Source organism: Lissotriton vulgaris, unplaced genomic scaffold (assembly GCF_964263255.1).
Source record: "Lissotriton vulgaris unplaced genomic scaffold, aLisVul1.2 SCAFFOLD_593, whole genome shotgun sequence".
NCBI classification, from domain to species: domain Eukaryota; kingdom Metazoa; phylum Chordata; class Amphibia; order Caudata; family Salamandridae; genus Lissotriton; species Lissotriton vulgaris.
In genome coordinates this window covers 537,190-609,278 of record NW_028249337.1, presented here as the reverse complement: position 1 = coordinate 609,278, position 72,089 = coordinate 537,190, and the positions used below count along the sequence as shown (strand labels likewise).

Sequence of the window (72,089 nt, the reverse complement as noted above, 5' to 3'; positions counted from 1 at the left end):
TCATTGTAAGCTGCACAAAAAAATATTTTTCATCTTGGACCAGCAATTCTTTTAATAAGATCTGTCAAATCAATGTCACCTGATAATAACGACAAATGTTGTTTTACTGAACTGTTGAGTGTTGTAATCAATTTTGACATAACTTACCCACTGAATAGGTGGTAACCGAATGGGAGTTAGAAAAACGTGGATCAGGCCAATCCTGTGTGTAACAGGGGCCTTGTCATGGAAACGGAGTTGGCACGCATCTGCACTGGTCTGCCAAACCAACCAACCAAAGGGGTATAGACTATAAATATTAAAGGTATCATTTGTAAGCAATGATTACAAGTCCTCAATTTAATATTCAGTATGACGGCTCCTGTTCTGATATTTAGCCAGAGCAGGAATTGTAGGGGCATTCATTTGCTTTGAAGTAGCCAATCCAAAACAAGTAGTCTGGTAGATCGAATCATTTAAAAATAAAATATGTGTTGGAATGAGGCACGTGTGATGTAAAGCTGCTGTGCCCTTCACCTGCCAGGGTCTAGAGCCCCAAACATATTTAAGCTCTATTGTGGACTTCCACAGCTCATAGCCACCCCCGACAAGTTATCAATAAAGGATTTGGAATACAATAATTTTGTGTGGGTGAGCATCACTTTGGGTTTGGACGAAGAATTTTACTTAAAATAGAATGACTCCGGCTTTGACCTATCAAAATCTGTAAAATATGAGAATGTTTTCAAAAGCGTTTTTGAGCTGCCTTCCAAAGGAGTCAGGCAATGTTCCCACTGTGTGTAAATAAAAACATTCCTAAATGTATTAGCTTTATGCAGGTAGTAATGTCCATAATGCTGGTAACAAAACAAGTCATCATAATTTTCAGTATTTAAATATACATCTTCAGCATCAGATGCAGCAGAATACTTCAAATCAGAAAACAAAGATTGTATGGCTTGTACGTCCCAATCATCAGACCGTTTGTTGTGTTTCACTACATCACCCATTGAAACACGAGGTACATTGGGTACATTATTTAACTCTGCAGGGCTATGAATTTGGAAATCCACAGCATCCCAAACAATACCATCCCCAACTGGCCAGGCGGTGATGTTGACAAAAGTCTGGTCTCTTTTCATGATGTGAAAAGATGAGTGTGGAGCCATTTTTACAGCAAAGCGTTCAGGTAGGTAGTGGCCATTGATTAGAAGAAAAAAAATAATTCACAAATCCAATTGACATTAATAAAAAAATGGCAATGAGCACCAATCAGATGTATGTCCAAGGGGGAACCAAATAAGTCTGTTCAAACAACGTGACAAAAATAGTGAATTTGGCTGGGGCCAATGATGAAGTCATGTTTGAGTCAAAACAAAAACCTGTCTGGTTAAGGGTATCCGGTTGGAAACCAGGCAATGACTCAGTAGTGGGATAAGCATATTCAGGTACTTCATTTTTGACTGGGAGCAGGGGGGATTGGCAAGGGATTAGTAACAGCAGAGGCGGCCGCTCCATTAGGGTGTTTGGGCGCTGCCCCCCTGCTTTCTCGCAGTGCGAGAAGCAGAAAATAAAATGGTATTTTAATAACATTTTACTTTCTGCATCTCGCGCTGCGAGAAAGCAGACAGCAAGGGTGTGCCTGGTTGGGGGTGGGAGGAGTGGATTGCACCACTCTGAGTGCTGTGGCTGCTTGGTCGGCCCTGGGTGCCGACCAAAGCAGTCATGCGCTCTCTACTGTTGCACGGAGGGGCGCCGCCCGGGACTCTGCACTGTTGTGATTGGCTTACAGTCTTACAGAAGGGGAGGGAGCTGCTTGCAGGAGCAGCGCAGGACCCGACTCAGGAGCAAAGGTGGTGCAGACCTTGTCATGTAAGTTTAAAATTGTTCATTATTTTAATGTCCTCTACCCCCCCCTGGTAACCCACGCGCGAATCCCCGTGTGAATCCCCCCTGCGTGTATTGTGAGCCGCGAATCAGTGTTTGGCCATTTATAATCATTGGCCATTTATAATCAGTTCCTTATCCCGTAATTGCACTCAGAAAGACAACACCCTTTGGAACTGTCTCAAGAACAAATAAGAAATGAAAACAGCTTTGTTTCCTGGCTTTGCTAAAAATATGGTTGGTGAGAGGCCGCTTTTGCTGTGTTCTTTCTCGGTTGTTTCATGCATCGTGAGCATTGGAAGATTTTAACTACTGGTGTGGTTTGGTCAGCACGAAATAGGAATGTAATTGCACAGACAGCGCTTCCCCATTTCCACTTAACTTTAAAGCCTGGGTTCTGGGGAGACGCAAGGGCAGATTTACAAGCCCCTTGTGCCACTTTTGTGTCATTTTTAACATGGCAAAAATTATTCTAAAGTGGCGCAAGGGGCTTGCAAATCTGCCCAGCGGTTTCTCGATCTCGGAGGAATTAAAACAAGGAACCTCTGCTGGGAACCTCCCAAATATGTGCGCTTGACGTCACCATTTTGAACCCGCGTGGCATCGGTATCGACTCTGAAGGGAAAAGCAGTTCTTCCAGGTAAATATGAACACCGGTTTGCTACAGATTGCAGATCATACATGTGCTGGAAGAGCTCTGTTTGCAATTTATATTTAAATTCCGTGATTGGCAAAGCTCTGCAAATAGACAGCCTGGAGATAGCTATAATGGATAGAAATGGCAAACCGTCTACCTTTCTTGAAAACAAAACACGTTTTCACGTTCTGAAGCCAGCCTTGACTCAAATCGTATTTCCATTTCATTAAATGTGAGAGTCCTGTATTGGAGTTGGTGTAGTGTCAGCCTTTACGAACCCCTTGATGTCTCTGCGAAGTGAATCCAGCGTTTATAATCAAGCATATAAAAAAGCAGTAACCTGAGAGTGCACAACTAACATTCCCACATCATTTTTCACGTCCGGGCCGCCTCGAGATTTATAAACAGGAAGATTCATGTTAAAATAAGCAGCCACTCATCATACCCTCGCAGCATTTATAAATGTTTCCCCTTTTGCTCGCTGCTAGTCATACCTAATTTGTTATTTATGTTATATATTGACTTGCGTGGAAGAAACCTTTAATGAATTGTATAGACCAGTGCATGAAATGGAAACATAAAGGTGCAGGTACTCTGTACCAGAGTACCTGCTAGTTTCTGAGAAGTGCCCGCTACTCTTCAATTAAAGGTATTGCATTTCTCTTGAGAAGTGCCAGTACTCCTCCTCAAAATAGGTGCCGGTATTCCGTACCGGACAGTACCGGCCCATTCAAAGCACTGGTATAGCCCACAATTCAAACGTAAATACCAATCTATTTATATATACATTGTCAGAACAGAGCTGTCCCGCTTAGCACAGGAGTCGTGCAAGAATACCATCAAACAAGCAGGCTGCAGCTCGAATAAGCCAGGAAGCGAGCACTGAAAGGGGACGCTGAGGTGATCTCTGGAAATTCCTGCTTTCGGCGTACAAAGGGCAAGGTATGTGTGCTCCCGTTAGGAGGCAGACTCGAGGTGCTTGGATGATACTAAGGTGGGGGTAGTGATGGTACTTACATACATAGCAGAATCCGGTAAATGTGAGGTGCAGGGCAGAAGGGCAGAGAGATGACGAAAGGAGAGAGGTAACAAAGTAAGGCAGGAGAATGCACCATTTACCCACTCTTTTTAAAAAAAAAATTCCCCTTAAGTTGTTCAGGCTCACTCACTCGCTGTGCTCGCTCGCCACGGTGCACTCTGACAGAAAGTTTATGCCTCACCACTTTTAAATGCCACCAGCAACCACTGGCTGTTATGAACTGATCTTAGACCTCCAGAGACCTTAACTCTGAGTGGGTACCTGTTGGAGTTGGCCGTTTTTCCCTGAATTGTTTCGCTTTTGTGGGAATAAACATGTCATGTTGATGTATTTGAAATACCAATGTTAAATGATGTGCAATGGTCTGTGCACCTTTATTTTCACCATTGCAGCAATGTTACTTTTAAAATGGATGCCATTTCTGTCTGCTTGTGCCGCCTGCCTGAGGTGGGTTGGCGGTCTAGTGCTTGAAGTGACAAGGTGCTCTATAGTGACAATATGGAAACAGTTGTAATATATGCTGCATTTGTGTAAATAGCCTTGAGAAAGCCCCGGCGCAACTCGCCAGTAGGGGGCGAAACACGTGTCGGCTGTCTATGTCTCACAACACAACAATAAAGATGTCACACTGCAACTTCAAGTAGTCGTGTCCCCTATATGAGAATCTGTAAGAACGGGTATTCATCCCAATAAGCACAATACTGACTTTTCAAGGAGTACACACTCCCCTTTTCTCAAGCCAAGTTCACATGTGATGTTGTGGAGCATTCGGAAAGATAGTGCCCATTCACGAGTAAGGAAAAGACAGTCACTAAACCTGCATACAGACCCTCCAGCTCGCAGTGGTCTGACATCCCTCGCTGGATGTCCATCTCGAGACCAAGACGGGGTCCCACAGTCTATCACTTCAGGTAATGGGGTTGTCTTCTGGCTAGGGGGATTCTTGGCTTTACACACGCTAGGTACACTTAGGTACATCTAGATAGGTTTGCATCATAGGAGTCCGCCTTATTACTGTCATGTATTTGTATACCTGCCTGTATTCCTTGTTTTAGCACTATGGTAGGAATCTACCATCCATTTACTCTATTGGTGCTTATAATCATTTATATTTGTTTCCGTATTTTGGTTGTTTCAGCACATCTATTTTACACTAGAATGATGCTGGTTCAATAAATGCTTATTGGGAAATGCCCCCACGGTTTATTCTGTGTATCTCTCTGAGACAAAGTGAGCACAAGTGACTGAATTAAAAATACTGTACTGTTTCTATGATCCCTGACGGGACAGGGTTGTCATGTTCAATAGTTGCCAGAACTATTCTCTCCTTGATAAGAGGAGTTTACAGTGGCACTGTGAGGTAGCTAGGTATAAGGCGAACATACCCGGTGGGGGTGTCTGTAATCAGTCTTGACACCAATCCCACAGTCTATGTTGTGTAAATGTGTGGATCCTATATAGGTTTACAGGAACTACACAACATTAGAGGTAGATTACAATGAGTGTCGGAAAGCCTCTAGACATTCATCTTCGTTTTCACTTCTGACCGCCTAATTACAATCTAGGTGGTCGGAAATAAAACCAGCTGGTCATTCCCGCTGGATTCTAACGGGCTCAAGGAGGTCGTTGGCCAGTTGGAGACCGGCCCGTAATCCCACTGGACGGCTTTTCTGCAGTTGGCATTATGATGCTCGGTTTCCGACAGGCTTTCCATGCTGGGCTTTCCAACATGAAAAGCGTGTTGGAACGCGCCCCTTCACCTTGCTGCCTGCAGTGGGGGGCAGAGGGTGCACCTTGAGGTGCCTGTGATGTGGTACAGGGATTAACACAATCTTCTATTTCCCATTGAGAAATGGAAGTATGCGACCGCACCATGTGCGGTCGCATTGTGATTGTGGTGTCGGGAAGCTAACTGGATGTCGGTCGGTGTGAGAACACAATGGTGTCAGTCGGAGGCAACTCTGACCGCCATCATAATAAGGCCCTTAGAATGTAAAGTACAAACATATGGAGTACAAAAATCAAGTGAACAAAAAGACCAACATTACATAGGTCAGCATCAATGTTCCCTTTGTGCGCGGCACTTTATGGTCTCTCTGCGCTGCAGCCAAGGCTATGTGCGCCGGTAACCCGACCGCGTGTGTGGTTGCAGCGACAAACATCAGTGCAGATTGTATGAGTATTCATGTTAATCGCAGCACCAGTCATGCGCTGCAATTACCATGAATACTTTCTCAGAGGCACACAATATGCCCCGCACACAACCGGCCTTAGCGCTGGTGGCACCCTGTGTGACAACGTTTGTTAGCGCACCCCAATGACCGCTCCTGCCAGTGATTCCCTTGCCATTACACTTTAACAAAGCCCCTCAAGATCTCCATTACCACTCTCTCTGAGATGTATTTATTTTGTTTTATAATGTCTCTCATACCAGTGTGGGGTGCACCTTATATTGCACACATATTAAACAGAGACAATCAATCATAGGTATGTGAATCAGTGTATAAGAAATGTTACATATGGCAGAGAACTGCAAGGTATAGGAGTGAGATGTCATTCATACTGATAGGCAGTATAGTTTAAGAGTGCTTTGTCTGGAAAATAACAAACTCATAATTTATAATGTAACACCATGGTTAGGATTTCTCTTCAATAAGAATCACGCTGTACCCAAATGAACCCTATTTCCAACATTAGGATAATGAATGGCTGGGGAAAAAAATCATAATGCTCTAATCTATACCTTGTACTAAGCATGCAGTTCTTTGATGATAGTTATTAGATTACTGTTCTATATTAGGATTTTAACTTATAAACTGCAAGTAACAAAATGACCTTTCTGACATAAGTAGTAACCCGCTAACCGATTTTCATTCTTTGCACTTTATGATCTGCATGCTACACGTTCTTTGCAGCAGGCATATTAATGTTCTGCGCTACCTTACAACTTCCACTAAACAAAATTCCAATCTCTCTAATACAACAAGTAACATTACACCTACAACAATCCAGGACTGTTGGCTTTGTCATTGGTTCCTATTTGCATGTGATAAATACAGTGGCCGTTTATTTTTTGTACCGTCTAGGACATCAAAATAATGAGTTGGTAACCCTAATCATAAGAGTAAAAGTACGCTGCAGGATCAGCACATTATTTATTTCTTGCACCCTGGATCCCTGATTAATGCCATAATATCAAGAGTTTACCTTGTATCTGAAACCCTAGGCTGCCGGAAATAACATGCTGAGTTACTTCAAGTATCTGGTAATCCACCTAGCATTCAGAAAACTCACTCCTCATTCTCGCCCTTCACTTTCACACTCACCCTGCACTCACAGCGATCACAATTCACTCACACTGATCACCATGCACTCATACCATTCACCAGCTCACCCTGCACTCACAGTGATCACGCTGCACTCACAATGCACGTGTGCAGTTCACCCTCTACCTTACCCTGCAGTCACAGAGCACACTACTCACCCTGCACTCATGTGACACTTCACTCACTTGTCTGCCTCACTGATCAATCTGCAGTCTCACTCAGACAAGCCCATCACTAACAATGCATTAATTTGTCCTACTCTGCACTTACAGCCACACCCAAATTCATGTTATAACCTCACTGAACCTGCAGTCACTCCTCTTACCATACTCACACTGTTGTGTCACTCACTGTGCACTCACATGGGCACTCCTGCCACCCACACAGCGCAAAGGGTTAATGTGCCTTCTACAAAGAACGTGTACAATGTAGATCACAGAACTGAGTGCGAATAAACTATGAGTAGCGCAATAAAAAAATTAAATGTTGGTCAGAAAGATACTATTGAGAGAGAAGGTGCATAGTTGGTGAGTGGTAGTGAGAGAATTCATGGAGTAGGAGGAATTGGGGGAGGGGGCACTAAAAAAGACTGTTGCACTTTGTGCGACCGGTGCTAGGGCCAGCCCTGGCTGTGAGTGTTAGCTCCCCCCCATGAAGTTCCACCCCGCATCTCAGCGCCTGCTGAGCATTGCTGGCAGGACCCGGCCCACTAAAAGACTTGGGTTTGGAGTTACTTTCCGTGTCTGTCTGCTCTCTGGCACAGCAAGCCACGGGCATGAAGTAAGTCTGTTAACACCATGGGATGGCAGATCAAAGCATGTCATGCTTGTAGCCAGGGCTTTAAGTGTGATGAAAAAAACATGGGGGGTCTCTCATAGGGGCGTGACTAATGTAATTAAGGGAGTGGTTTGAAATACTTAAGCTAAAAATCTGTACTTAGCATAGTATGCTGCCAGACTGGTATTTTGCTGCGTATGGCCATTTAACTATATGTATAAATATATAACACAACGAGTAACATTACACTTACAATAAGCCAGGGCTATTGGCTTTGTCAATGGTTGTAAATTGAATAAGATATATAAGAATTAACTATGACTTCATTTATATAACATTAAAAATTATTCTGTACTTGTGGGCAAGATTGTGGCTAAGGCTAGAGCTGACGTCACTCAACATCCTAAGAATCAAAGCCTGTAGACTTGCTCAATTAATTTGCTAATAGAGCTCTGCACACAATCTGAACCACTCTATTAGTGAAAGAAATGTATCAAGTCTACAAGCACGAGGTGTGCCTTCAGGTAATTCTGAAAGCACAAGTCCTGATTGTAGACTTCTTTGCATTTCTTTTCTTGAAAGGACGCAGCTGCGGGACAGATTGTGTGCCTTTGTTAAAGTAATCATGTTAATTGCAGCACGTGATGGGCGCTACGATTAATATGAATACTTTCACAAAGGCTTATTTTCTGTCCTACAGCCGCGCCCTTTCAACAAAAGAAATGCAGCAAATGCAGGAGGCACTTGCTGCTGGACTAACCTGCTGTAGTGCTTTCTTCAAATTCCTCACTGCGTGCTCAAGGAAAGACTAGTGCACCCAGGCACGCAGCTTACTGGGAACAATGGTCAGCATATATATTTTAAAAAGTATTTACCATTATAGTGCATTTAAAATAAATTAACTTTATAACATCATCATAAATAACTTTCTTTTGGCATATCCATAAAAGTAGGCAATAAATATATATAGATTATATACGCATAGTACCACGATAATAACAGACAATTCCCATTAGTCTGCTTATTTATGTCCGTTTCAAGCAGCAATGACTGTTCACTTGAAATAAAACCCATTAAAAATAGTATTACCTATAAATATGATTCAAACTCATAATAAAAAGTCTACTCAATCAATTAAAACCTTGAAGAACCCTTACCGTGATTTAGCAGCAATGGTAACCCTCCTGTTCACCCACATTAGGCCCAAATATTTTGCAATGGCATATACATACAGTGGGGGACGGAGCTTAGCATACAGAGGGCAAGCGAATAACACACGCGGAATGGTCTCTTTTTGACCTTCACGAAATGGACAATCCTTACTATCAACACCATTCCGTTTTACAGTAAACGCCCGTGCCGGGACACTAGTGAGTATCAGTGCGCGTTACAAATAAAGATAACATAACATAACAAGGAGTGCACCCACTCTAAATTGATATTAAAGCTTTCTATCAAACGGGAAAGTTATCAAATCCCAATACTGGTCGAACCTGTGGGCAGGCTTGAAATTTAAGAATTCGCTAGTAAGTAAGGCATTCCCAGCTCTCCCCTCTCAACCTCTGCAGGATGTAGGCCCAAAAGTATTTTTTCATAACATCCTTTGGTGGGATTTTTCCAAACTCAGGTTGGAGGCCTAGTTTACCAAGGCCAATCACCTTCAATAGCTGCTTTACTGAGATCAGCCATGGTACTTTATTTAATTTATCCAACTAAATCTATTCAACCAATGCCACTCTGTAATGCGCAAACTCCGGAGTAACCCAAATCCAATGCCAGTATAATGAAGGGCACAGCTGGGCCTTCAAGACAACATTTTTCATACCCAAATCCATGAATAAGAGAGACAGATGGGTACTCACTGGGAGCACAATCAGCTCTCTAGCAAATCTGTTCTCAGATTTTGCCATCCCCATAGTATCACTAAACCCCTATAACTAAACCCCATGCAATACAGCCCCTAAGGCTTTAGCTTCACAGATTTTCAAGGCAGGAGCAATAGGCCTAGTATTACTGGAATGCAGTTCTTTTAAAATTACTCCGGCTCTTTGTTTCTGTTTCAACTTGGCAACGTCAATGTTTGCCCCAAGATAAATTGGGTGTAAGGTTAATACCTAGTCAATATGTTGCCCAAGATAAATTGGGTGTAAGTTTAATGCCGAAGTACGTGCAAGAATCTACCTGTTCCAAAAACTCACTTCCCAAGGGTAGCTTTCCCTTAAATTGTTTATGATGATTAAAAGTCATACATTTGGTCTCATCTACATTGATCTGCAAGCCATGCTCCACACAAAAGTCGCTAAAACTGACCAGGGGTTTTTGCAGGCCACTTGGTGTTTTTGAGATTAACAGAGTATCGACCACGAACAACAGCAACAGAACTTTACCATTTACCAGGCTTGGGGCATCAGCTTCAACTTTTAAAAGATGATGTGCCAGCCCATTCACATACAAAGAGAATAAAGTGGGAGCTTGTAAACATCCTTGGCGGACACCTTTCAATACTGGAATTATTTTGGTTAGTTGTCCCTGGAAGCCCCACCGTACCCTGGCAATGTTCATCATGTAGTCTGACCAGCAAGGATAATATGTCTGAGGGCATGCCCATTTCTCCTAAGACCGCCTACAACCTGCCTTGTGGTACCAGATCAAAAGCAGATTTTAGGTCGACAAAGGGGACATAAAGGTCACTCTTGCCAATCAGGACCGTCTGCCAATAAATGATAGCAAAACAGTCGACGTGTTCAATCGTTGCGGTCTTAGGTCTAAACCCTGCTTGCAGAGGACTTATATCATTACTATCTGCCCAATGCAGAATCTTAGCCAGAACCATTCGGCAAAAAACCTTCTGAAGGCAGTCAATGAAAATAATTGACCTGTAGTCAGCAGGCAGACTCTTGTCCCCTCTTTTATACACAGGGACCATCTCCGCACCCTGCCATGATGCCATAGGGGTTACCAATGCTATCTCATTCACTATGACCAATATATACTGGGCCCACACATTTATATCATTAAGATAAACATATCCAGGGATATTATCAGGGCCAGCCGCTCTCCCACGAGAAAAGGTTCCCGGTGAGTTTAAAACATACTGCATAGAGAAGGGTGGTGACGTGAAACCAATTATAGTAGGTTTCAATAGTGCCTTGTCCGGAAATAGGGCCTCTTCTTGATATTCGGCTGTGAAATGGACAAACCGTCCGCGAAAAAGTTGTAGGGCTCCTTCCCATTGGGATGCTCGCCTCTGGCCAGTAGCCTCCAGAACAGAATATCGACTTTTGACGCACAAGACTCCAATAAGTCCCACCACCTTGCATCATCCCACTCTTTTTTGGCTTTTGCCAATGACAATGTGTATGATATTCTATAGGAAGTAAGCAAGAAAGGACTTTTCGCTTTTATAGCCTCAGCCAATAATCTCCTGGCCTTTCTGCAATCTCACTTAAACCAGCTTCGACTTCCATTCTTGACCAATTTTGTTCTTCTGTGTGGGACTATAGAGTAGGCAGCAATGTCCTTCAATAACTTTGTATGCATCTCAATAACCTCAAATTTATCTTCATTTACCTCCCTACAAAGCAGCAATTTGGAACAAAATCTAAGACGTCTATTTTCATGGATGTTAAAAGTGCAGGTTTCCCACTGAATTGTCTTCATTTTAGGAGGTGTCTATCCGCTGTGTGTTTCATAGTCCTAAATGAAGTTATGCATTCACCCCAGGAATTATAAGGCATAAAGGATTGTGGTCACTCTCTTCCTTTCTAACATAATCCTATCACCAACTAAGTGCCACAGTTTCAAGCTGACCATTACATAGTCTATGCGGCTTTTGGATCAATTGTTAGAGAAGGGGCGCGCCCCTTGCCTATCAGATTTGATCCTCTCATTTACAGCTCATAGACCAAGTTCAGTGGTGAGTGCCTTGAGCTGAAGAGCGTCCCAAGTCCACCTTTTAACCGGGGCAATCTCCAAATGTGTAATACCCCACCTTTCATCCTGCTCAGTTGTGATTTCAATATTATCCCTGTCAGGGGGCTCAAAAGTGGTATTGAAATCACCAGCGAGAATCAAGTTGACCCCAGGAGGCTGTCTATCCAAAGGAGTCTCAACTGAGTCAATTGGTAATGAGGGATCCTCACCGGTTATCCCTCTCGCATAAATATTGAGCAATAACACAGCAGGCTTCCTGTTCGCAATTACAACAGTACTAAGTATATTCACATTGGCGCCATTTACTTGTTGAATTTTTCAGTTTATAGAGTACTTGACCCATGTAACTTTATAACATATTACATATAAAAATATATGGTAATCAAAAAGGATTCATAGCCTGTAATGCCCAACCCACTACATGGCACCTTCCACTAAGGGGAACCACTCCTGGTATTTGGATACAAAAATATATATAGCATAAAACAAAATTCAAAAATTGAGCCATAAAAGAAATACAAAACTTAAGATAAATGTAGACTAAAAGTACTACTAATAGTGTAAGTAGGCGGTTGGAAGTGAAACCGAAGATTGGTGTCGGGAAGCCTCTGACCTGAGGTTGGAGGCTATCCAACACTAATTGTAATCGGCCCCTCTGTGTCTAATGGCCAGTGGTAAAGCTACACCTTCCCGACCACAATCGGTAAACAGCACTTCTAGGGAATGGCGTTTGGGAATAGGAGTCACCTTTAACCGAGCATGTCCTGACGAAGGCTATGACCTAGCCTAAATGCATTGGACAAAACATCAATGTATTTTGAAGTCTGGATTGTTTACTATGAAGAATCAACTTTAAGAAATCAAATGAAAATAAAGATGTTTTGAAATATCTTGAACTTGCTTTCAGAAACCTTTTGTGAAAAACTACAACCCTCACCATGGGGCTCAGGCTGTGACCAGGGGATGTTACTCAATCAAGGGTCACGCATTTCTATTAAAGCTACACCTTCAACACTTAATGCTATGCATTAACAGTAAAGGAAGATATGCCTACTGGTTAAAATTACTCATAGCACTTTGCTACAAGAAATTTCCCTTGAGAATAGAAGTAGTACATTTCACTTTTAAGGAAGTTTGTTATTTTCTCTTATTACCAAAAAGTTTTACATGCAAAATAGTGTTACAGAACGTATGGTTTTAAAATTGCACTATGAAAAATGCACTTTCCCTTTTGTACAAAATTCACTTTCGGTGAATTTTTTATTAATAATATATTCTAGTTATTTTTCTAGAAGCTATTCTAGTTGTGATTAGAGATCTGTGACTGGGGGAGCGTCTCTGAAGAGTTTCAGCGCTACGTCCATCATCTCCTTGTGTTTGCTCTGTTCACCCTAAGTGTGGCAGGGCATGCCCAGACGTGCGTCCCTTGCTCACTTTGCCACTGGATTCAAGCTAGCATGGCTAGCTGATGAGGGGTGATACCCCGAAACAGGTCCCAGGATGCTTGTTTCCGGTCCAGGGAAGACATGGCTTGGCAGATCAGGCTGGATTGCTCCCATGAGGCACAGGGGTCAAGACTGATTTGCATATGGCTGGGTTCAAACTGGGGTGGCGAAATGAGCCTAAGAACCATGATGGATTCAACCCAGAGCTGTGACTGGGGTGAGTGTCTGAGGAGTTTCAGCTCTCCGTCCATCATCTGCTTGTGTTGGCCGTGATTAGAGAAGCTGTCATATTTTTTTTTTGGTTGTATTGTGACATTAAGAAAAAAATGGTATAAGTAAAAATATTAGGCTATGGTGAATGTTTGAAAAATTACACCTAATATCTGTTATTCATCAGGATGTACTTTTTGGGTATTATACTATTGCATCTTTTAAACAGAGTATATTTTTGCTGCTATTGTAGATGCTTTTTGAGTGGAGATATGTCAGATTATTATTTCTTGTTGTGATTTGAAAGATGTTGTTTTGCTACATGACTTCTAAACCCTGATTTTCACCAACTCAAATAAAAATTGGAAAAAAAACTGTTCAAGATTTCAGGGTGTTGAGGGTGAGAGGATAAATGGTGTTGATGTCGGTAAGAAGCCCAGCTACATGAGGAGGTAGGGCTGTCCTTTTTTGTTGTCATCGGGACGTTGTTTATAATTTGTAATGTACCTTTCCCGATGCTGCAGTGCCATCCTAATCCAGATTTGTATTTATGGCTTGGTTGGTTGGCGTCAATGTGATCTTTGTTTTGCACGTAGACTGTTTTTCTAATGATTTTCTGATGATGGGTGGAGAGTGAACAGACAATAGCTGGCGACATAATCAGGGTCGAGTGTCATTTCCTTCTTGAGAGCTTCTGAGTAATCACCCTGAGTGATTGAGGCATTGAATATAGTGTGCAGAGGGGTGACAACTTCACCAAGAGAGTGTTAATGATGAACAATAATAAGACACCTTCTTCATAGTAGGTGGGTTTGAGGGAGGTGAGGCTGTTGGCAAAGTCCACTAGAACCAGGGGTTTGCAGGATGACCATTTTGTGGGGCACAATGGAACAAAAGTTTATGAAAGGTGTACATGCTTAACCCGTTCGCTGCCTCAGTCGGCCAACGGCCATCGTGAGCACTATATAGTTAGTGCTGCGCACGTCCGTTGGCCGACGCGGCCCGCCCACTCTTTAAACCCGCCGCACCGCAGCAGAATTTCAGCCACTGTAAAGGGGTTAAAGAAAATGCATGCAGACCAATCACCCAACACTAAGTAGCTGATCCACCACTATTTATGGTGGTGTCGAGAATGATGGAGCCTGGGGAGGCCCTGCCAGGGAGACTCTCCCCACCATCATAATAGAGTGGGAAATCCAACAATGCATGCATGGGACTTCTGTTGATTTTCAATGGCAGTCCAACTACTGTTCCACTTTAAATCACATCCTTGGAAATGTTAATACCCTCTCTAGAAGCAACATGTGGAGAACTGATTTGCTTTGTGGTGGTGAAAGTGTCAGATTAGATTATCATGCGTTGGCCCTGTATCACCCGCACCATTAAGTTATAATAAAGAAATCTAATATTTTTAATATTATTGCAGTCCTTGGTTTACGTTTCATGCGTTAAAGCCATGATAAAAGTGCTTTGAATAGTCCACAGCTGTGCATGAGTGTCCATTCTTATCCTGTGCTGCCATTTCTAGTACTGTGATAGGGGCAGCTAGTGGTGACAGATACTACCCCTTTCCTTTCTTTTACTGCCTCTGCACTTTCTACCCTGATCCCCGGGGCCATGAAGAGAACGTCAGGAATGAAAAGGATCCTGGTGTACTTGCTGAAGTTGTGGCTCCATTTCCCTAGCTCCTCACCTGCAAACAAGATGTGGTCAAGGAGCTATGTGTGAGTTATCTTATCAAGCATTTGATGTCACTTGAGATCACAGGATGTGAGATGTCAATTTAGCTATCCCAGGCATCTTGTTCAATTGACTCTAATGCTCTATCAACCACAAGAGCTTCAGGGGTGGAGAGTTCAGAGGGAGGAAGTTCAGAGGAAAGGAGCTCAGACGAAAGAATCTCAGCGGTAGGAAGCTCAGAGGCAGGGAGCTCAAAGGCAGGGAGCTCATTGGTAGGGAGCTATATTGAGAAGCAGTTTGGTGGAAGTTGGCGGATGGAACCAACCTAATATGGAGGCATTTTGCTTAATCCTCAATACAGGACACAGACAGAGCAATTTAATACAGATATTAATTTATATAGATAAGAGAGGAGCTGCAGGAAATCTTTACAGGTTGATGGGAGAATTATTGCTAACTTTGACTGGGAATTAATGTAGCAATATTCAAGAAATTCCACAATTTGTCCATTGTCTTTTATGCTAAAAATAATTTTATTTTAGGCAGTCAGAACTTAATCAACACTTTAAAAAAATATACGTTATATTTTAGCTTACAAAGCCAATAAAATAAATTTACAAACTACATTTGTGATACAAATAGATTTGAACTGCTTTCATACTTTTCGACACAGCACTCAACTGTACTTTTAATTAGGTGATTGGTAATTTGCGTATGTTGTTCAGTTTTCAAAAGCTGCAAGAAGGCTCTGCTGAAGCGGGATTAGCAGATGGTATCCAATGGAATATAACCAACCATGTATAAAGGTTATGAAAATTGCAATACATTATTTGATACTTTATAGTTTCACAGACTAATCTCTGGAAATAAAGTTATAAAAACATTTAGAAAAAACAAGTGATCTGTTGATGCAGCTAAAATCTTTGCAAATTGTGGAGCAAGGCTGAATACAAATGTTCACATGCAAACAACCTGCTCTACCTCAAACGTACAGTTAAACACCGATTTGTAACAAAACAATCTTCTTGTTGTCACAACCTTGCCAGAGTGCAAATGAAATAAGTTAAACAATTCAATAAAAATAAAATGATGAGTTGCACTCTATGATATACCAAAAATCACAAAATTGTGTAGGGGTTCCATGGTTGGAAAGAGGCTACATGACAAAGATAAGGAACACACACCAGGTGTCCCACAACACAAAAGACTTTACAACTCAGGATAAAAGCTTCTTCACGGGGGGATGCCTTTGGTGGGGTTTAGCTTCCCGCGTTGCTTACACTTATCCAGGAGGCCATGATGCGGACTGGTCAGAAGAGTCACGTAATGTAATCCAGCAGACAAATCATTAAACGGGATGCTGACAAAAATAAACATTAAAGTAATAACCTCCACCTCCAGGGAAACAACTCCCTTGGTGTGGGGGTTATTCGTTTTTTTTAACTAACTTTGTAAGTACGTTTTTGGAAAAACAATATGTTTAGGGTACGGCTGTCATACCTGATGGACACCATCCATCAAACCTTTGGATACCTTCAAATGAACCTCCATGGCAGCAGTTCATCTGAAGGTACAGAGATCATTGCTGGGCCAGCAGCAATCTCTAAATAGGGGGGTCCTCTGTTTATCAGTGTGGCAGAAGTAATGTCCTCTGCACCCTGGCGGAGTGAGTAAATACCACCAATCTCTGAATAAGGCCTGTTGTCTAGTCAAGCAAATCTCTGGTAGATAGATGTTCAATGGCACATGTTATTGTAGATGCTGTAGCGTTGATGCTTTTTTCATTTTCCATTTCAATTTTATATCAAAACATTTTGAAATCAATGTCTTTCCACTGTAAAAGCTATAGACACAAACTCTAAAAAAAAGATAATGATTGAGCAAGAAAAAACACTGGGGGCCAGTTTACAGCTGAAATCTGGTGTCTGAAGAGACATGCAGGGCTCAGGGACCATGTAATGTAGAGTACATGCACACTGTACCCCTTTGCTAATGAGCCCCAAGTCAACAAGGCACTGTTTCACAGCTACAATGATTAGATGAGCAGTATCTTGATGCTATTGCTTGGTATTCAATGGAGATCATTTGAAACAGGAAGGAACCACAATTCACAGGCTGGTTTACTCAGTAGATGCTGCTCCTTTAAGAATCTTGTAGTTATCCCTCATTTAGGTGGACATTAGTCTGTAGCAATGTGATGCTCACAGCTGCTCGTCTTCAGTGGAGAACGCTTCGTTGATGTAGGATGATTGTTGCAGATTGTCTTCAGAGCCATCAGTGTTTACTTGGTCCGCGAGGGTGCTGAACATGTTTGGCAGCTCCAAGGATTGTGTTGTCACCAAGTCAGCGCTATGCTTCTTCTGGACCTCCTCAAAGAGTTGCAGCACCTGAGACGAAAGCCATCAATACTGTTAGTTAAAGTAGAATTTACTTTCTTAACTTCCTTCCCACCTCACTAATGGTACTTGGCCTCCAGATGAATGGATTACAAGGCCTTTGCTTTATTGCCAAGAAGAATTACTATTTGACTCTTTCAATATTATGTCCTGTGACATCATGAGCAATGGCCATACATTCTGCAATATCTTATAACATTTACATGTAAGAACTTTCAGAATTTACATTTTCAATAAACAAGAGTGTCCTAGTGGTTGTCTTCCCATGGCAAAGCTCTTTTGTACTGCTCTGTACAAAATATAGTTTAGCACCTTATACATTCTCCATCACTTTCAGGACAAGGCTAGTACTTTCTTGACTCTATATCTTTGTAGGTTGCCTAGAAGCTTTGGAGCCATTCAGGTTGTATTGATGGAGCTGGGATTCACGTGCAAGCGCCCTGCTCTCATACAAAACCCTTGCCTAAACCGTATAATCATATTAACACTATTGTTCGTCATTTATTGAATGTTTTTCCAAACACGCGGGTGTCCCCAGGATGCTTGCTTGTATGTCTTTTCTCATACTAACGAAGCTTGCACTAAAATCGGCTGCTTCGCTGTAATTCAGTCTGCGCATGCGTCGGTCATACCCATGTGATGTGACGCACTCGCATTCTGGAGGGAGTTTGTGCTCATGCGCACTGTTGCAAACATGGCCGCTTGTCTCTCACCATGCTCTCCGCTTGCTACCGCTGCTTTAGCCTATCTGTTTTTCCGCACTAAACAATAATGCTATAGTCATTATAAAATAAGGGTTGGTTAGTATTTTATCATGGTATACAGTGTGATCATTTTTATATGTGATTTTAATTCGTTCTCGCTTACTTTTCATGTACCGCGTCTTTGTGGGCTGGGGCATACATGAGCGACGCCATGCTGAGGCTCCTCTGAACCCTGTCAGGTGACCGGGGAAAGTCCTAACTGCGCAGAAGCTGAAACCAGCCAGCTGGCCCCAGAAGCCAAATGCGCCTGAGAAACCCAGCACAAGATGAGGACACTCACCTTGAGAATAACTGATTTTGTTGCAATGTCTTGTGCACTCAGATTTTCTATTGTATTCTATGCATGGGAACGTGAACCCAAGGGGCGGGTAGGAAAATTTTAATATTTGGATGAGAAAGTTGAACTCTAGGAGGTGGTAATGACCACACCACCTCTCCTGACCAATCATAATGTGGGAAACTGTCACTTGCAACATTAGTGGGTGGTCTGAGGGACCCCAAAACAGTATAACTGCCCTAGTTTAGCTTAGGAAAATTGTCCGACTTGTCCGAGTAGCAGACCTGTCACTGACCCTACGAACTCTATAGGTGCTCAATCTGAAGTGCTGCGGAGCACTCTGTCCATACTTTCCACAAACTCCTAAGGGGTGGAAATAATCCTAAGTGCTGGCGAAGCACTTTGCTGGGAAATTCGAAAACCCAATCGGGGTTACTGGCGGATTACTTGCAGAAAGGGGTAACGCTGGCGTTGCTTCTGAAGCTGTGGGTGTTGGTCGTACCTTGGTGAGCCCAGTCCTGATCTCAAATCCTGAGGGGTATCCTGTCCTTACGGTCCGTGAGCTGTACCTGCTCGCATTCTGGCATTCCTTCCTGAGGGTCCTTGTCCCCGTCCTTCCAACTGACCCGTGGCCAGGGTTAGTCGTCTCTCAGACCTAGGTAAATATTAACCTGTGGGTTTGCGTCTCTCTCTCTCTCACTCTCCTCTCATTATATTTCTTAATAAAGCACTCTTGCCTATGATATTGCTCTATCACCTTGAGAACGAGTTATATGCAATTGTTTTAGAATTGTTCTCTTCTCTCCCCTCCTTTAGGAAATTACCAACTGTTATATTGTATTAGTATGTTCCAATTTTCCCCTTACCTTTAGCCTGATTGCGGTGAACTTAGTAAGAATAGTTTAAACACTTAGGTTAAGTACGTGTTCTAGGTCCCATCCACATCCTATGTTCTAGTATAAAGTTGTTTATAGACTAGTTTTGTTCTAAAAACTCCTATCTTTTAGTTTTCCCATGTACTCAAATGGTCTTAGCATTAATCTATAGCTATTTTATGGTGTTGATTTTGATGTTAGACGCATTATTCTGCCTATCACTTATTGCCATGTCATATTCTCTCTAAACTTATATAAAGTTTTAAACATCCTCAGGTGTCTGTGGTCATTTTACAGAATTGTGGAAAGTATTTACTGATTATAAAGAGTATCTGATGTTAGGCCTGTCTACTATTTTCCCTTATAGCTCCAGGTCCGTCATAAGAATTGTGCCTGTGGTAAGTCAGGTACATGGTATGCAGAGGTGAAACCAAACCTTAATTGCTCATAGCAGCGTGCAGGAGGAAAAATAGTGATCCTCTCCCGGTTCACCCAAATTATTAGTGTGGTGTTTGGAAAATTCGCACGCCAGGGCCCAGTGCGTGTAAAGAATTGGTAACCCAGGTGGCCCGGGAGAACTGCGCGCTCTATCAGTAATTTTCTGGCAGCCAGAGGATGGTTTGGACTAGTTAGATTAGGTAGACAGGATAGGTCATAAACAAACCGTGAAAATTAAATGTGCTGCTGATTTTCTACTGTATTAGGTTCAAATATTTTTGAAATGTTTTAAGGATTTATATGTAAATGTATATGATTTTTGCATTGCTGCTATAAATGTTATATTAACCAGTGTTTGTGAATGTTCAGTGTAGTCCGAATCCCCGGGGAAGTATTTAGCTAACGGTGAGCAGAATCCGGTTAGCTGTTGAAGTCACTAGGTTTGAGGTATTAGTGCAGGGTTAAGGATAACTGGAAGCACTAATTAGGACCTTTTTGTTTCTGGAGTGAATGATAGCTACGAGTCCTTTATAAAACTTTCATTGCGATATCACCTAGTAAGGGTCGCATACGGAAGGAGTAGTAGGGTCTCCGAGGCTTGTCTGGTAAGTAAAATAGTTCGCTGGTGAAATCCTGGCTCAGTACATATCCCCGACTAAGGTGGATGAGTCAGAAGAATAACGGGTTCTATGTTACTAGTGTGAAGGGACAGGCAAAGAAGTCTATCCAGAGTGAATGAAAAGTAGACAGAAGTGGTTTACTAGTAGCGAAAGAAAAGTCTTTTCTCTCTTTAGAACACTCAGACATAGTGGCAAACATTGTGTGTTGTTGACTAAAACGTGCACTTGCACTTTAGAGAGAGTAAAAAGTTTCCGTTACCTTGTGAAGGAGGGAGTCAGTCGGAGAGCTGCTCTGACGTCACTCCGTGCCGCGCTGGCATTGGTCAAGACAGCGGGTGTGTAGTGGAGCTGAATTTGTAAAGGAGGGGTGAGTGCCCAAGCGTGAGACTCAGTCTTGCGAAAAGGCCGCGCACCCATTGGTTAACAGTATTTGTATTCTCTGACCTGATTGGGTGGTGCGAAATATAAGTCGCGCTAGCATTGGAAGCACAAAGGTAAACAAAATTAATCAAGCCGAGTTAGAAGCAAGTCTGGAGAGTTGCATGTGGTATCCAGATTTCATACCGAACCCAAAGTACCTAGGATTTCATACGGATCAGCTTAGACGAGGTAGACCGCACATGATGTATGGAGTAAAGAGGAAACTGTCATTTTCTGATAAAATAAAAAAAAATTTCAAGACTGACAAGCCCATTAGAACGAGGGAAGGCGTGCTCATTCCCCCGCCAAATACCCCTGCTTCTTTCATGCTGTTTGATAAAGGGTACCACACTTGTGTCTGGTTAGAAAATTGGGCAAAGTATACTGTAGATGACGGAGTCCTAGCATTTCCTGTTGAAGGCACATTTAATGGTCGGATTCTGTTTAACCTAAGGACCCGCATGAATGAATTACACCCTAGACCTAGGTTGACACAGTACGAAGCCCTGGAGGAATGGGAGATTGAGGCGGCAGAGCGAGATAAACCCCGGATGGATAAGGGAGTGAGTAAATGGTATCCGAGGGTTCAAGCGCAGACCAAAGAGCAGAAAATGAAACAGTGGAGGCAATCTATGTTGACTGAAGGGCTATTCCCTATGATGGGGGTATTGGAAGAGAGAAAAGGAAAATGTAAAGAAAAGACCCATCACTTAATGCCCGTGGGGGACTCAGAAGATGAGCACCTGGAAGATTTGTTAATGAAAAATCCACCTCCATATGTTGCAGAGTCAGAGCCTATGCATTCTCCAAATCCCTTTGCCAAATATCCCAGAAGTGGGAGGGATAGTGATACAGATGGAACAGGTACAGACAGTAAAACCAGTGAGGGGGATGGGTTTTGCAGACCTAGACCCACGGTCCCAAATTATCAACCCTTCGGAGAAGGTCCACCCCGATTGGTCACTCCAACTGCCCCAAGTATTTATCCTTCCTTGGTACCTCAGGTATTGCATGGCAATTCTGCAGAAAGGGGGTTGCAGGAAAAAGAGAAAGAAGCCCTGGCTAAACAGCGAGAGGATTTAGTTCGAACCATTGCCCAGATACATCCCCATCCTGATTCCCTGACTATTCCAGTAACTATTGGTCCAGCTATTCCACTGTATAGAAATGACCTGACTAGTCCCCATCCTCCTGTTATCACCCCAATACTGCCTACTCCTAGCATCCCGACCCCGAGGAAGGAAGTATTCATAGATGAGGATCAGGAAAGTGAGTGTGAATCTGTAGTTTTGATGGATTTGCCCATAAGAGAGTCTAGAATTAGTACATCGGGGGCAAGAAGCGAGACAAGACCAAAGGAGGTGTTGATTGAAGGTGCAACTGGGGCTAGGAGTGCCACCTTAGTTTCCCCAGAAGAATTGGACAGATGGACAAAGGATCTGGAGAAGGAGACCACTCCCCAACCTAAAGCATTGGAAATATATAAATTAAGAATAGAAATAGAAGAAATGATGGCTGGAAACGTAGGAGTTGAGCGCCTAAGCTCGTACAGTGAAGAAGAATTACTGTTTATCAGCAAAAACCTTACCCGGAGTGCTAGGTTGCTCCATGAAATGATAATGGATACAGCCACAGAAATGGGAATTGATGTTAGTCGCTCCAAAATTCTCCAGAAACCCTACAGAGTAGATTTTTCAGACAAGGATTTAGAAAGCCTGAATGTGATGGGAAAACAGATCCAAGTAAAGGAATTATTGAAGCTCCTGCAAAAGTGGGGAGAGGTGGGGAAGTGGAGAACCAGGTGGGCAAAGAAAAAGGAAGACAGCAGGGCTAAGTCACAGGCTTCAGAATTCGTGTTAAAGGAAGTAACACCAACGGAAAAATTGTGCCCTATGAGAGAGGTCCCGGGAGGAAAATATGTCCATGTCCCTTGGTCCAGACAGGATATTGTGTCATTTACAAATGACTTCCCGAAATTACGTGAGAAGCCAGTTGACTGGTACAGGCAGGTAGAACGCTTCATAAAAGTTCAGAAATGCCTCTTGAAAGACCTGGATGGGTTTTTCGACATTGTGGTCCCTGTAGATTTGTGGACCGACTGTAAAATTGAAATTGATTGGCCCAGTGAGGAATTCCCCAGAGATGAGAAAACAGGAGCTCCCGCACCTGAAGTAATGAGGAAGTATGAGCAAGTCATACAATACCTCAAGAAAAAGGTGCCAGCAAAGGAGACAGATTGGACCCGAATAGATAGAACCACCCAGGAACGTGATGAAACGGTGCACTCATTTTATGAGAGATTACTGCAGGTATTCAAAACGTACAGTGGTATCGATAACGTAGACATGAAAGACATGACCCATTTCAGTTACAGATTTGTGCTGGGATTAAGACCTGAAATTTCACAATGGATTCGAGATAATAAAATCAGTTGGCAGGGAAAGCCCATAGAAGATGTCCTAAAATATGCAAAATACTGTGAAGATGAAATCGAAAATAAAAAGAAATCCCTCAAGGAAAAGGTAATGTGGGCACAGGTGAAATTAGCTGAACAGCAGGAAAAACAGTTAAATAAATTGACTTCCAGTAATAATGCTCAGAATACCACTGCTGGGGGAGGAGGAAAGCCCCGAGCTAAAATGAGTCGGGAAGAAGCCATGAAAAAGTTTCCGTGCCATGGGTGCGGCCAGATAGGGCATTGGCGAGACGAGTGTCCACACCTGCAGGCCGGTAATGCCCCTGTAAATGGTTTAAATCCACAGGTACCGAAAGAGGGGACAAGAAAGAACCAGCAACAGGTAAAATTACCTCCCGTACCTCGCGCTCCTAGACAGAATTTTAAGAGTCAGGGTCAGCAGAATGAGAGGGCGGAAGTATGGGAAGTTGAGAGTGAAAGAAATGCAATCATTCCACAGTACTTGCTAAATGATACCTTCCTCTGTGAAGATCAAGATTGACGGGGCCTGAGAGGGGAGGATGAGGAGTGCGTGCTTGGCGCCTCCTTACCGGTAGACCAGACTGGACCATACATTGAAGGAAAGGTTGAGGGAAAAGACGTCACCTTTCTGTTGGACACTGGTGCTACCAGATCTACTGTAAGAACAGTGGATGTTCCTAACCTACCCCTCTCGGGAGAAGCGATCCAAGTAGTGGGCGTCTCAAATCAAATAATAAGTACTCCAGTAACCGAACCAATGGAAGTTTCTATAGGAAATTTCAAAGAAATGCACAGATTTGTAGTCTGTGATTCCAGTCCTGTGAACCTGCTAGGACGTGATTTGTTGTGCAAAATGAATTGTACCATCTATTGCACACCAAAAGGCGTCGAAATTCAGACACCCGATGAAGATGGTGTATACAAGCTGATGTTAGTCAGACAAGATTCGGATATCAAACCTTTGACAGTTGTAGATTTACCTGAAGAGCTCCAGTTAAGAGTAGTTCCAGAAGTGTGGGATTTCACAGGAAAGATGTAGGTTTAATGGCAAATGTGGACCCAGTTAAGATAGCCATAAAAACAAATGCTGTATACCCCAAAACCAGACAGTACAAAATGAGTGCAGAAGTAAAAGCTGGAGTAGCGACTGAAATTACCCGGCTACTCGAAGCAGAGATAATAGAGGAAGTAATGAGCAGTCCCTGTAATTCACCAATCATTGGGATCAAAAAGCCTAGTGGAAAGTACCGGGTGGTGCAAGATTTACGCAAAGTAAACCAAATTGTTGTGCCGTGCTGCCCTATTGTACCCAACCCTGCTGTGATACTATATCAGATTCCCTGGAATGCAGAATGGTTCACTGTCATCGACTTATGCCATGCATTCTTCTCCATCCCACTGCATCCAGAAAGCAAGTTCCTTTTCAGTTTTGAATTTGACAGCCATATCTATGTCTGGAATCGTGTCCCCCAGGGGTACACCGAAAGTCCATCGATTTTCAACCAGATATTAAAAAAGTGCCTTGAATCCCTAGTGCTGCCAAGAGAGTCTGTTTTGGTGCAGTACATAGATGACCTGTTAGTGGCATCTAAAACCCAAAATGACTGCGTCACTGACACCATTGCCTTGTTGAATCACTTAGGAAAGGGAGGACATAAAGTGTCACCTGACAAGTTACAATTTGTAAAAATTCAGTGAAATATCTGGGGCACCAGATCGAAAAGGGAATAAGGAAAGTTACCCCCGAAAGAATCAAAATAATTAAAGCAATGGAACTGCCCAGAACTCAGAAGGAGGTGAGAATGTTCTTGGGAGTGGTGGGTTACTGCAGACAATGGATTGTAGGATTCGCTGCTCTAGCCAGACCCCTGATAAATATGACGAAGAAAGGCGTAGAAGACCCCGTCAGTTGGGACAGTGAGAGCATGAACGCTTGGGTGACTCTGAGAAACTGTCTATGTTCTGCTCCTGCACTGGGTATGCCTGACTACACCAAGCACTTTGAGCTATTCTGTGACACAAGAGAGAATTGTGCTCTTTCAGTCCTGACCCAGGAGCACGGACTAGTTAGAAGACCAGTGGCCTACTTTTCGGCCACCCTAGATCCGGTGGCGGCTGGATTACCTGGATGCTTGAAAGCAGTTGCTGCTACTTGCGTCAGTTTGGAACAGAGTGAGAACATTGTCATGGGACATCATGTCACTGTATATGTTCCTCATTCTGTTGTTATCCTATTGACTAGAACTAAGACCCAGTACCTCACACCTAGTCGGCTGACTAAGTATGAGAGAATTTTGATTGGTGCCGAGAATGTCACTATTTCCCGGTGCAATGTACTAAACCCTGCGACATTGTTACCTATCCCCCTGGATGTAGAAATTGAAGAGGAAGGGGAGCATAATTGCATCGATCTAACTGAGTTCAGTACCAAGCCCCGGCCTGACATCCGTGAAATAGCGTTACTTGATGGGGATAAGACAATGTTCGTGGATGGCTCGTGTTTAAGACATGAAAGTGGGAGCCTAAGTGCTGCCTATGCTGTGGTTACATTGACAGAAACAATAGAAGCATCTTACATGAGCGAGGTGAAATCTGCACAAGTGGCAGAGCTCATCGCGTTAACCAGAGCATGTAAGAGGGGTAAGAACAAGAGAATAACTGTTTACACAGACAGCCAGTATTGTTTTGGGGTTGTTCATGACTTCGGCCAGTTGTGGCTGCAAAGAGAATTCATGACGTCCTCAGGCACTCCTATCAGAAATGGAAAGGTGGTGCATAACTTACTGGAAGCTATCCAATTGCCCAAAGAATTGGCTGTGGTCAAGTGTGCGGCTCACAAATCTGGAAATGATGATGTGACTGCCGGTAATAGGTACGCTGACCAAATTGCACAGTTTTGTGCCCGATACCATATGTCACTCCAAATTGCGTTGTGGGATGGAACCAGCTGCCAACTTATGTTGTTTGAGAATGTGTCAACGTGGGAAGAATTAAAGGATTTGCAACAGGCGACAGACAGGCAGGAAAAAGGAAGGTGGGCAGCAAATGGATGCAAACTGAGAGATGATGGTGTGGTGGTAAACTCGACTGGGGTGCCTGTACTGCCTGATAGTTTGATTGACCCCATGATCAGAATGATACATGAACCAACACATATGGGAAGGGACGCAATGTGTCGGGTGTTTGACAGGGTGTTCTGTAATTCAAAATTCAGGAACCAGGCGGAAAGGCTTTGCCAGAGGGGCCTAGTGTGTCAGCAATTCAATGCAGGGAAAAAGACTGTAGTAGAACAAAGTACAGTTGGAAAGGCAATAGGTCCCTTTGTCAGGATGCAGGCAGACTTCATAACCATGCCTAAATGTAAAGGGTATAGATATATCCTAGTCATAGTTTGCCTATTCTCCAGGTGGGTGGAAGCATATCCAGCTAAGAAAAATGATGCTCTCACCACAGCCAAGTTATTGCTCAGGGAGTTGATACCTAGGTACGGAATTCCAGAGACAATCGAAACGGACCAAGGTGGGCATTTTGCCAACGATGTCTTAGAGGAACTCTGTAAAGCCTTCAAAATGAAGCAAAGATTGCACTGTGCCTACCATCCAGAGGCTTCTGGGGTAGTGGAACAAATAAATGGCACCCTGAAATCCAGATTGGCCAAAATGTGTGATTCCACAAAGATGAACTGGATAGAGGCTTTACCCCTTGTGCTGATGAGTCTGAGAAGTATCCCGAACAGAAAAACTGGCCTAAGTCCCCATGAAGTGTTGATGGGAAGAGTGATGCGACAGGCTTGGGTGCCCGGACACAAACTGCTAAGCATTTCTGATGATATGGTATTAGAATACTGCAAGCAGCTGGGTGACCAAGTGCGTTCTCTCTCTCAGCAGATCGGAGAGACTGAAGACGAGTGGCCAAAGACTCCGGCACATAAACTGCAACCAGGAGATTGGGTGGCGTTAAAGAAACACACCCGGAGCAGTTGCCTGAAACCGAGGTGGGGAAAGCCACGACAAGTGATCCTCGTCACTACAACTGCTGTAAAGTGCGCTGGTGTACCGAAGTGGATCCACGCCAGCCACACAAAGCGGGTATCTGGAGAAAACGCGACTGGAGCTGAAGGCAGCTCAGCTGAAGAAGCTTCCGAGGAGGAGAGTCCGGAGCTAGCTGACATTGAACTGCCGAGCACAAGTCGAGACGTTGAATGGTACCCCGCCGACGACCAGGTTCATGATCCAATACGAACCCGGAAATATTCCTACTTAGACAGTGAGTGGGATAGTCCAGGTGAGTTAGAAATAGAAGAAGAAGGTCAGGTCAACGAAAGCCACAACACACCTGATCAGGACGTAGGCCAAGTAGGGTCAGATCAAGACATCGAAACTTCTCCTGAAACTCCAGAAGTGGGAAAGGGACAGTTAGAAATTAGAGCTGACGTTCATGCAGAAGAAAACGAAGAGATCGAAGAGCATGAACAGGAACAGATAGAACTAGATCAAAGTGCTCAGACAACGGAAACAAAAATAACAAAAAATAAAAAGCGAGTACGATTCGAATCTGAGCAGGGACAGAATAGGGGCCAGGCAGAAGAAATAGACGAAAGACCTGGAACAAGTCAGACAGGCAGGGAAACCGAGGTGCCACATCAAAAAGTAAAGAGAGTGCACGAAGAAGGCCAAGTTTCCTCAACAACTGGGAGGCACGGAGGCAGAAGTGCACCCCGATACGTCAAGAGACTGAGGCTCAGACTAAAAACAGTCGAAGAAAAACTAAAAGACAGAAAAAGGGCTGAAAGCGAAAGAAAGGCAGCCCAAGGCAAATCGCTAAGAAAGAGCGACAGAATAAAGAAACAGAACCGACTGTATCGGAGCCCTGAGTGGACGTACTTTGTGTTGGAGGAAATTGACGAGCCACACCACAGTGGCAACAGTGACGACGAGTCCATTGCCGATCGGAGTTCGGACGAAGACCCTCCTTGAGAGAGCCCCGAAGTGAGCCTTTGGTGCAAAGAAACGAAGAGGGGTAGCAAAAGCCACCTGTAAGCTAAATATGTCTGATCCGAATGTCTCTGGGAGATCCCGGTGTGGGTGTCTTAAAACCTGTTGTAAAATATGCTTGTGTAGTGTAGCCATGTTAATAGTAATGTGGATAGGACTAACCGTTTTTCTACCTTTTATGATAAGTAAAAATCCTAACTTGTCCCCTACTGAACCCGAAGCAGTAGACGTAGGGGTTGTACAGACTGCAGAAACACCACGAAGCCTAGAAAGACGCGACAAACGAGTAGGACTGACACACACTCGACCTAATTTAGAAGCACCAGATGAGGATGGACTACATTTTCACAAAATGAGAAACAGGACGCATCTAAATGTTTTTGCTAACTTGTTAGTGCATTACGTAGAAGCTATGGAAATAGAGGACTGTTATGTCTGCATGAAGCTGCCAACTTCAGTGGCTGAAGGTGTGACATACCACCATCTACCTTTGACCTATGGAATCTCCTGTAGTATATTAGCTAGCTTGTTTTATAGAAGCACTTTACAGTACTATTATTCAAATGATGATGTAGTATTTTCTGAACTTCCTATTAGAGGACACCTGAATCGTGTACATACTACAAGTGACGTGACCCGCTATATGGGAGAATATTTCCTGACTATAGGTAACATAGATTTAGATAAAGCAAGAGAAGATAATCTAACCTGTTCTCTGCAAGAGCAGGAAAAGATGTTTATAAAGATGGCAGACAGAAGGAGAGAAAAGTTTCAGAAGAAGGCACATGACGAAAAGGATAGAGTCCCTAGGTGGGCTGAGCACTTGGATAACACCTCGCAAGGCGAAGCTAGTCCTGCCTTGTTGCTGGATTTTGAACGAAAGGGGAAACTTTGTATTCATAGGGAAAAGACAGAGTACTATAACAATGTATTCATCGGTTCCAGCGAGTGTGAACATAATTACAAGGTAATTGGAGGTTGGGGTTTCAAAAATGGGTCAGAACCTGTGTTCCCCGGAATATATTATATATGTGGGAACAAGGCTTATTTCAAATTGCCGGATCACTGGTATGGAAGCTGCTACTTTGGCATTGTTTTCCCGAAAATATACCATGTGAATAATGCAGCTGGAAGCGATGAAGAAACTAATGGCTTAGTGCGTAGTAAACGTGAAAGTGTAGGTGAAATTATAGGTGATATTTTTAGTGCACTGATACCTGGAATGGGGGTAGTTCTGAACACTCATAGAATATGCAAATTGTCTACAGTAGTGGACCGGTTATCAACGGACACTGCTGCTGGATTCCTGCTGGTCAATACTGAAATGGTTGCGATCAGATCAATGGTTTTGCAAAACCGTCTTGCCCTTGACACCCTATTAGCAAAAGAGGGCGGAGTCTGTAGAATGCTGAAAGCGCAACATTGTTGCACTTACATTCCTGATAAAAGTATCGAACTAAAACAATATGTGAAAAACATAACTAATTTGGAAAAAGAACTCAAACCATTGGAGGTTGACAGTGCCTGGACGAGACTGACTGGAGGTCTCTTCTCTATAGGTAGTTGGTTTACTAACCTAGGTAGAAGTCTTTTGTGGAAAATACTGATGCCAATAGTTATAATAGGTGTAGTTGTATTAATAATTTTTATCTGCTGCAAATGCCAGAGGTGCAAAAAGAAATATACTGTAAATAAGAGGGGGGTGAAAAGAAATATTGATGATTTAGAATTAGAGGAGTTAAAGAGTGAAATTTACAAAAAAGTGAAAAATCACCACTCTCATAGAGAAGCTGCAAGAAAACTCAACGATAAATTTGTTGAAATCCAGATGAGTGATATGGATGAATGAGAAAAGTTGGCATCTGTTTCCTTCTATGTGGTGATGATAGTAAATATCATCAAAGAGGGGATTGATGGAGCTGGGATTCGCGTGCAAGCGCCCTGCTCTCATACAAAACCATTGCCTAAACCGTATAATCATATTAACACTATTGTTCGTCATTTATTGAATGTTTTTCCAAACACGCGGGTGTCCCCAGGATGCTTGCTTGTATGTCTTTTCTCATACTAACGAAGCTTGCACTAAAATCGGCTGCTTCGCTGTAATTCAGTCTGCGCATGCGTCGGTCATACCCATGTGATGTGACGCACTCGCATTCTGGAGGGAGTTTGTGCTCATGCGCACTGTTGCAAACATGGCCGCTTGTCTCTCACCATGCTCTCCGCTTGCTACCGCTGCTTTAGCCTATCTGTTTTTCCGCACTAAACAATAATGCTATAGTCATTATAAAATAAGGGTTGGTTAGTATTTTATCATGGTATACAGTGTGATCATTTTTATATGTGATTTTAATTCGTTCTCGCTTACTTTTCATGTACCGCGTCTTTGTGGGCTGGGGCATACATGAGCGACGCCATGCTGAGGCTCCTCTGAACCCTGTCAGGTGACCGGGGAAAGTCCTAACTGCGCAGAAGCTGAAACCAGCCAGCTGGCCCCAGAAGCCAAATGCGCCTGAGAAACCCAGCACAAGATGAGGACACTCACCTTGAGAATAACTGATTTTGTTGCAATGTCTTGTGCACTCAGATTTTCTATTGTATTCTATGCATGGGAACGTGAACCCAAGGGGCGGGTAGGAAAATTTTATTATTTGGATGAGAAAGTTGAATTCTAGGAGGTGGTAATGACCACACCACCTCTCCTGACCAATCATAATGTGGGAAACTGTCACTTGCAACATTAGTGGGTGGTCTGAGGGACCCCAAAACAGTATAACTGCCCTAGTTTAGCTTAGGAAAATTGTCCGACTTGTCCGAGTAGCAGACCTGTCACTGACCCTACGAACTCTATAGGTGCTCAATCTGAAGTGCTGCGGAGCACTCTGTCCATACTTTCCACAAACTCCTAAGGGGTGGAAATAATCCTAAGTGCTGGCGAAGCACTTTGCTGGGAAATTCGAAAACCCAATCGGGGTTACTGGCGGATTACTTGCAGAAAGGGGTAACGCTGGCGTTGCTTCTGAAGCTGTGGGTGTTGGTCGTACCTTGGTGAGCCCAGTCCTGATCTCAAATCCTGAGGGGTATCCTGTCCTTACGGTCCGTGAGCTGTACCTGCTCGCATTCTGGCATTCCTTCCTGAGGGTCCTTGTCCCCGTCCTTCCAACTGACCCGTGGCCAGGGTTAGTCGTCTCTCAGACCTAGGTAAATATTAACCTGTGGGTTTGCGTCTCTCTCTCTCTCTCTCCCTCTCCTCTCATTATATTTCTTAATAAAGCACTCTTGCCTATGATATTGCTCTATCACCTTGAGAACGAGTTATATGCAATTGTTTTAGAATTGTTCCCTTCTCTCCCCTCCTTTAGGAAATTACCAACTGTTATATTGTATTAGTATGTTCCAATTTTCCCCTTACCTTTAGCCTGATTGCGGTGAACTTAGTAAGAATAGTTTAAACACTTAGGTTAAGTACGTGTTCTAGGTCCCATCCACATCCTATGTTCTAGTATAAAGTTGCAGTGACTAGTTTTGTTCTAAAAACTCCTATCTTTTAGTTTTCCCATGTACTCAAATGGTCTTAGCATTAATCTATAGCTATTTTATGGTGTTGATTTTGATGTTAGACGCATTATTCTGCCTATCACTTATTGCCTTGTCATATTCTCTCTAAACTTATATAAAGTTTTAAACATCCTCAGGTGTCTGTGGTCATTTTACAGAATTGTGGAAAGTATTTACTGATTATAAAGAGTATCTGATGTTAGGCCTGTCTACTATTTTCCCTTATAGCTCCAGGTCCGTCATAAGAATTGTGCCTGTGGTAAGTCAGGTACATGGTATGCAGAGGTGAAACCAAACCTTAATTGCTCATAGCAGCGTGCAGGAGGAAAAATAGTGATCCTCTCCCGGTTCACCCAAATTATTAGTGTGGTGTTTGGAAAATTCGCACGCCAGGGCCCAGTGCGTGTAAAGAATTGGTAACCCAGGTGGCCCGGGAGAACTGCGCGCTCTATCAGTATCATTCAACCTGAAACAAACTTCTTATTCAGAGACTGCCTGAATCAACAGGAAATAGAATGTAGTATTCCATACTTTATCTCTGCTGTGTGACTGTCACCCAAATTTCTACCTTGCAATAACAATACAACAAGAGACTTTAGCTTCCTTTACGCTCCTTATAAGTCTGATCTGAGACATTGCAAGGTAATATTCTGGGCTTACCTGGGATTTGGGCACTGTTCCTATCCGAAAGAAGCCAATGGTCCCACTGTCGATCTTGGTGCAATTGACGATGGTGGAAGGGATGTTCTCCGGAGAAGCCCCATCACAGAGGACTCCATCAACCTAAGAAAAACAGCCATACATGAGCATCTGGTCAAATATATGGTCTGATAGCAAAGGTAGTGAGGCTGCACTGGTATTATTAATTAGACTTGAAGTGTGTGAACATTTAATTTATAGAGTCAGGACTAGAATGTGGTTTCTGTCCAAAGAGCATAAACTAAGTCATCTATGCCAATATTAGTACTTGTGACAAAAACAAATAACCCTCAGACCTCAATTAAAAAGATACAAACCTAATCTTAACATGATGACAATACGAGGCAGTTGCAGAATTATACAGAGCTTTCAATAATTGGTTTTGTTGCTATCCAAAATAGTATTTATTGTATTCTCTTCACAATGATACAATGGCTGCATCCAAACCTATGAGCTCAAGTTACACAGAGAACCCACTCAGTTATTTTATTACTCAATTTAGTATGCTGCATTATATGGAACCAATTTTCTTTGTTATATTGGTTTCCAATTTCCCTTTTGATAGTATGTTCCTGGTCTTCTCCTTCCCCCAGATACAGTCGGATTAGAGATTCTCTTGTGCACACAAACCTTTCTTTGTCCTAGTTACGCCTCCCATGATTATTCAGGCGCTTGCATTGGTTCAGAAAGAGGATGACCAGGTTCAAGGGTAGATATTGAAGACTTTGCAGCAAACTTCTCAGGCTTACTCTGGACAACTGCTATTTTACCTTTAAGAGTGTTTAACTATGGAAGGTTTTGCTGCCATCTGCTACTCTACAGTCCTGCCACAAAGGGGTCTCTTCGCTCAATCAATTCTTTGGATCCCAACTAACTATAAAAAAGTGAAACCCTGAGGTTTATAACTATTGATACCTTGTCTCCAAGCTTGGCATACACTTGGTTGTGGTGCGTTGTGTCTGCTTCGCCACTTGGATTGGCTGAAGAAACCACAATGGGCCCAACCTGGTGAGAAACAAAGACAGTGGATTTAGATACATTCACAGTTCACAGCCTCTGCTCATAGTAACACTCTCAACATTTCATTCCTTGCAACTGGATAGGAAGCTGCACATGCCCACATATGCATTCTATGTTCTGGTGGGAGCACTGGAATAAAGACCTTGTTGGGTCAGTTAGAAAATATAGCCGAAACTTTTACTGATATTAATGGGGCCAGGAGCTTGCCCTTTCCATACAGCTGCGAGCACAATGGCTGCATAGAAGTAGTTTTCAATCACAAGGTGGGAGACAGAAGCTTACTTGTGGATTCACTCCACTTCCAGTGTTTAAAGTCAACCAGTGCTTATAACTTATAAGTTCTGGTGCTTATTAATTGACTTCGAAGGATTAAAATGTATCCAGGTGACTGGCCCCTGTAAGCCGAAGACTTTACATGCATTTCTTCCCGGTGACTAATCAGTCATGTCCTGTAACTTTAGAAGAATATACCTCCCTTGGTCCCTAGGATATATCCCTTGACGTGCTCTTCACGGATACAGGTTGATGGATTTTTAACAAGAACATATGCAAAGCTTATAGAGGTTAGCATTGGCAAAGTGTTTCCATTACTGGTGGGAGTAGAGGCCAGTTCAAATGAAAGGGATCTGTGCCGTGTCCAAATTTCAATACTTCACATTATTTGTAACCAAAATCTCTGTGACTGGTTCAGCTCAAGGATAGATCTTCTACAGAAGGAGTGTCACTGAGAGTGATATATGTTCACCATTGTACATTTTCATGTGTCACCTTGGCATTCCAGTTACATTCAAAATAGTGGGCACCTGAACCTATCATAGGAGGGGTGAGATTTGAACTTTGGTAGAAAATCCAAAACAAAGTGAGAAAAATATTAGACACAGGAGAACAGTAGATTAATTCCGATGCCTTATATTTATGAAGGACGTGGCAAGAGGAACACAATCTCATTCTCTTAAAGGACATATGGATATGGACATTCATCCACATGCTTAGAAGGGGGACCTCCTTCATATAGGGCTTGAAGCAGGGCTTGGCCTCCGAATAGACCACAGGATACAGTGATACATAGAGATTTATCTTTACAACCACCTTCTAAAAGGGTGCTTAGATGAAGTCTCATTCCTCCCTCTATGAGTGTACGCCCAACTTATATGAAGAGCAGAGTTGTACCAGCCTTCCCGAAGACGTACACTTGTCTGTCAACTTTAAAGGTATCAAGGGGTTTCCAAAACATTATATTTACATCTGGAATAAATGGTATGAGGAAGGATCTCCATTATCTTAAAAATAACATGGAGAAATCAATTAAACCATATTTTTGAATGATAAGGCAATGTCTGTACCATCCCACCCTTACAGAGGTACTGGTTATATGCCTACCCATCACCTGTCTTGAATGGAATTGAAATGTCTGCCGCTCCTCTTATTGAAAGGATTGTTTTTCAGCTGATCTTGATGGATCTACATGTGCGTCTTCATCATACCCTCTCAAATGGCATTGTGACGCATCTGTCCTCCCACCCAGCCCAAAGTATAACATTTGTGTCTGCTGCACCATTTCCAAGTCAAGGCCATTAGCCTGAGTCAGGCTCACTTGCAGGATGCACAGATGTCTCTATCATCCCCACTGTGGCAGTGGAACCACTGCAGTGTCAGCAGTCGCTCACCTGATCTATCAGATGTGTGGTTACGGAGCAGTCTGGGATCCGGATGGCAATGCTCTCGGCAGTGCCGATGTACTTTGCGGAGTCTTTCAGACCAAAGCAGTCCAGCCAGTCCCCTGTTCATTAAAGATAAAACAGAGGAAAGATCAGCAAAATGTGATAATACCCCTTGAACACTCAACAGCCATGTAATTCCTGAGCACCAATTACTTGGGTCCATTTGTTGACCATTCACAAGAACACAATGGTTCTCAAGCACATCAGGAGCTTACCGTTCTGTATTATGACTACCCTATGTGACCTGATGGACTGTAGCTCGTTCATGGGAGACAACTATTACAAATGCTATTAATATATTTATTTTATGGTGCTGTGCTGGCACTCTTGGGATAGTCAAAAAAGCTTTTTGACAAAGAACATGGAAGCACATGTACCGCTAGGTAGGTTATGTGTGTGTATATGGGACAGATATATGTACAGTGCAGAATTAGCAGTATTGTGGGTGGGGTTAAATACAATACAATATGCAGTAATATTTTTAGCAGCAGCAGGTTATAGGTTATAGGTAGAAGTCAAAGTCAGTGTGTGAGGCTCTAGTTGTGGGAGCAGGCCGCCACGCTGTTGCCCCACTTTCACGCCGCCAAAGCCAAAACAGACCGCTTGCCAGATTTTACTTTTTAAGTCGTTGGCTGGCAGTTCTTTGGCATTCCCACACTGATGCCTTTAAAATAAGCACCACAAGGGGACCTCAAAGCATGTTCCTGCATATACTGAAACACACAATGTTGTGCATTTTGTTCCATGCAGGGACATGGGGGTGCATGCAGACAGGGGGACACACCATGAGCCCCCCTGCATGCACCCTATGGCACAGAGGCACAAGGGGGCCCTGAAGGACCCCCTTTCTTTCTTCACCACCACACTTTCCATGGCAGTCGCACCACCATGAAAAGTGCTGCAGTGCCGAAACTCCTAATATAGTTGGTGGTGCTGCAGCGGCATCACCAGCATACTAGGGGCCTCAGACATGCCCCATCACCAGGCGGTTTTGGTGGTCCCAGGGTGGCCCGACCACCCTAGTCATAATAGAGCGGTCTGAAGATAGCTACCGCCACGCCCCACAATTCTGGTGGTTCATGGACCACCAGGCTCGTAATAAGCTCCCTATACTTCTCAAAGGAAACAAAAAAACATTGTGTCATAAAAAATATAGTGGATGCGCACAAAACTCTCCTGAAGAGAGGGTGGGTGCGAAAGAGCGAGTAGCGACAGACATAGGCAAAAAACAATATTGACTATGGAGGTTCATGCTTCAGATTGAGTTAAATTTGGTTCCAGGGATGGGAATCGAAAAGGGAGACCTGAGTAAGCATGGAGATTTGTGTGACTTCCAACTCAATGTGTAAGTGTTGGGTGGAATTACAAATGAGATTAAACCATCACCTTCAAGGGCGATGATGAACAAGTGCTGAGTGGATTCCCTCTGGATTCAAAACCAGTTTCTTACCTCTTGGGATGACCAAGCTGATCTGGTTTGGCCAGACTGCCTGCATGAAGTCCCACAGCAGGGGACTGAACAAATGCCGAGCCGGCTCCAGCTGCCTCAGGTTCGAGATCCAGATCGACATGGGGGCATCCTTGGGCTTGAGTTTTGTCCTGGATGGAAAATGAGGACAAATGTCAAAAGTGTGGAAGGAGCTTGGAAGACTCTGACTGCAGGTCCTTCTCTGTAAATGACACTTTCAGATACAATGGAGTACACTGTGCCCAGCCTACCAGATATTGCAATAGATATCCTTTATGTGGAACACCTGAATCTAAAAAATAAAAAGTTATGTGAAAAGATAGATCCTTAGAATTGCATCTGTTGTATATAGTCAAAAAACAAACATGGCACCCCCTCTTCTATCTAGCTTATCAGGACCACAGAAGAGAGCTTCCTATTCATCCACAAAGTATTCCTAATCAGAAATATGTTTTATGTGTCATTATTTAGTATAGTATTTCCATCTAGAGGTTTTATCTTAAATCAAGTGTTTCAGCACTGTTCTCAGACTGAAAGATAGGGTCTTCAACTGAACACATACCTATACACCTTCTCAACGGCAGACGGGCGATTACAGGCTCCGACCACCACATACACAGTGTCCGTGGGGATGCCACAGATTCCTCCATCTTTCATGATTTCTGCAACAGAACAAAAGGGACCATCCTGTTAGGAACACATGGGCAGCCTTCATAGAAATACAGTCATTAAATAGTCAGTGCTCTGCTCCTGTATTCATAAGGCAGACCTAGATGGTGTTCAGAGGTCTTTGGGTCACAATTGGTGTGGTTGTATATATATGTATTCTTTGTTAAATAAGATTTTGAGAGAGTAATTTGATTAAAAAGCAAACTTAATGATTTGTTAGCCTATTCTTAACCTAAAAACTAGAGATGCAACATAAACTAGTGTACTGCTGTAATGTTGAGTTTAGGCCCTTTTACAGGCAAGGGACTCATCATTGTGTATCCTAAAAAATGAGTAAATCACTTTTTTGACGTGTTTGCAAAGTATTTAGAGTAAGACTGGATGTGCACCAGTTCATTGCTTCAGCCAGTAATTCAGGATGTTTCATTATGATAAAGCCTCAGCATGAAAAGGATGGCGAGGGTTGTTTGCTTATTGGATGGATCCAAGTGTGCCCCTGTTGTCAACGAAGACTAAGAGATCGCCAGAACCCACAATATGTTAAACTATGTTCAGGGCTCATTTGGATATGACTGTTTCAAAATATAGAAAAGCATTCAGATGTTGAAAATGTGCAATGCAATTCAAGCTGAAAGAAGATCATGCTTTAGTTCATCTTCATAAGCAGTTCAATCATTTCTAGTTTCATTCAAGTCATTGACATGTTTCGACCATGGAGTGTCCTTACCTGCAATCTGCTTGACAGATGTAGTCCTCCTGGCAGGAAGATGAGGGCACTTTGAGGATCCACCTTCACAGCCTTGAAGCTTTACTAGGGGGCGGCCCATGGGCAGTTGGGGTTCTTCGAAGGTGCTACTGATCAGCCCTGATAGGAAGCAGTAGAAGCTGACCAAGCCGAAAATGATGGTGACAGCAATGTCATACCCAACGGGGAGCGCATTGACTGCATCCAGCAAGAAACTAATGAGGATGAGCTCAAAGGTGAGGGAATAGAGGAACCAAGCTATGTTCAGGAAGAGTGTGCAGAAGATAATGAAGCCATTGAAGAGCATAAAACCGATGATGCCTACTGCCACGTGGAAACCTCTGGTGGATCCGTAAAGGCCACCATACCTAGTAAGGCCCCAGATGATCCACATGAATCCATAGAGAATAAATGCACAGCTCTCTAGGGTCTTCCCACGAGAGAAGGCAACTGAGCCACAGACAAGCTTCAGAATCCCACCAGAGACCACCACCCATGGGAGGACCACGGTGGCACGTGGGTCCATTGGATCCACAGCCATAGTGATCGCAAAGGCTGCCAGGACGCTGCATGCATGACCCAACACTTCGCCATCAGCATACTTAGAGTAGCCAAGGTAGGGGAAATGTAATTCTTTTTCTTGCCGCAATTTGAAATAACCCATGGCAGAAAACAGTTTCTTAAAAATCCCCTCCCCCACTGGGATCTTCTTAGGAGCTTTCAGATTGTAAAGTTTAGCCAGAGCCATTATGGCTGATGCCACATAAATTGCCACATTTACACCTTGGGATCCTCCGTGGAAGAAACCATTGGGTTGACAGGCCACAGCTATGCAGTATGCCACAAAAAACAGCAGATACAAGCAGTCCCACACACTCTTCCCAGCAATGAAAAGGGCTAGGACAGAAAACAAGATAGCAAAAATGACCAATAATGGGACTGGGAAAACAGGCTCATCGGGCTGCCAGACCCAGTACAGCAACGAATAACCTTCAGCAAACCTTAGGACAGAGGTGAAGCCAAAGAATGTGGCTGACAGAGGATCGAAACAACGATACGATAGGACACAAACGCCAATCTGGAAGAGCGCTGCCGTCCAGAGCCAGGGCACCTGCCCCACAAAGAGACTGGTGGTCACTCCTAGGACCCTACAGCCAAAAACACTGGCAGAAGCCATGTTCAGAAGAAGACCGATTACCACAAAATCATTTCTGCTTGAGGCGTTGAGCTGGGACTTATCAGCAGCTTTAGCCTTAGCCATATCCGTGCCAGGGATGGAGATTCGCTTCGTAGTAAGGATATGAATAGCTCGTGCTACACCAAAGTAAACCCCAATGATGCAAACAATAAGGTGGCTACAGGCCACGGCAGACGAGCCAAAGCTACTGTCATAATACGTGGCAATCTCATGGGCAGCTGAGAGAGAGAGGGCCAGGGCCATTACACTGAGAAAGACTTCCTTCTGAAGAGCCCCAACTGCACAGATGATGAGGAGACCCAGGGTGAAGGCGGCCAGCCCGGGGACCATGGCATTCCGGAGATCAGGGATTCCACTCAGGACTTTCTGTCCTTCCAGAATGTAGATAACGCCCTTGCTGCACCATAATGCGGAGACCGTCAAGGAGAAGGACACGAACAAAGGGATAGGTCCTCGGCTCTTTCGGACTCCTGCAAGAGAGAAGAAGAGGAGGAGTCACATTAAAGAAGGAGCTAACAAAATAATGACTGCTGGTTACTGGAACAAAGAGAAGAGAACATAATAGGGTGAAGAAGGACTGAAAGCAAGAGAGGAACAAAGAGGGCAGAATGAGATAGAAGAGAAAGATAGAGAAGGTATTATCAGAGATGAGAAGAGAAACTATGTCTATGAGAGAACCAGAGAGAGCATGAGAGAGATTATAGAAAAAAACAGGAAAATAAGGAATGTGAATAGAAAGCATTGTCCATTATGTCAAATCACTCATAATTGTTTTACTCCCAGACCCTACTTGTGCGATAAAAACATTGACCCTTTGGATTCCCTGGCAGAAGCTCCCAGAGTTTAGAGAATCCTAAGAGTGAGTGCTAATCTACTTGAGATTTCTGAGAACACAAAGTTGGGTGACTTCTGTGCATGGGAAGAAGGGCGGTTGGTAGCAGTGATTAGTGTGGGGGAGACTAGTCTTTTCCATAGTAATATTAGTTATGGAGTTTCATCTTAGTATGGATTCCTGTTTTGCCTACCCGGACATCCCAGAGATAATACACACCAAGGATAAATTAGCTATATGTGGTCCAGTCTGCGTTCCTTTTGACCACTGGATGCAACGCCCTTCAATCTTATATGGAAGGCATGCTCTATGGAAGACTTGCTCAATGGGGAACTAGCTGAAGTTATGCATGTTTTAAAGGCTTCAGTTTGTGATTGGCCCCCGTGTCCTCTCGTGTCCATAACTTGTCAAACATACCAGTATTTCATGGACAGTATCTCTTATTCATGTTAGAATGAGCTCTGAAGCTTAGCTCAGAGGAGAGTCTGACCAGGACAAGAGCTCATAAGTTGTAGGTTTCCACCAAGGATAGGATTAAACCTGGAATACATGACCCTTTTCCTGAGCCAGGCCTAGATAGCATACTTGTGGGCTGCACAGCTGAGGATTGGCCTGGCTTGGAGGTCAACTGCAAGGCACAGCTGAGACCTGCCCTGGGAAGAGTATAGGACGTGACCCTGCTTGGAAGCCAAGAGGATATGATGATGAACTCTGGATGGACAACATCTAGTCAATGTTTAGTTAGGGATATTGGGGCTGTGGTGTATATAGCTCTGGGCACAATGCACAGCACCTTAAAGATGTTAATAGCATGAATTGGCAGCCATTGTAAGGGGCTTCAGATGGGGTGGAATAAATGAGCTGCAAACCTCCCACTACCAGGGAGGACACTTGGTTTTGAATCATGTGTAGGTGACTCAACCAGGAGGTTTTCATGCCAATGGCTAGGTTTCTATGATAATGCAAGTTCAAGCCAATGAGAGTAGACGCAGAATTGTGCTTACTTTCTGGGGAGAGAAAAGCAAGAATTGGGAAGTTTCCCTCATATGAAACTTGCAAGAGGGGAAGCCCACCTGGCCACAACCACACTAACAATATCCTCATTATGTGGTGGCTGAATACATTCTGGACCTTCAAGGGACTCTGTCTATTGATGAATCTGCACTGCCTCCTTCACCCTTGCGACGTTATTATAGCTCGTATCAGCCCTTTTCCATCCGGAAGGTAAGAGTTTTATTGTTGTTCCCCACGTTCCTCTTGATGCCTCTTTTTGGCTGAGGTTGGTCATCTTACTTGTGGAAACGTGTGAACCATCTTTCTGTGACCTAGGCTTCCAGACTGCAGGTTAATGGTGTGATAGGACCCTAATCCTCATCTGTTGTCCTCCTTTTACCAGTGGGAATTAATGGGTCCAACTGGTACTAAAGGTCTTGTGGGTGGCCCTGCCACCGAGAAGCCAAGACCAAGACCAGAGAATTACAAGGCATGGCTCAATAGTTTGGCACCGCTGGGGACCCTATTTGAAGGGTATCTTGATTCTCGAGATCTTTAAACACTCACTTTGGGTGGAGTTGGCGATACACATGGTCTCCCTGAACTGAGTCCATTGCCACTGTTTCTGACTCCCGGATCCACAGTAGCGCCGCTAACTAGACTCCGGCTGTTCGACTTTGAGGCACGTCTCTTCCACCCACTCATCTTTACCCATCTGAAAGGGTCTCCTCTCTAGGCTGGTCTTTCCAAGTCATTTTGGGTGGTTGATTCGGCCACTTTCTTAGGTCCTTGGGGTCAAATCCCTTGAGCTGTGTCATCACCCACTGAAAAACTAAGACGAAGAGCTGGCATGTCCTAGTGCCCTTGACACATTGTTAAGATGATGCCTGGCACCCAGGAGCAATGACAGAGAAATGTAGAGAACTGAGAAGTGATGAGAACGTCCTGGCATCACAGTGGACTGAGTAGAAGCCTTCACTGTCATTTTGACCTTTGCACCTCATTTAGCTAGCCTTGTTTGCTGGTCAAAACCCAAGTAGGATTACTTTTCATCACATCAGGACTCAGGAGGGCAATAGTAACTCTAGCCCTGTGACGTCAGTGGCACACAACTGGTTCTATCTTCTCAGTGAAGACCTGATGTGCATAATGTGCATGATTTGCTTTTGTATAATTGCACAATTTTGGGGAAATTTTGCTACAAATACCTGCCATTACGGAACGTTCAAATCCTTCATTTAACTCTCAGTGAAAAATGCCAAAAATACTACAAAAAATACACTTGTTGTGAACAGTGGCGCCTGTTCTGGTTGTTTGCGCTGTTTCTGCGCTAACGTGCTAAAATGTTGCTGCAAACTGTGGTGCTATTCAGGACGTGGTCCAATGATATAATTTCAGGAGTTTTTCAGCCACCGTAGTTTAGATTTCGTCTGAGCCTAGGAAAAAGGCCTAACAGTTCACAAAACTTTACAGTGTCAATGAAATATCAACAAGATTTGTCTGGCAGGAGGGGTGAACTTCACCAACGACCTACGCGTTAACAATTCGTGGTGTGTGCGTCACACGTCGATGCTTCTAGTCCACTCTTTAAAGTGGAGCCTGACTTTCTTTTAACTCCCATCACTTGGTTAGTGGCATTTTACTGAGTGTGTGTTATTGGGGTGAGCAGCTCTTTCATCTTGATCCTGGACGCCATCTTTTGGAGGTGGGGCAAACATTTTACTGCCACTTAGGCATGGGAGACACATCTTGAAAGCTTCTCTAAGAATATGCTAATGACAATGGTAACTGCTGTATTTAATTTGACATGAAGCTTTTGAGCTGTGGGTTTTCTCCTGTTAGTATTAACCATGTAATGAAAGTAACTTAAGCTTAACTGCAGACACTCGGTTTTTGACTCTACTGAATACTTTTTGCTCAGGTATATCATTTCCCCTAAGAATTGGTGTTTAGAGCTTGTCCACATCCGGGCATTCATTCTGTGCCTGGTTCTTGTGCTGTCGGCATTCTAGGGCTGGGTGTGAAATTCCGCTCCAACTCCGCGCTCCTTATACCACGTGGAGTTCTACTCCACAGAGTGGAGTTTTTATCCTCCTTCGTGGACATTGGTGAGCGAGAGTGAGGAAAATCTTACTCCAGACCACCTCCCGGCGAAAATTCTCACTGCTGGCGGTCGCCGATGGTCGCTACCGCTCGCATTGAGAAAATCTCAGTTTGTGTTGAGGAATCTGCCGCTTGAGTAGAAGATCTACGCGAGCGGCATAAAGAAGCAGCGCCCTCTTGTGCTGTGTGATTTTAAAGTGCGGGACAAACACCTGGCGGCAAAAATCAGCGTGAACGGCGACACCTAACACACTCTGCCGCAAGCGGAACTCCGGATAGCTCAGCAGAGTTTTTTTGTTACTTTGTGGAGTTCCACTAATCCGCAAATTCAGCCCAGGCCTAAGGCATTCACTGTATACTCTTCACACCCTGGATCCCACCCTTCACAGTGAGGGATATCTCTTCAGTAACGGCTCCTGGAGGGTGTGCTGCGGGGCGGTGAGGCAGGAGAGGGGCATGGTGGGGGGCAGTAAACTCCGGAATACAGTCGAACGGAGGTAAGTAAAGAAATGTGATTGTGATTGGTGCTGATGGCGCCCAGCCGGGTGCCTCTAGGGAGGGCATGTTCTCCATATAGGCTGCCTACATAGAGAAAATGCAGAGTGCGCATGACGGGTTTGGTCGGCCCCAGAGGGCCGACCAAACAGTCTAGGCCCACAGCATTGGGCAAGCCACTCCTCCCCGACCCGCCACCCCCTCTCCCCCAACCAGGCATACCATTCTGCTTTCTCGCAGTGTGAGAAGCAGAAATATAAAATGGTATTTAAAATACCATTTTATGTTTCTGCTTCTCGCACTGCGAGAAAGCAGTGAGGCGGTGCTCCTCCACCCTAATGGAGGAGCCGCCCCTGCTCAGATGCAAGCAAATACTGATCCTTTGTACTCGGTATTGTAAAGTAGATAGAAGAGCATTCTTCCTGTTGGCCCCTAACTTATGCAATATGATGTGGATTCTCTAAGGGTGAGGAGAGTTTTCAAAAGTTTTGCAAAAATTTTAAAACGTTCTTCTTTTTTTTTTTTATTTAAGAAGTTTTCTATAGTGCTGGCCTGACCCTAAGGTATCGGAGCACTTTACAGCAGATATTAGCAGATGATCACCAGATACATGGCAGATAATCACCATATACAAAAGAGCATCAGATCAACACATTGTCCCGCAGGACAGAACTGTCCTCAGGTTTCATCATAGTCTTAGAGTTGGAGCAGAGCTCAATGTCCACTAGTTACCTCGAGCTATCCAATCTCTGGGGAGCGGTTGAGGAACAAGGTTTTAAGTTGGCTTTTGAATTCAACAAAGGAGGAAATAGTTCTGATGTGAGGGGGAGTTCTTTTTTTCTTGTTTTTGGAGGGATGAGTAGGAGGGAATTTGAGCTTCTTAGGTTCCTGGTCTGACCGCCTTTTTTTGGTTTTTTCGCCAGGTATTCAGGTTTGCCGGTGTGAAGGGCTTTGTGGGTGAGGCAGGCTGTCCTGAAGCTGATCCGTATTTCGACTGGCAGCCACTTAAGATCCCTGAGAGCAGGTAAGATATGTTCGAATTTCTTGATGCCGGCGATCATTCTGGCAGCCGCGTGTAGCGTAGTTTTGATGGGCGCCAAATGTACTTTGGGAACTCCAGAGAGGACTGCATTCCCATAGTCTAGTCGTGACAGTACCAGAGATTGGGTGGCCTGTTTGAGGTCACTAGGCGGAATGAAGGGTTTTATTATATCAGTAGTCTGAGGTTAAGGAAAGCACTCTTGGCCGAATTCTTAATATGTCTTGTCATGTTCAGTTTTGGGTCTAGGGTGATCCCTAGCGATTTGACAGAGCCTGCTAGAGTGAGATTCCCATTGAGCGCATCAATGGCTTTTAGCCATTCTGCAATTTGGGGGTTTTCTTCTTTATTTGAGATGAGGAGTATCTCCGTCTTTTCGGGGTTTAGTTTAAGGTGGTTGCGTGTCTGCCAGTCTTGGATATCTCTCAGTACATCATTGAGTCTTTGAATGTCTTTGAGAGAGGTAGTTTCCAGGTAGATCTGGGTATCATCAGCGTAGAGATGGAAGCGGATGTTGGCTTTCCTAAGCAATTTGGAGAGCGGTTCCATGTAGATGTTGAAGAGCTGCGGTGAAAGCACCGAGCTTTGAGGGACGCCTTTATTGACTTGTTGGAGATCGGAAGTGAAGCTTTTTATTTTTATTTATTGTGTGCGATTGTGTAGAAAGGAGGAGAACCATTTGAGGACTATCTCGCCAAGACCAGCTCTTTCTTGGAGGGTCCTTATGAGGAGTTTGTGGTCTACATTGTCAAACGCTGCCGAGAGGTCGAGGAGAATGAGGAGGCAGCACTGGTCAGAGTCTAGTGAACCGTAGATATCGTCAATGATGTTGAGGATCGCGGTTTCTGTGCTACAGCCTTTTTTGAATGCAGACTGGTGGGGATCCAGGAGGTTGATGTTGTCCAGGTGTTGGGTTAGTTGAAGTAGTACGCATCTATCTAGAGTTTTAGAAAGAAGGGGGAGGTTCGACACAGTTCTAAAGTTGTTCAGATCCATAACATCTAGGCCGGGTTTTTTCAGTAGGGGTGTGACTTGGCCCATTTTAAGACAGTCTGGGACGATTCCGTTTTTCAGGGAGCTGTTTATGATTGAGCTCCAGAGTGGAGCTAAAGCGTGTTTCAGTTTTTTCGTCAGTAGAGGAGGAATGGGATCTAGGACATGCGATGAGGTTTAGGAGGTGGAGATTAGCCTGACTATCTCAGATTCCTGAATGGGGCGCAAACTTAGCCAGGAGTTGAAGGAGGAACGAGGAGAAAGATCATTCGGTTCAGCCATGATGCACTTCGAGAGGTGCGGGTTTTTGATGCCCAGAGAGAGTTCAATTTTCGTGATCTTATTATTGAAGAAGTTGGCGAAGTTATCACATAGTTCTTTGGAAGCCTGTATAGAGGAGGACACAGGTTTGGAGGTTTGTTGTCTGATGATGCTGTATAGCTCCTTGGGTCTGTTCTTGTCGTTATCCAGCGCAGAACGGAAAAAACTGGATTTCTTGTTTTTTATGTGATTGTTGTACTTCCTGCAGGCTGATTTGAATTGATCGCGGAGGATGGAGGAAGGGTTATTTCTCCACTTTCTATCTTTGGCTCTTAGATCTCTCCTTTCAGAGTTGAGGTCAGAGTTGAACCAGGATCTGGATGGAATGACTCGGCTCTTTTTCAGCTTTAGGGGAGGTAGTTGGTCGAGCACGGACAATAGCTTAGCGTTGTAACATTCAGTGAGATCGTTTGTGGAGAGGTGGTCGATGGAGTCAGGGAGACGTGAGCTATTCCGTTCTTCAAGGATTCCCACGGGAATCTGGGAGAAGTTTCTCAATCGTTTAGGAGGGTCTTGTATAGGGGTTTGAAGGAGCGTTGGTTGATTAATATGAAATAGGATCATGTGGTGATCTGACCAGTCGACTGGAAGTATGTGACTGATTTTGATTGTGTTTCTTTGAGCGATGATGGCATCCAAGGTGGCTCCTTTGTAGTGCGTCTCCTCTGTGCAGTGCTGGACTAAATTGTTGTCACTAAGGAAACTAGATAGCGATTGGATAAGCGGGTTGTTGGGCTCATTCCATCGCAGGTTGAGGTCGCCAAGGATTAGATGATTGGCATCTCCGAGTGCACCATGAGCTATCAGGTCAGATAAGTGTTCCCCGAATGCGGAGTTGTTACCTGGAAGGTGAATGCAGTCTGTGTTGGGCTGAGCTCAAGGACTCCCGCGGGTTGCAGTTGTGCTTAATAAATTATATAATTCATTAATTCATTAATTCATTCCTCATTGACAGACACTATAGTCACCCTCTAAGTTAGCAGATAAACTTGGCTTTAGTTCATCCTAGCAACACCCTAGTGCCCACGAGATGACGTAAGACCCTCAAATTTGGATGCACCCCCTTGTGGTCTCACCTGTGTACCCCAGAAGAGCTGCCACTGTGACCAGCAGGACCCCCAGGGCTGTGCTGGGGATGAGGGGCGTCGACCTGTTGGAGGTGTAGGAACTCACGGCAAGCAGGAGCGACCCTGGAAATACAGGAAAAACAGCAATGAATAGTAACCAACACACAGCCTGCAGGCTTCCTCCCTTGGCAGCAGCTCAGCCAATGGCCTTTTAAGAAATGTAATGCGTCATTTAAGAAATAGAACTCATTACTTCATCGCTTTTGATGTGGAAACTGACCACCCTGGCACGTATTCTAACTACAAACGTTCTTTCCAACTGCACACACTATTACGAAATGAGAGTGTGTATAGGAAGGTGGTATAAGAGTGTCTGAAGGTGTCACATGTGACATGGAGCCATTGGGCATCTCTGCGGCTGGCCACAGGTGCTTGCATGTGAGGTGTGTGAGCATGCTTAACACGCCCTGCCTCGTGTCTGCACGGGCCCCTGTGTGTGTGTGTTTCTATGTGTGTCTGGACCCCTGGATGTGTGCTGGTCTGTCAGGGCATGACCTCTGGTAACTATTTTGCAGTACTTGCAAAAGTTCATCTATGTGGGCATGTTCCATGTATGCTCTGTGTCTGTAAGCACTATACAAAAGCCACACCTACTGGTTTTGTCAATGTGTGTGAAGTACGGACTGTTATTTGTGATATCAAAACGATCTTGGCTCGTCAGCGACTTTGGGGCTTATTTACGTCACTTTTTCTCATATTAAATTAATTACTTATTTAAATAAACTCCTTAGTGCGGAGAATGTTGTTTTCTCTTAGTCGGATCATAAGCGGAGTGACCTCACAGTTTGGGTATTCTGGGTAGAGTATTAACATATGGCACAGGACGTGACATCACACAGAGACCACTCGGGGAACATGACTTCAACATGACTTCGGGCGGTGGCATCCCTGACACTGGAAAGTGACGTCACGCAGGGAACATGACTTCAGGCGGCGGCATCTTGTCCCTGGACAACAATATCCAAACGAGCCCCAGTCGTTGATGTCCTTCCAGGGGCCCGTAACCAGACTATGACGCCAGTTTAGGCACATGACATCACACAAGGACATCACAACGCTATTTCTGGGCGCTAGATTCAGCAATGCCTTCCTATGGAAATCCTTGCAATTCTTATTTTTTCATTTTCTAACGCTAAATTTCCAGAGTTCGACTGAGGATTTGTTTGTACCCCCACGCATAATTTTCATCTTAATAATCATACGGCGCTTGACACTACTGGGCATCTAAGCGCTGTGAAATTGCCCCCTCCCACAGTTCAAGGGATGAGTTTCAGGCGCTAGCTCTGAGTTTCAGGACGCACCTGCGTCTTCAGATTCGATTGTTCAAGGCTCTCTATGGCACGTGCCTTAAGTCACTGAGCTATCTTACTTAACATAGCTCCTTAAACCGCGGGCGTGGGTCCTACCTGCAGAGACTGACAGGATCCCGACCGAGTAGTGAAGGGGCTCGGGGGCCCTCCCTGGCTTTGGCATCCTGCAGCTCGTCGGGATTCGGCGCCTGCGCTCGGCGGGGATGCGTGTGGCTCTCTGGAGCGAGGATGAAGCAGTACCGCCGTCCGGGCCAGGCAGGCTTTATGTGAACAGCGGAGGGAGGGTGCGCCACTGCAGTCTGCCGCGGGGCTGCCCAGTGATTCATCCTCGTGGCTGCGTCTTCCTGGTGCGGGAGGGGCTACAGGGAGGCGCTCGGGAGATAGAAGGGCCCGGAATAGCAGTGGCAGCGGTGCGGGCTCTCACAGGCCTGAGGGCAGGTGTGGCCTTTCCCCGCGGTGAGCTCACCTTTAAATAAACCAGCATTGGTAACTCACAGAGGCCACTGCTGCCTGCACATCCTGGAATATCCTGTATCCCAGAAGGAGTTTCGATTGGTTCCTCATGGTTCCTGTGATTATGTTTCCTTCCCAGCGTTCTACAAATTTAAATACGACCAGACTAAACTAATGGGGGTTATAATGGTCATTGTTGTATGGAGTAAAGTTTTTCTCAACTTAGCACCTTGGGCCTAAGAGGCACTATTTCTAGAGGGCGGGGAGGGTGTGTGTGTGCGTGTGCGTGTGTTTATATATATATATATATTACCTACTGGTGGTAGGTAGTTGTAGTTAGAACCTATTTTCCATAAGAAATCCGCAACATTCTATTCCCAATAACTTTGGCGCCGGTTGACAAATCTTCGTGAAACTTCCAAAGCTCGTGGGGCGCTCCTGTCTGCTCCTATCCTGAAAGTTTGGGGGTGATACGTCAAGGGGGGGCCAAGAAAAAAGGGAGGCCCAAAAAAGCGCTTTCCCATGTTATTTCACCTGGCACAAACACCACCAGCCATCAGTGCACGCTTTCACCAGGCACAAACACCACCAGCCGTCATTGCACGCTTTCACCAGGCACAAACACCACCAGCCATCATTGCACGCTTTCACCAGGCACAAACACCACCAGCCGTCATTGCACGCTTTCGAAGGGCACAAACACCACTAGCCGTCATTGCACGCTTTCACCGGGCACAAACACCACCAGCCGTCAGTGCACGCTTTCTCCAGGCACACACACACCACCAGCCATCAGTGCACGCTTTCACCAGCCACACACACCACCAGCCATTAGTGCACGCTTTCTCCAGGCACACACACACCACCAGCCATCAGTGCATGCTTTCACCAGGCACACACACACAACCAGCTATCAGTGCATGCTTTTTCCAGGCATACACACCACCGGCCATCAGTGCACAATTTCACCGGGCACAGACACCATCAGTCATCAGTGCGCGCTTTTACCGGGCACAAACACCACCAGCCATCAGTGCACGCTTTCACCGGGCACAAACACCACCAGCCATCAGTGCACGCTTTCACCAGGCATACACACGCCACCAGCCATCTGGGCACGCTTTCACCAGGCATACACACCACTGGCCGGCCGTGCACACTTTCACCAGGCACAGACACCATCAGTCATCAGTGCATGCTTTCACCAGGCACAAACACCACCAGCCCTCAGTGCACGCTTTCACCAGGCAAAAACACCACCAGCCGTCATTGCACTCTTTCACCGGGCACAAACACCACCAGGCATCTGTGCACGCTTTCACCAGACACACACACCACCAGCCGTCAGTGCACGCTTTCACCAGGCACACATACCACCAGCCGTCAGTGCACGCTTTCACCAGGCACACACACGACCAGCCGTCAGTGCATGCTTTCACCAGGCATAAACATCACCAGCCGTCAATGCACGCTTTCACCAGGCACACACACCACCAGCCTGCAGTGCACAATTCCACCAGGCACACACACCACCAGCCATGAATGCACGCTTTCTCCAGGCACACACACCACCAGCCATCAGTGCACGCTTTCACCAGGCACACACACCACCAGCCATCAGTACACGCTTTCACCAGGCACACACACCACCAGCCATCAGGGCACGCTTTCTCCAGGCACACACACCACCAGCCATCAGTGCACCCTTTCACCAGGCACACACACCACCAGCCATCAGTGCACGCTTTCTCCAGGCACACACACACCACCACCCATCAGTGCACGCTTTCACCAGGCACACACACACCACCAGCCACCAGTGCAAGCTTTATCCAGGCATACACACCACCGGCCATCAGTGCACACTTTCACCGAAGACAGACACCATCAGTCATCAGTGCATGCTTTCACCGGGCACAAACACCACCAGCCATCAGTGCATGTTTTCATCGGGCACAAACACCACCAGCCATCAGTGCACGCTTTCACCAGGCATACACACGCCACCAGCCATCAGTGCATGCTTTCACCAGGCATACACACCACTGGCTGTCCGTGCACACTTTCACCAGGCACAGACACCATCAGTCATCAGTGCATGCTTTCACCAGGCACAAACACCACCAGCCATCAGTGTACGCTTTCACCGGGCACAAACACCACCAGCTGTCATTGCACGCTTTCACCAGGCACAAACACCACCAGCCGTCATTGCGCGCTTTCACCGGTCACAAACACCACCAGCCGTCAGTGCATGCTTTCACCAGGCACACACACCACCAGCCGTCAGTGCACGCTTTCACCTGGCACACACACCACCAGCCGTCAGTGCACGCTTTCAACAGGCACACACACCACCAGCCATCAGTGCACGCTTTCACCAGGCACACACATCACCAGCCATCAGTGCACGCTTTCACCAGGCACACACACCACCAGCCGTCAGTGCACACTTTCACCAGGCACACACACCACCAGCCTGCAGTGCACACTTCCACCGGGCACACACACCATCAGCCTGTGGTATTGGGTTCCCAAGGCCTACATGCTCCGCAGAATACCCACTTACACCAAAAGAACTGTTGGCACGGAAACTGAAAAGTACAAAAGACAAGTTTATTAAGACCCCATGGGGTGGTGGTACATTCCTACAGCACCCTTCGGCAATGCAAGAAGTATCACACCGAACGTCGGTGCGAGTCCTTCTTTTATACAGATTTACAGTAATAAAAAGGTAGGCGGTACATGGTTACAGAGTTTTAGGTACATATATGGTCATTTTTGGAACACAGCCAACTCATGGGAGGGGTTACAACACCACGGGTCAGTTTGGCGGAACATTCCTAAGGGGTGACTGGTCAGTCGGAACTGCGCATGTACAGGCTTGACCGTTACTAAAAATAGCCTGTTGCTGGGCAAACTCGAGTGGGTAGTGGCACGGACAAAGGACTAAAGGGCATGCTGACCACGAGGCCGCTCATTCCCTAAAATGGCCGCCGTAACATACAAAATGGCGTTTTCGAATGAGGCCAAGTTAAGGGAAATAACGTGTAGAGAAGCTAAGCGCTAACCCAGCCATCGTCAAATTACGACAGACGACCCTTTTAGCGTTTAGCTGAAGCTACCTCATAGTGGACATAGTCGGGATACTCATCTTCTATATCAATTGACATAATTTGAGCCACTTCTTTATGAAGCATCAATTCATTTTGGGCAAGAGCTCGTCTAGATGGAATACAAGCTGATAAACACATGGAACATAACGCAGGGCCACATTGTATACATAAACACAAGAAGAATAATATCCCAACCATGATACATAAGATTGTCAATAGCTTCCAGCCCCATGTACTAAGCATAGACCAGAACCACCCCGAAAAGGTCCATGTACCATTGTCCGGATGTATTTCAGCAGCAATTTTATGCAATTTAGATATGGCATCATATACAGATGGTGAGTTGTCAGGAACGTAAACACAACAGCTACTTCCAATAATTCTACATGCCCCCCCTCGATCAGCTAGAACTACATCTAGAACCATCCGGTTCTGGAGCGTAACAATTCTAGATATTTGAAGCTCTTCAGTTATATTCCCCAATGCAAAAGCGGTATCATTAGCTACAGCCTCAACAACACGGGTCAGTTGTCGTATCTTCCGACTGTTCAGAGCAGCTCCCACAAAGGAAAACAAACCCAAATTAAAATCCACATATTGTTGTAGTGCAGTATCGGTCTGGTCAATGTCTTCGAGGACTACAGCAGGTTTGACTCTATTTAACACAAAGTCATGATATAGAATATAGTCATTATGGTACATTGGTGGGGCAATGAATACAGGGGGCAATACAAAAGAGATATAACATGTACCTAACCACCCTAACGGGAGATGATGATAACCTTTATTGCCACAGATAAAATATGTATTTCGGGATGCCACAAATGATATGCCATTCGGACTGTCAAATGTAAGTGTGGTGTTACATTCACTTTTTCCAACAGGGATTGTACCTTTATTTCGTATGCAAAGATCAGCTTTAGTATCTATAACATTAATGACATGAGAGCTTGGCATATTATTGTTCCGTTGATTACTGTAGATTCGCGGTGCAGACACGTTGTCGGGGCAGTACTCTTCCCATTCGAATCGAGTACCCTCAGCTTGTGGATAGCTGTCCCGATCATGATAGCATATCTTGTTTAAACGGAAAAGCACCCCCCCTTTTGTTGGCCATCGCAGGGTGAACAGAAGAGTATACCAGGCATTGCAGGAACCATTGTGGGAGAATGGGAGTGGGATAAGTGGTGGGCCTCCTTTCTTCTGGTGCCCAGGCAACATCCCACACACCCAACAGTTAGGAGTGTTCGTCATATTGTGAGTATGATGCAAGATTTGAATGAAGCTATTGTCAAGTAAGTCTGTCGGTGCCGTTCTTCATGGTAGGGTAAGGTGAAATGAAAATGTTCAGATGGAGCCGGGGTAGTCGGCAGCAAATGTTCTCGCACAGGCACCACAAGTTCTACTACCCAGGCTATCACTGCTATTACCACAATTGTCAATACAAACAATATAGCACCAAGAATTCTTTTGTCTCGTGATGCAGAAGGCGCCATAGTTCAAAAGAGTTCACAATGTCTCAAATATACAACTAAAAAATAAAAATATGAGTGCTGAGCTCCGAGGTAGCCGTTGTTTTCTTCTCCAGGGTCAATATGGGTGTCGCTACTCCTCGCAGAACTGATCCCCCCCCCTTGAGATTCCCGGCTTCCGTTTCACAAACCCCAGAGCGGTAACCAACCAGTCTCGCACCAAAAAAAAAATCTTCTTTCTATCGTGGCCGCAGATTATAACGCTGTTGTCCAGAAACGGTGTGGTCCGGGAAGGCTCCCTCCGATTCGGCCGACGTCACAGCTGGGCTCTTTCCCTCGTCCAAGATGTCTCTGTAGTCGGACAGCACAGTAGGATTCACCAGGTCCGGAGAGACGCGACGGCAGTGAGTTGAATGCACCCACCGCTTCCTGTTGGTCACTCGCACAGCCGTTCGAGTCGCAAGCAGGACTTGCTCGGGGCCACGCCACCTCGGTTCCAAGCTGTTCGCTCTCTCAAACGATTTTACCATAACGAAATCACCAGGACAAAGATTGTGAGCCTCTCCAATGGACTTGTCAGGGAGCGCTTCTCAAACCTGTTAGTGAATGGAAAGTAAATCATTTGTTAATCGTGCCAAATAATTGTTCATCATTATACAAGGCACATCATGTAACAATCGCGGCTTAGGAACTCCCCATATATTCATTGGCCTTCCAAACACCACTTCATACGGTGTGAGGCCAGTTCGAGAGTGGGGCACTGATCTAATAGAGAGTAATGCTAACGGCAAGGCATCCGGCCACTTCAAAGACGTGGACGCCACAATCTTAGCCAGTTTTAGTTTCAACGTGGCATTGTACCGTTCGACAAGACCTGCTGATTGAGGATGGAACACAGCATGAAACTTTTGCTGAATCCCTAATCCCTTCAGCACATATTCCACAATTTTCCCAACAAAATGAGGACCATTATCGCTCCACAAAAATTTGCAAACTCCATATCGAGGAAAGTACTCTTTGAGCAAAACCTTAGCCGTTGTCAAAGCCGTATTATCTTTCGTGGGGAAAGCCTCAACCCATTTGCTAAAGGCACATACCACCACTAAGACATACTTAAGGTTATTGCAGCGCTCAAGCTGGATATAATCCATTTGAAGTACCTCGAATGGTGCAGAAGGTGGAACGAACCCTCCTTTCGGAGTATGCGTCCCTTTTGCAGGATTGTGCTGTAAACATATCAAACAAGTCTGCACTACTCTCTTGGCAGTGTTGGCAATCTCAGGATGCTCCCAAACTCGTGTAAACAATCGAGTGATTGCAAGTGCTCCAACATGTGCCAACCCATGTGTCATCTGGACCATCGCTTGCAAGTAAGCTGCAGGCAATTTCCATCATTCCATATCCTTGCTCCTCCAACAACCCTCAACATCCAATACCCCCTCTGCTGCCCAAGTTACAAGTTCTGCTTCAGTCGCTGATTTCTGAATGTCCAGTATCTCTGCTCTAGCATCATGCCATCGCTCGGCCTGCGACTTCACTACATACATGGGGGAATCGTTTCGTGACATAGCTGTTTGTCTTGCTATACTGTCTGCAAAAGCATTGCCTTGTCCCACTTTGTCAGTGACCTTTTTATGTGCACTGCACTTGATTATCGCCACTTTCTTTGGACAAAGTAACGCGTTTAGGAGATCACGCACTAGTTCTCCGTGCATAATGTGTACTCCATGCGAAGTCAAAAACCCACGCTCCCTCCAGAGTAGGCCGAAGTCATGCGCTACTCCGAAGGCGTACCGGCTGTCTGTGTAGATGTTCACACACAAGCCAGAACTCAATTCACAGGCTCTGGTCAAAGCTATCAGCTCCGCTGCTTGGGCTGATTTCTGGGGTATTCGTGCTGTTTCTACCACTGTCTTAAGTGTCGTGATCGCATATGCTGCAGAAGTTGTGCCATCTGGCAACCTCAAACACGATCCATCAACCCACAGTTCCCCATCCACATCTGGAAGTGGATTATCCTGTAAGTCGACACGACCCTTTGTTTGTTCCTCGGTCAGGAAAACACAATCATGGTGTTTTTCCTCCTGACCCTCTTCAACCGGATATGGCAATAAAGTGGCAGGGTTCAGGGTAGCGCATCTTTTCAGTGTGATATGCGGCGCCAAAAGTGTGAGCTCATATCCTGTTAAAAGTGCGCTCGTGAGATACTGCATCTTCGTTTGATTTAACAGGGCATCTACTGCATGGGGAACTAACACCAACAATTTGTGTGACAAAACTATTCCCTCACTTTGCCGTATAGCTACTGTTGTCGCTGCGACTGCTCGGAAACACCCAGGTAACCCTCGCGCTACAGGATCAAGAATGGCTGAGAAATATGCACATGGCCTCTGCTTATCCCCGTGTGCCTGCACTAACACTGATAACGCGCACCCATCCTTCTCGTGCACGTACAACATGAAAATCTTTGTGTAATCTGGTGTACCTAACACGGGTGCAGAGCAAAGGGCCTGTCTCAATTGTTCAAAAGCATTTTGACATTCATCTGTCCATTCAAGGGGCATTGGTGTAGTTTTGGACAATAACGCTAACAAAGGTTTGATAATGTGCGAAAACCCCACGATCCACTGTCTACAAAAGGACGTTAGTCCTATGAAGGCGCGTACATCTCTCTGAGTACGGGGGACTGGCGTATCTAAAATCGCTTGAATTCGATCTGATGTTAATGCACGCCCCTCCTTAGACAAAAGATGACCGAGGTAGGTCACCTTGGGTCTACAGTATTGTAGCTTTTTCTTAGAGGCTTTATGATTGTTCTGAGCCAAAAAGGAAAGCAAAGCAAGTGTACTCTCCTCACATTGTGCATAGGTGTCTGCAGCCAACAGGAGATCATCAACATACTGTATAAGTGCCACTCCAGATTGCAATTCAAAAGAGTCAAGCTGTCTTTTTAAAGCCTGGCTATAGATGCTAGGACTCTCGGAGTAACCTTGGGGAAGACGACAAAATCTGTACGATTTATTATTTAATGTAAAGCCAAATAAGTATCTGCTGTCAGGATGAATGGGGATGGAAAAGAACGCGTTTTTAAGGTCAATAACAGTAAAGGTCGTTGCAGTTGGGGGTACCAATGTAAGTAATGTCGTGATATCAGACACCACTGGATATTGGGGAATGACAATATTGTTAATTTCTCTCAAATCAATAATAAATCGATAAACTTTGTCGTCAGTGTCTTTCTTAAGGATCGGAAGAATAGGGCTGTTACAGACATTGTAAGGAACTTCCTCCACTACTCCTGCAATAATCAAATCCTGAACGATGTGCGTCAAGGCAATTTCACCTTCCCTAGAGATCTTATACTGTGGTACACGTGGCAAAAGTACTCCCTCCTTGACAGTAATTCGAATAGGCGGAATGAGCATCTGTCCCACATCCGTATCCGATGTCGCCCATAACTTATGTGGGAGAGAGGCTAATGCTTCAATTTCCTTCATTGTACAAAATCTGTCTGAATCTGGGTAATTGTCGTTCAAAATAACCCGCACTCCTTCAGGAGCGCAGCGTATCGTTGCTCGAAAATATTTGAGCAAATCAATGCCCATAATGTTATCTGGAGTGTGAGGTGACAACAAAAATGAGCAAAAGCTGAAAAATTTGTCAATACAAAGTGCAAGAGGTTGTGATAATGGGCTAGGAGAGGGTGTGCCATCAAACCCTATACATGTTATCGTTTCGCCAGACAGGGGAGCCCTGGGAACCAAGTTTTTAGACAAAGCACTACGAGTAGCTCCTGTGTCAACTAAAAACTGATCAGTAGAACCCAAAATGCCCGCTGATACATATGGACCTCTTTGATCTACTGGCACTTCAAACGATTCCACACCCCATCCTACGCAATCCTATGCATGCACATAATCCTGATGTTCCACATTCTCACCCTCCGATATCTGATACTGGTTCCGTCTATCAAAGGTATTTCGTTCATCCTGACCACGACCCCTCGCTTCAAACCTACCACGATCACTTCCGCCACCTCGCTCCTGAATAACTATTCCTCGCCCTTCCACCTCCTCGACCACGCTAACTACGTTGCTCACGAAGCACCGGACAATCTTCAGCCCAATGCCCAAACTCTTTACAATATGCACATTGGTCCTCAGCGATGTCGGTACGACCGTACGACGCATTATCCCCTCCTCGCCTGCCTCTATCATTTCCTCTAGATTGCGCACCTCGAACCTGTGCCAACATCACCTTCATTTTCAATTCCTTTGTTTTCTTATCAACACTTTCTTTAGCCTCTAATTCCTGCCGCTCATAATACTGAGCCATAGTTAACAAAGACGCAGGGGTCGCCGTGGTCCAGGAACTTTCACTTGTTTTCAACCGTTTTGCAATCTCCGGTAGGAGATTAGCCACATACTTATCAACAAACAGATGCCTACCCCTATCATCTGTTAATAATTGACCACTGTAATCATGAAACGCTTCTTCAAAACGTGTAAAGAAATCAGATACCGATTCGTCGGGCTTCTGCTTGCATGAAGCTAACATAGTCCAATCGATCTTTTTGGGAGGAACAAGCGTTTTTAGTTTGTTCAAAATAGCCGTTGGAAGATCTAAAATTAAGTCACATGGTTTGCATGCAGGTTCCCTGTCTAAATCAGCCTGACTTATCTTCTTCCAAGTTGCCCCAAACATCGCTTGATCATTAGTCTTACAAATCGATCTCCACATATCGGGGGGGAGTATTAATCCAAAGAAAAGATCTATATCAACAAGAGTCATAACACAAGAGGAAATGGCCCCCTCCACCCCTTCATAGAATGCCGCCGAATTCTTACGGAGATCAGGTAAAGCATTTTTCAATGCCATAACATCTGCTCTATTCCAAGGCGTATACGCCCAATTATATATAACATATCCCTTTGCATTTGCCGACATTTTATCTTCATCTGTACCGTCCCCTTTAGGGGGAGCATACAGAGGTGCAGCTTCACGCATAGGCATAACATGCACTTTGGAATTCTTATCTGAACCCAGGATAGAACACGGTTTGGACTGTTCCGTCGACCCCGGCACGGACTCTTTCTCTGTTTTTCGTGCTTCCCGCAATCTGGACGCCTCATCCCGTAACTGGAGCAATCGTGTGAAAAACCCATCCGCATCTGCAAGAACAAATAAACCTTTACGCATATTCTCATGATGGACTGACATATCCTTGGGTTCTAAGTCCACTGAATTTTTACGGAATCGAGCAATAACTTCATCTGCAAAAGTAGTTAAAAAACACATCAATTCTCGTTCCGACCACTTATCCCTTTCAGCTATAACTTCTGACACAGTTATGTGATTCAAATTCAATTTCCTAGCAGAGCTACGCAATTCCGCGGCTCTCTCAGCAGTTAACCTGGTACTCGACTTATCTCGATCTTCATCACCAGAATCCTCAGTCGGGGCCGTAGGCTGAACATACGGAGGCGGAGATCGATCTAATAACGAAAAATCATCAACTTCATTATTAAGGACAGGATAAAGCGGACGACGAATAGGGAATTGACCGGTCGTTTGCAAATTACGTTCCCGTGCCTCCCTCTCTTTCTTCTCCTGCGCCTCCTTCTCCTCAAGCTGTAAAGCTTTATCTCGAGCAGCCTTGCGCTGCTCTTTGTCCGCCAAGGCAGCCTCACGCTTCATACGTTCACGCACTGCTTTCTCCCACATTCGCACACAATCAAACATGTCCTGTCTAGTTGCGCTGCTCTTTGTCCGCCAAGGCAACCTCACGCTTCATACGTTCACGCACTGCTTTCTCCCACATTCGCACACAATCAAACATGTCCTGTCTAGACCTGCGCTGAAACAAACATTGCTCCACAAACTGAACCTTTCGCAAATCAAACGACCCATGTAGTGGCCATTGCAACTCGGGATCGGTTCTAGTATATTTATGCCATAATTTACTGTACAGTATAGGGGGAATGCCAAATTTGACATACATCTCACGATTAGGTGTTCCCTCTGGGGGAGCCGGCTGAGATTCAGTTAACCTATATGTGGTACCATTTCCAAGACAGCACATCCTTCGGAGTGTGCTTAAAACAGGCATGTTCAAAAAGTACCACGAAAGCGTGATACCGTAAAACTTGCACTTACAGTACTTCACGCAAATGTGCCGCTCAAAAGTACGAACAATATTAGAGAAACATCTCTACATGCCTGCCTATGTGAAGTGCACTACACATATATATTCAAATTCACAAAGTCAAAATGTTAGCTAACTCAAATCATAATCACAATCATAGAACTTCAGTAAGCGTCCGCAGACTACCTTACCGATCACAAATCTTACCCAAATATCAAATTCCCAGATTCTAACTGCCAAGGTCTTTGATCGAATCAGCCAAACAGGCACTGTACAGCAACACAGACGAGCAGGATCTCAGTCGGAGACCGGCGCTACCTGGAAGGTCAGATCAGAAGGAAGGGTGCCAAGACTCGGGTCACTCAGTGGCAGCGTACGCGTCCATGGCGAGTTTCCAATCCTTCGTCACGACCTCTCCTTCGGGCATCCGAGTCGCCGATGAGTCCCTTCGTGGTCGCCAATTTGTGGTATTGGGTTCCCAAGGCCTACATGCTCCGCAGAATACCCACTTACACCAAAAGAACTGTTGGCACGGAAACTGAAAAGTACAAAAGACAAGTTTATTAAGACCCCATGGGGTGGTGGTACATTCCTACAGCACCCTTCGGCAATGCAAGAAGTATCACACCGAACGTTGGTGCGAGTCCTTCTTTTATACAGATTTACAGTAATAAAAAGGTAGGCGGTACATGGTTACAGAGTTTTAGTTACATATATGGTCATTTTTGGAACACAGCCTACTCATGGGAGGGGTTACAACACCACTGGTCAGTTTGGCGGAACATTCCTAAGGGGTGACTGGTCAGTCGGAACTGCGCATGTACAGGCTTGACCGTTACTAAGAATAGCCTGTTGCTGGTCAAACTCGAGTGGGCAGTGGCACGGACAAAGGACTAAAGGGCATGCTGACCACGAGGCCGCTCATTCCCTAAAATGGCCGCCGTAACATACAAAATGGCGTTTTCGAATGAGGCCAAGTTAAGGGAAATAACGTGTAGCGAAGCTAAGCGCTAACCCAGCCATCGTCAAATTACGACAAGCCGTCAGTGCACGCTTTCTCCAGGCACACACACACCACTAGCTATCCGTGCATGCTTTCACCAGGCAAACACACACCACCAGCCGTCCATCAGTGCACGCTTCCAGACACACACACCACCAGCTGTCAGTGCACGCTTTCACCAGGCACTGACACACCACCAGCCATCAGTGCACACTTTCTCCATGCACACACACACACCACCAGCCATCAGTGCAAGCTTTCACCAGGCACACACACCACCCGCCATCAGTGCACGCTTTCACCAGGCACTGACACACCACCAGCCATCAGTGCACACTTTCTCCATGCACACACACACACCACCAGCCATCGGTGCACGCTTTCACCAGGCACACACACACCACCAGCCATCAGTGCAGGCTTTTTCCAGGCACACACACACCACCAGTCATCAGTGCACGCTTTCACCAGGCACACACACCACCAGCCATCAGTACACGCTTTCATCAGGCACACACACACCACCAGCCATCAGTGTACGCTTTCTCCAGGCACACACACACCACCAGCCATCAGTGCATGCTTTCACCAGGCACACACACCGCCAGCCATCAGTGCACGGCTTCTCCAGGCACACACACACAACCAGCCATCAGTGCACGCTTTCACCAGGCACACACACCACCAGCCATCAGTGCACGCTTTCTTTAGGCATACACACCACTGACCATCAGTGCACACTTTCACTGGGCACAGACACCTTCAGTCATCAGTACAAGCTTTCACTGGGCACAAACACCACCAGCCATAAGTGCACGCTTTCACCGGGCACAAACACCACCAGCCGTCAGTGCACACTTTCACCAGGCATACACACGCCACCAGCTATCAGTGCACGCTTTCACCAGGCATACACACCACCGGCCGTCCGTGCACACTTTCACCGGGCACAGACGCCATCAGTCATCAGTGCACGCTTTCACAGGGCACAAAAACCACCAGCCATCAGTGCACGCTTTCACCGGGCACAAACACCAGCAGCCGTCAGTGCACGCTTTCACCAGGCACACACCACCAGCTGTCAGTGCACACTTTCACCAGGCACACACACCACCAGCCATCAGTGCACCATTTGTACAGGCACACACACCACCAGCCATCAGTGCACACATCAATTGTTAACGCATCCACAATTACCTATTGTAGCAATCACAGTATGGCACACTTTACTATTAAACATATTCATCTAAAGCGCAGCATGCCACCATTGCTACAAAAAAAATACACATTTAATTTTTTTAGGCCTACAATTTATATACTTTAGTTGCAATTGGTGTTGCAATATTTCGCAATGCCAATAGCTCAAACGTAATTAATGCGAGACCTATTGCATTGCAAATGCTTGTTTTTAAATGGTGTAAATCCGTTCAGTGGTTCCCAGTGCTTAATTTGTAAAATATTAAGTGCAGGTGCTCTCATTTTTTTAGGATGCCACACCCACTTCCCATGGCTCCCTCCACTTCATCCTGTGGCTCCACCCACTTCCTTTATCGGTTCCGCCCACATTCACAAGCCTCAACACATCAGAGCCACCTCCTAACTCCTTGAGGTCTGGAAGAACCTGAAGATTTGGCTCTTCACTAAAGCACCTCGGGGACCTCACACCCACACACCTGCTGATGCACCTGGATACCCTCTTAGGGCATTTGTGCGCTATACAAATCAATATAACATAACATAACATATGGAAAGCTAGTATGACAACAACTTGAAAGTGAACTCAAATGAGAGAATGTGTGTATATCTCAAAATACAGCTTTAGGAAAGGTCATTCGGGGACTTGAGGCAGCTTTGCAAACTAAAGAGAATGTGTTTGTACTGTGCTGTTTAAAAGAAAGGAATGGCTGAAGGAAGGAACATATTAAAGAAAGTAACAATAAATGCAGGTAGGAAAGGGAGTACTTGAGTGAGGAAATAAGTAAAGGATGGAAGAAGGAGGAAATAAAAAATGTGAAAGGAAGAAATGAAGGGATAGAGGAAGAAAGAAAATGAACTATGTTCGGTGGATGAATAGAAGGAAGAAAGGAAAAGAGGAAGAAAAGCAAAAGGAAGGGTTGAGGATAAGAAAGGAAGAAATTAAAGAAAGGATGAAGGGAGCAGCAGAAAAAAATAGTAAGGAACAAATAAAGGAAGAAATGCATCAAGGGAGGACGGATGGAGAATGAATGAGGGTGTAAGAAAGTAAGAATTGAAAGAGGAAAGGATGCATCCCTGAAGGCGCTGAGGAAGAGAAAAAGGAAAGGAAAAAGATGGGACGAAGGAAAGATAGGAGGTCAGGGGACTGTATAAGACTATGAAAGGTATGGGGTCAAGGAGGGATAGAGGGAATAATAACAGTGTAATAGTGCAAAGAAATTGACAAACAAAAGCTTAAAATGCATTTCGGAGTCCTGAACACGCCATGTATGTTTGTAAAGCATATACTCACCAAAGGGGGCCTTGACACCGACATTTTTTTACCAAGCTCAATGGTACTTATTTTATCGACCTCAGAAAGATGAAAGGCTGAGTGGCCATTCCAAGAATTACATTTATAACCATGAGATCAAACACAGATTCCTGGAGTGGATATAAAGTTATGCAAAAGAAGGAAAAACATAAAAGGGAGTGTGAGGAAGGAAGAGAGGTCTGAAGGCAAAGATAGATATGGGAGAGAAAGAACTTGAAGAGTAGTGTGGAAAGCAGAGGTCTGGAGTCAAGATTGGAGTGGAATGAGAATGAAAAAAGGAAAGAGGAGAACAGCAAGGGAAGGAAAGCAGACAGCAGGGAGTGTGTAAAAGGAGAGTGGAAGGGAAACATGGGAAGTTGAAAAATCTAAAGCAAATAATGAGGGGAGGCAACGATTAAGAGGAAACTCGGACATAGGGCAGAAAGTGAAGGAAAAATGGAAAGAAGGGAAAGACTGAGGTGTGAAGAGGAGGAAGAAAGGCGATATTGAGGGAAAGCTAGAGTACACCTAAATATACACTAAATTACATAACATTAAGGGGTGACAAGGCTGTATCATTCTTGTCCTGTCTCATCAATGCGTAGCTGTGCTGTCCAAGACACACAATAGCGATTCTTTAACAGTGCTAAGGTTTTATCCCATCAAAACATGTTTTTTTTGGAATCACGATAGGTTCTCTGTGACAAAAAGATAAACCCACTGATCTAGCCACATAAATACAGTTCTGCCATCTGCATGGCACACATTAACCCTCTGTGCTACAGTCAAAACTACCACTAGACAAAATTCTGATTTCTCTCTCCAACAGGGACTTAACATTTAATCACCTACATGCAGCGTTTTCTTGACATTTTTATTGTCGCCTGAATCTTGCCGAAACACACAAGCAACTCTGCAGCAGGTGCTTTTAATCCAAGTTATTTGTCTCCTAACAGTGTCCCCCCAAAGGATCACCACTGAACTCAACATCAGGTGGTCACCACCCTAAAAGCTGGCCCAGCTGTTGGTCATTCAAAATGACATGCTCAAGCATTAGAATTCAAATGCACGTTGCCCGAATCATGCTCGAATTCACTTTTTATTGTCTGACTTTCTTACACTGCTGCTGACAGTCACCTCAAAGCACAAGACAATGCATACATACATACATACATGAAACTGAGTTGCCAAACAAGTACATCTACAAACATGGCAGGGCCACATGTGGCCTGTGCTAGACAAAAATATAAAAAATACACGCCTGAAGAGCGTAAGACTCCCTCACTTGCCTAGTACCTCTGCCTTCTCACTAGCAAGCACTGTGCTCTCAGCAAACACAAGCAGAATTCTAATTGTAGATAAAATGCAAAGACAGTGTATGTTACGATGCTGCTCGTGTACTTGGGGCCCAACGCTGCACCACACCCGGACAAAGGCGCAAAGGTATGAAGCTGCACCCCTGGTTATAACTCAGATTCCACTTCTATTCCGAGAGTAACTTGGCGCCCATCAAGCCTTGGCAATCGAAACTAGTTTCCGCACCAGGCAGACATCTGAACCAAACAGGACAGGTATGACTCACTTAATCTGGCATCAGCACTACTTTATTTCAGGTCTCATCTTGGCTGGAGGCTAGACGTGCTTGACACCTTAGTGTTAATGCCATCTAGGAAGCAAAGATACACAGTTTGTCAATTCAAAACTATTATTTGGCACGAGGGTTTTGATTTTTTTGAGCTCTGTACATAGGAGGTGGTATGTCCAGAAATAATTTTAAATACATGTATTCATTAGAGTCATTATACTAATCACCACTTAGATAGCACTTCTAATAGGTGGTTATTAATACCCAAAGTAACATAAGCAGTCACCAATAGAACTATGTTGTATGCTATTTCACGAGTCAATCCTGTGACAAACGCACTGACCACCCGTTATCTTATTTTAACTGATTAACCCAGGAACGTGTCAGGTACAAACAGATCTATTCAGCTGCAGCAGGTGCATTAACATTGTAAGACATGTTACAATGCAGACTGTTTGTGACCATTTAAGTAAGACAAAATAGATTCATTAATACACTTGGATGGGTCTTTGTTTCTTCTTTATTTGGGACAGAAATTAAAAAAAACAAAAGGTAAAGGTTCACACATTACCCCTTTTGACTTAACCCCCATTCTGCTGCTACCCATTGACGGGAAACATCCTTTACAACGCAACTATAACAACGCACTACCATTACAACGAAACTATTACAACGCAGGATCCATTACAACGCATGCCATTACAACGCATGCCATTACAACGCAGCTGCTATTACAACGCATGCCATTACAACGTAAGTATGGGTAAGTCTTTTTTTTTTAATTAATGTCCACCCAGACGATTGGGACCTACTGGGGATCCAGTTTAACAGGCGCTCGTACGTGGACAAGGCACTGCCAGCAGCCAGAAATCCGACTTAATGTCGTACTTTGCCATCATCGCCGTTGCGCCCGTGGTCACTACCAGTTACATGGCTGCGATAACCGATGAATATGACACCGTAGCCTCCCTTTCATCAATAAAATCATTTACAGAGACACCTTTGGGCCATGAAAAATCCTGTATGAGGCAAAACTGTCCTTGCTCTTTCTTTGGCACCACTCAAATGGGTGACACAATCAAATTTTTTAGAGGCTAATCCTCAAAGGGTCCGGCCATGCGGCCTTCACGCACTTCCTTGTCTAGTTTGTCCTGCAACACCTCAGGGTGCTCCCTTGCCGACCTCAAATTGTCGGTCCACCGTCTTGACCTCGATCCTTCGTACCCAAGTCAAAACCCCTCTAGAAACCCCACCCACAAACGCTCTGTAGCCCTAGTGTTTAGATATCCCCGTAGGACTGCAATCAAATTGTCCCCCTAACTGGTGTATGAGCCCTTTGGCCCCTCGCCCACCCGTGGAAAATTGCTGGGTCCCAGACGGAAATCCCCCAGCCGGTCCCTGCTGTCCCCCTGTTGCTGACCCTGACCCCACCAACATTTAACCAAGGTATGACCACTCTTTCCACACCCCGAGCACTCATGGCGAAACCTACAGTACTCCCGTGTGAAGGAGCCCTTATTATAGTCCCAACAGGTCCCTTTGGATCCCAACTTTCCCCTCCCCGCACCTCTTACTCCTCCTTGGGTGGGGCGGCCCTGAAAGGGCTGACACACTATGGGCAGCCCACTGGCAGTAAAAATGGTCTTTCCAAACCCAGCTAACCCCATCGTATGCTGCCACAGGTCTGTGTCCAGCTCTCCCCACTTCGCTTCTGGTTCCCACACCATGAGAGCCCAAAACTCTTTGTCATATTGGGCCCAGGCGTATCCCCCCCAGTAATCTGGGCCTTTCTAATGATGTCCATGTATTTAAACATAGCCACAGACCTCTCAGGGAACTTTTCACAGTACACGCTGGCATAAATAAGGAAAGCCGCCGTCCAGTTCTTTATCGTAAGCGGCACCTTGGGCCATTTTTGTAACTCGTACTCCTCCTCTTTCCACCCTTCTTTGGCCCTGGCCTCTCTATGAAGGAGCTTCAGTATCTCTACATACTCTCCCTTCCAGATAAGCTCCTTGGTGGACAACATTAAATGCGCCCCCAAAGGTTTTGTGACACCCATATACGGTAAACGCTTTATCTTCAACTCCTTGTTTTCCAATTTGACTCCTACCTCCCTGGACGATACGTCGCCCAACCCCATCTTGTCCACCCCGGACCCGTCAGCCCCCTTGCCCCCATCAGTCTCCTTGTCCACAGGCCCCTTACCTGGGACATCTGTCCCTCTGGACGCCTTACCTGCGCCCAGATGCCCCCTTGTCTGTGTACTCCGTCCCCACCCCAACATCCATCACGTATGTACCTTTCCTTAACCTACCCCCCACGTCCCCCACCCCGCGATACCATAAAAGTGGCCACACCGGCAGCCCGTTTACCTGGAGCTAGCAATTCCGTTCGCCGTTCTCTTGTCCTTCCCCCGGAGGGGCCGACAGGTCCTCCCAGCACGATGTCCAACCCGTGGGCTCCGCCTGACGTTGTGACACCTGCAAAATACTATGCACAACGTTACAAAGCCCCTCGTCTCCCTCTCTTTCTCTCAACTCTCCTTCCTCCATGCTATCCTCATCATACATCAAATCCTCATCTTTAGAACAACCCGCTCTCATAACTGGCGGCTCTGACTGCACCCTCTTAACAACATGTAAATCAACTTTCATGTTGTTCCTCCTCCGAAGGTGCTCCCCGGTCGGTAACGACCCATGGGTGTTGGGGCCGGCGAGCCCGCTCTGGGCCTTCTTCTGCCGGCCTCAACGAGATCCCTCGCCGGTACCAGGCATGCCGCCTGAGGCTCAGTCCTCCCTTTTCCTTGGCGCCAGTGGGCCGTTCAAAGCCCTGCCAAGTCTGGTGTCCAGCGTCGATCTGCATACTGCAAAATAAACGTAAGATCTGGTGTGCTGGGCCTCACTCTCTTACCCCTATCTATCCCACTCCTCCTTACATCTACGTCCAAAGTGCTAGCTGCCCACGCCCTACCTACCATGCTACGGTTGACCCCATCCCCCTCCTCCTCACTCCAAACTAGACCCCCGCCCCATGACACTCCTCCCCAGGGGATACCCCGCCCCCACCCCAACCCCCCCTTAATGCCTCCCCCTCACCTTTGCCTTCCACCGTACCCCCCATATCCCCAGCACTTGTCGAAGGGGAAACAACCCACCCTCCACGCCAACCTACCCTCCCCGTGGGCGTCCCAGACCCCCTCCGCCCATGAATCAAAAACATCCAACCCCTCAAAGTCCCTCTCGCTCCCTTCTGATTGCAACAATGGGAACATATCCCCCATACCTGTGCCTAGGCCCCGCTCCCCCCAGCCCTCTCAAACTCCTGTAGAGTGCCACCCTCCCGGCCCACCCCAGAGTGCCCCCGCCACTTGCTCCAGGCCCTCTGCCCTCCCGTTGGAACCCTCCCACTCCACATCTCTATTCCTTGACTGGGCCCCGGGGCCTCAGCCCCCTGACTTATATGCCCCCCTTTTCCGGTCCCACACCCTCCTCACCATAGGGGGCCTGTCGCGTCAGGCTCGCCTTGCTGCTCATATTAGAGGCCCTCTACCCACGTGAGTGGCCCCTTTCATCCTGTGTGTGGGCCGGGGATGGGCTCCCCGTGCCCCCCCACCGTACCACATGCCTGGCTCCTGAAGGCCCAGCCGCGAGGTCTCTGCCTCAAGACCCGCTCCCCCTCTCCCGCTTGCGGCCGCTCCTTGCCAGATCTCACTTGCGGCCCTGGCGGGGAGACGCTCCCTCACCAGGCCTTCTTCTCGCCAACAACCCGGGCCTCCTCCTCCCACGCAGCCCCTCGCTCCACCTGCCGCACCCTCAGGGCCGCGCTCCTGGCATCCACGCGGCCCTGTACGCTCACCTCCATTTTTGCTGCCTTGCAGGGGGCGAGCAGGCCACCACGGCGGCCTCCACGTCCGCTGGCGTGCACCTCACCGACGGCCCAGGCAGCAGAAGGTCCATACGGCCAGCCTTGCTGAGGAGGCAGATGGCCTCTAGCACTATATAATCTTCACCAGCCATATTCTTCCCGAATCCACGAAAGCACAATGAAATAGCAACCCTGCCTCCACACTACCACTACGACCTAAAGACAAAAATTCAGCCACCAGGTGGCCAAACCTAAAATGGTGGCTGGGGGAGCACGAAACCCCTTAAGTAACATGGGCTGCTTCTGATAATTTGGGCTTCAATTGGGCTACTCCCAGTGAAGCCCAAAGGCCACAAAATAGCCGCGCTTGACTGGCCCCACCCCTCCCAATCTGCCAAGGGGGCAGACCTCGTGGTGCTCAGCTGCCCCCCAAACCTCCCATGAGCAGCACAAAAGCAGAACCACCATGCAAGTTAATAATTATATAATCTCTACAGAAATGTTTTCTGGTTGATTTGTTTCTGCTTACACAAGGGGTCAAAAAGTTGTCAAGTCCGTGAACTGCGAGCACTACTGACCTGCAGGGTTTGAAAAGTCAGTCTGCGAAAGGCTCCTGCAGGAGGGGTTCCACATGGCTGGGGGCTCTAGAAGCATACACCCTTTGCTGCCTGGCCCCTACTGCTCTCTCCTTCAGTGACTGGGACTTCCCTAGAGCCAATGGTGTGACCACACAGTATTCATCCTCCAATCAGTGAAAAGAAACACTAGGCAGTAGCGGCCGGCCCTCAATCAAGGACAACTATAATATTATAATATTATCTAAAACATTGCTGACTCACTGGTTGCAAACGGAGCGCCATTTTTGAGTGGAGGACTTTCCCCCAACCATCCGCAGGATATATATACATTGAATCAAAAGAAAGCATGCTTTCTTTACTGATTAGGATCTTCTTTTACTTTTATTTTTTAACAATTACTGGGCCCACTGCTCGGGGGAGAATAATTTAATAGAGCCGGCCCTTAGAAGTAAGTGCTGGTGCTAAACACCGAAAAGCACATGCACAAATTAGGCACTACTTTAAGTGCTGCATTGGTATTCAAAAACTTACAGTTTTGGAAAACACACGCATGGTAAGTGTTTTTTAAAAAAAAGTTATTCAATATTACTTATCACATCGTCTGTTGACTTCCACCACCCCATCCCGCCTCACCGCTCTTACATGTGCTGTCCGCCACTACTCACAATGTAACCAGAGGTGGAGAGAAACCCTGACCTGGTGGTGAAAAAAAAATAAGAACTCTTGAATCATCAGTTCCATGGTAGAGGGGAATAGGAACTCCAACTGGCACCAGGAAAGATTGAAGATTGTGCAATAAGCACTCAGGTGGAAATGTGGACGTGCTGGGAAAGCAGCTCTGCCTGAGGCCAGAAGAGAATCACTGTAATCACAAGAAGAAACTTTGGAAAGAGCATGAATAAATTAGGCTTTACGGATTACTTGCCACACCCATCATTGAGGACATTACACAAAGCAGTACAAATACCCTAATCTCAAAGAAGGGGATGTTCTGACATTCATTATTGTGGCTCCCACTCCTGTAGGGGAGAGAAAACACAAGCTGAGAAATGAAATATAAACATCTCCAGGGAAGGGTTGTTTGCCAGAATACTGACACAAGAATATTGTTTTACATTATATCATAGCTAAGACATCGACTACTGAAATATTGTGAGGGTAGGTATAAGTAAGTTACTATAGATTTACTATTTTTAGCTCTGCTCATAAATCACTGTTCTTTGATACTCATGGTACACATTCTTTACAGCTGACATTTTAACCCTTTGTGCTACCTTGGATGATTCGAAGCTGCCCTTAAATAAAACTCCCATCTCTATCCCACAGGTACATTAGTCACTAGAGGTATCTGGACACTTTCAATGTTGCCTGAAAACTGCTGGATATACAAGGAACTTTGCAGTTTCAGGTCCCCGTAACAAAACCACCCAGTCCACACTTCCAGCCTCCCAGGGAAATGCCCAATGCCCGGTATGGCCTGTCTGGCCTTACTACCACCCTCCAATGGTGCCCCTCAATTTCATATAGACCCTCTCTCATGTGTATTTAATTTCTTTTATAGTGCTACTCATTCGAAATATGTACAGCAGGGTGTTGGAGTGTGTTACATCACCCACATAGTATATGAGACAATGACTCATAAATGTGAAAGTCAATGTATAGGAAATGTTACTTAAGACAATGAGGGCTACAAAGTCTAAGAGTTTGATGTCATCCATACTGGTAGGCAGTGGCATAGCATCGTCAGGGCGCAATATTCTTAGGGGTGCAAAATGTTAAAGAAAACAAATTGTGGTGAAGGGACTCAAGTCACGTTGGTGATATTGTCTGCAATACAGGTTATGTTGTCTTCACCCATCCATCCACCCACCCACCCACTCATCCACTCATGAAATCATCCATTGACCATATCACGTAACCATTCTTTCAGTCATCCATCCTTATATCCAACCTTTAACTTATCCATTGTTCCTGTTGTCCATCTACCTTCCCTTTCACTCACACACCCATCCTTACATCCATCCACCCTTTCACTCATCTGTCCATCCATTCATCCTTTCACTTATTAATTCATCAGTCCATCCATCACTTCACTGATCCATCCACCCATTCACTCGTCCATCCATCCTTTTACTCACCCTTCCACCCTTTTAAGCATCCATCATTTCCCCATTTTCCCCATACATTCACCATTCAACCCATACATCCACCATTCCACCCATACATCTATTTATTTACCCTTTCTCTTGTCCATCCTTCCACTCACTCATCCGTCCACCCTTTCATTATCCATCCGTTCACCCTTTCACTCATCAATTCATCCTTTCACTAATCCATCTAGTCATTCACCCATTCCTTCACGTACTCACTCACCCACCTTTTCACATTAATTATGAGCTGACCCTTTATCTGCTGAGTTGCAGACAGAAGAGGCCCCTCAAGAACTTCACATTTGCTGTAGTTCCTGAAGCAAGGGTTGGGGTGGGGGAGGTTTCACTAGGGCCCTGTACATAGGGAATCTGAAAACTTGGAAGTCATTAGTCATGTATGATGCACAGTGCCAGGACATGAGGTGACTGTGACATGGTGTTGTTACCAGGGCTTTAAGTGGGTTGAAAGAACTTGGGGGTCTCTTCAAAGGGCGTGTCCGATGTAAATAATGGTGTGGCTTAAAAAGCATAAGCTAAAAATCTGTGCTTGGCAGAGTGCACTGCCCGACTGGCATTCTGCTGCTTCTGTTATTGCATCCAGGTATATAATACATTACACCCACAACAAACCAGGACTAATGGGTTTCTCAATGGTTGTTAGTTGCATGAAATAAAAAAGCAGTAACTATTATTTGTATATAATATTGAAAATGCTCAGTTCCAAAATGATGAGACTGTGAAAGACCCATAACCCCTTCTTTCTAACTCCTTTGCTGGCTTCTATAAATGAAATGGATGCTGTACATT

General features: G+C 45.2%; 1 protein-coding gene across 1 annotated transcript; it reads right to left on the bottom strand.

The window, feature by feature from the left end:
* Nucleotides 1-16,364: 16,364 nt before the first annotated feature.
* LOC147663605 (uncharacterized) lies at nt 16,365-48,698 on the bottom strand. Its single transcript, XM_086950327.1, has 9 exons — nt 48,522-48,698; nt 47,065-47,178; nt 37,997-39,682; nt 37,163-37,262; nt 36,583-36,731; nt 35,079-35,191; nt 33,307-33,396; nt 32,353-32,475; nt 16,365-17,300 (listed from the first exon to the last, which is right to left on the bottom strand). The coding sequence occupies exons 1-9, from the start codon at nt 48,586-48,588 to the stop codon at nt 17,115-17,117; spliced, it is 2,628 nt and encodes an 875-aa protein (XP_086806453.1). The 5' UTR covers nt 48,589-48,698; the 3' UTR covers nt 16,365-17,114.
* Between the last annotated feature and the right edge of the window lie 23,391 nt (nt 48,699-72,089).

Bases quoted from the DNA above. Each gene is read 5' to 3' on its own strand.
- LOC147663605 (XM_086950327.1), bottom strand. From the start codon at position 48,588: ATGCCAAAGCCAGGGAGGGCCCCCGAGCCCCTTCACTACTCGGTCGGG. The intron at 47,179-48,521 runs GTAGGACCCACG...CTGTATTTCCAG, and splicing joins GATCCTGTCAGTCTCTGCAG to GGTCGCTCCTGCTTGCCGTG. The intron at 32,476-33,306 runs GTATCAATAGTT...TGTTTTTCTTAG, and splicing joins ATGCCAAGCTTGGAGACAAG to GTTGATGGAGTCCTCTGTGA.